The sequence below is a fragment of the Xenopus laevis genome, chromosome 1S (genome assembly GCF_017654675.1).
Source record: "Xenopus laevis strain J_2021 chromosome 1S, Xenopus_laevis_v10.1, whole genome shotgun sequence".
Classification (NCBI taxonomy): domain Eukaryota; kingdom Metazoa; phylum Chordata; class Amphibia; order Anura; family Pipidae; genus Xenopus; species Xenopus laevis.
Window position 1 is genome coordinate 62,143,969 of NC_054372.1, and position 56,821 is coordinate 62,200,789.

A 56,821-nucleotide genomic window follows, 5' to 3' on the forward strand; every position below is an offset into this window, starting at 1 on the left:
GTTCACTTGCGACAGCCACTTTGCCCTTTAGTAAATTTGCCCCAACATGTGCAAACATCAACTTAAACTGCCTTGTGCAATAACAAATTTCAAACCATCACCACACTATTGTCTCCGGAGATTTCATGCCAGACATAATTTAACAATAAAGTCTGGAAAATGAAAATTTAGAAGGTGGAGACATCCTGAAAGATTGCTAGCTCTTGTTTTTACTATCTAGGAATACCACAGAGAGAGAGCAACAGGACACAAAAGGGATGTGGTATTGGCAATTACCTGGCTTCCACTATTACTCAGAAGAGAGGTTTCACATCCACAACCAAATGCCCCAATCCTTATTACTGGGACAGCCTGAACCCCAGTGTGTGTACATCAGTTCTATAGGAAGCAATTAGGCTGGACTGGCAATCTGTGGGTTCTGGCAAATGCCAGAGGGGCTGCTGTAAGGTCCCATAGACAGTCACCATCTAGTGGGCTTGTGGAGGACTATTTGGGCCTCTATGACTTGGAATGCCAGGGCCTATTTTAACTCCCAGTCCAGACCTGGAAGCAATCGTCTTTTTTTTTTTAATATTGTTGTCGCAGCTGTGTTATCTCCAAGAGACACTGGTGCTTCAGAAAAAGACCTAATGAAAGTCAGAAAGTCGTAGTTATGAGTCGCAGTCGCGCCACACACGGCGTACATTACTTTTCCGCAGCACTAATATAAGCTACAGCTACAGATGAAAAAAAATAAATAAACGTAGTCTGCATCCCGACTGTCAGCCATGTTATGAATAAACATCGCTGCCTTCAGCTCCTAAACACCTCCGCTTGTATTAGCGCTAGAATTGTTCCTCGCCAGAGACCGTACTGGCGTGCAGACAAGCAAGGGAAATGACGTTTCCCGAACACCAGCCCCACTATTGAGCGCCTATTCGTTTTTGCTCTGCCTGGGGCGTGACTTCAAACAAGAGGGTCCAATAGGCTAGTCGGGCGAGGGAAATTCAAACTGGTTGTAGGAGATCCTTGTACCGCCGCCAAAAGGGACTTAGAGACAGGGAGCGGTGTTGGTACCGATTTCTCCACTAATCGGACTCAAAATGTCCGAGGGAGATGCAGTTAAAGTGTGTGTTAGGGTTCGGCCGCTTATACAGAGGTAATTAGGCGGCGTGGGTTGAGTATATGCTGCTTCCGAACACATTTTATTTACAATGACTTCTAACTCTGCGATCCGTCTGACATTTGTTGTACTACAGATTTACTGGCAATTGGCAGCTGTGGGATAAGTCTGTGACAGTCTGGATCTGATGTCAAAGGTCTGACATTTTATTTTATTGTTTGCAGAGAACAAGGGGATCAGGCCAACTTGCAATGGAAGGCTGGAAGCAACACCATTTCCCAGGTTGATGGGACCAAATCTTTTAATTTCGGTGAGTCATAACATTCTCACTACTCATTTATTTTACTAACACACACATTTGTCCTTCCAGTAGTTGACCTTTTGTGGGTCTAATAACTCGCAACCAGCCATTTAGATCATTTAGCAAGAACGGCACTGGAAATATGACTGAAATATTTTTGAGAAGGAAAGAAATCTAACTAATATGCAATTTTTTATGATATGTCTTTATAATGGCATGCCTCATCTAAACTAATCTAAGAACTAAACCTGAATGTCATTACACATGCCACATTTGAGGGTTTTTGGTTTTTTTTGCTCCTCAGAAGTTTAAATACGTGATAAAATACGGTATATTAATTAATATACAGTATATATACATACATTATAATTTTACAGATGCTCTAAACAAAAAAAAGTCAATGTAAATAATTTTTCCTGAATGTTGCCACACTGGCCACTGTACATGAACAGGATTTTAATTTTTAAGAGTTCCCCAAATATCACCTTATGGAAATCATGTTGAGGATAGTGATAACAGTTGGTAACTATAAACTCCTGGGCCAGTGCTCCTCTCTTGTTAATTTAGCAATGGTCCCTCAGGGTATAGTTCTTACAGTGCCACTGTTTTTGAAAGCCCCAATGTGGCAATTTGGGACCAAGCCCATTCACAATAGAGTTTTTTTTTTTTTTTAAATGGTATATTTAAAGAGAGATCCGTATAAAAGTAATGTTTCATGTCTTTAGATTTGTCTTTAGCAGCTTTCCCTTTTTTTGTTTTAACCCATCTTTTGAATGTTATTCATATTCCACATGCTAATTGCATGCAAAAGATACTGATCACCATGCACTGTATTGTTGCTTAAAAGCCAAACTCACAGATGGTAAGGTTACATCTGGTTCATAATCATGAAATCTGAAGCCTTATATTGTGGATTTTATGTAGTAAATATAATGTATATTATGAGCCTGGCAGTCCAGCACATATGCTGTGAATCATCAGAAAAGAAGTTTGAGAGCTAATAGGGCATCTTCGGAGGCAGATCTTCACTGCTGCGAGTCTTTGGTACAGAATGGCATTTTATAGCACGTCTAGCCTGTTGGTCCTTAAATTGTGTTAGTACAGTTATGGGATCCGTTATCCGGAAACCCCCAGTTCCCGAGCATTCTGGATAACAGGTCCCATACTTGTACTTAAATTATTGGTTTTGTCCCAGTGCTCCATCCTTTACTGTTCTATTTAGTTGCACTTCATTGTTAGATGTTCATTTTAGGATATACCTGCAGTAAAAAAATTTATCTACTGTAATGTTTTGTTTTTTGTTTGTTTGTTATTTTGACAATTTATCTAATGGGCATTACCTCCCCCAGATCGTGTATTTAATTCTCATGAATCAACAAGTCAAGTTTACCAAGAAATAGCAGTACCTATCATACGATCAGCTTTGCAGGGATATAATGGTAAGTTTAATATGGGTTTTTGGGTTTATTTTTTCATTTTCTTTCCTTCCTTGTAATGGTGATATTTTACTAGGCTGGTGGACTTGTATTAGTAGATTCACATTAAAATGCATGTGTGTAAACTGAAAGCATTGTGAAAAAAAAGATGTGTTTCTTACAGGTACAATATTTGCATACGGACAGACTTCTTCAGGCAAGACCTACACGATGATGGGGACACCAAATTCATTGGGCATAATACCACAAGCCATACAGGAAGTGTTTAAAATTATTCAGGATGTATGTATTTCCTGCATTCCTTCAAAAAACGAAAAAATGTTAGCTGTGCAAATAAAATTGGTTATAAGCATAAAACCATGCTTATAAGCAGCTGGGTTGACATCACTAATGCTGTAATGGAACTAAATGATAAAATTGCGTCACTATCTTCACACAGATAAAATGTTTATTTTCTATAAAGCAGATGCTGTTGTCACTTCTCCCCATCATAATTTCTTCTTTTTTTTTTTTTTAAAATTGTGAAGCAGACTTCAGTGTGATATAATTTTTTCTCATGGGACGTTCAGATTTCCTAAATGAATGTTTGTATCTGCTTGCTGTTACCCAGCCAGAGCTCTTCTGTACTCTCTCTGCTTAATGCTGTTGTCAGGTTTTTTTTCTTTTAATTTCCAGACCCCCTTGGAGGGTCTAGTCTTTGTTCAGGATTCCTCTCGCTCCTAATTCGGTTACACATGTAGGAAAACATTTGTGTATAGTTTCGAGAATATCTAGATAACAAACCCCACCTTAACTGAGCTCCATGCTGAATTTCTAGATGTTACTGGGAGAGGAAATAGACATTTTTCTCCAAATCTCACCCTAACTAGCTTTCTGACTGAGCCTCCCTGCCAGTGTTCAATGGGAGACTTAGACCTTTCCAAACTGCAGCACAGTAAATATTAAGGGGAATTGATAGTTATTCATCATATCTTGTGTCTTGTGACACTTCCTCAGATCATAAGCTTTATGGTGATTACATTTTTTTTTATTTTTGACAACAGTAGCCTATAATTAAGCAAATATTTAATTGCATGCTCATATCTGTCACCCATCATTATTTTTCTACAGATACCAAACCGAGAGTTTCTTCTAAGAGTTTCTTATATGGAAATTTACAATGAAACTGTGAAAGACCTCCTGTGTGATGATAGAAAAAAGAAGCCCTTGGAAATTCGCGAGGATATTAATGTAATTTTTCCCCTTGGCAACCTTTTTATATGCTATCAAAATGACAGTAATGTGATTAAATATTTTTGTCTTTATTCAAACACCATGACAGCAGTGTTGCAGTCGATAAGTTAAATACTGGGTCTTCTTGTAGCAAACCACAATAGTCTTGATAAAGTATAAGTACCAATTATATAGATAGAGGTTTCTAAAATACTATTCTGCAAAAAAAAAAAAAAAAGTACGGTGTGTATATAGCTAGACAGAAGTTCCTAGAACAATGTTCACTTTTATTTGTCAAATTTCTGTACTCTGGTTTAAAACCATGTTTTTGCTTGTAGAGAAATGTGTATGTTGCTGACCTGACTGAAGAACTTGTAATGGTTCCTGAGCATGTAATTCAGTGGATCAAAAAGGGTGAAAGTAAGCCATTTATTACACCATAGCTAATCAAATATTTTAATATCAAAGTGCTTTCATGCCATAATTAAACATGTGTTCCTAAAGCTTGTCCCATGTTGGGAGTATGTTAACAATATTTACTCTCTTCTGCTGGCTAGCACTATACCATGGTTAGTCAACATTTATTGGTTTGTACCAAAAGTACATTTCATATACTGGTTTATACCAAAAGAACATTTCATTATTGGTTTAACACGCATAAAGGTAATTTTGAAAAACTTCCTTCTACAGAAAACAGACATTATGGAGAAACTAAAATGAATGAACACAGTAGTCGTTCACATACAATATTTAGAATGGTAAGTTTTGATTTCCCCTATGTATTTGCTTTACCAAGTACTGTGAAACTAAACTCATACTGATTTAATTTTATCACACATCTGTTAATGAGCATTTTTTTTTTTTTATAGATTGTTGAAAGCCGAGACAGAAATGATCCCGCAAATTCAGAGAACTGTGATGGAGCAGTAATGGTATCTCACTTAGTAAGTGGTTTATTGGTGGTCTTTCTCCTAGTGCACCAATAATTGTTGTAACTATAAAGAGCCTGTTACTGCTGAATAACTAATGCTGTAGCTCCTATACATTTTATGTTTCTTTTATAGAATTTGGTAGATCTTGCTGGCAGTGAAAGAGCAAGCCAAACTGGAGCAGAAGGTAAACTCTAGTCTTTACAAGAAATTGCATGTACAAATGACGCATAGCTGTTCACTTTCTCTCATAAGATATCTATATCTTTCAGGTGTGAGACTTAAGGAAGGGTGCAACATCAACCGCAGCTTGTTTATCATTGGACAGGTTATTAAGAAGCTTAGCGATGGCCAGGCTGGGTAAATACCTTTTAAATAACTAAAATGGTCATCTCATCTGCAATCCCATACAGTAAGAAAAATAGTTAATATTCTCTTTCTTTAGCCTACACACTTACTAGCCAAAAAGTATCTCAATAAGCTAAATGTTTTAAAATGTATTAAAAAGTACGTTGATTTATGCTTTTGTTTCAAGTGGATTTATAAACTACAGAGACAGCAAACTCACCAGAATTCTCCAGAATTCATTGGGAGGAAATGCAAAAACTGTTATAATTTGCACAATTACGCCAGTTTCTTTTGATGAAACTCTGAGTACACTTCAGGTAAGGGAATGTTCTTAATGTTTTTCTACTTATTTATTTTTTTGATGGCAGTTTTAAGGTTTTGTTGGTATTTTTTTCTTGAGTGGTAACTATTACTAGTTATATTATTTTATAGTGAAGATTTTAAAATTGGCCTCAGTCCTCTCTTGCAGTTTACAAATGGGATAAACTTTTCTGAGGGGTATTAGAGCATAGAGCAAAATTCTTAAATTTCCCAGCCTGTAAATCTGACGCATTATTTTAAACTTACATTTGCTAGATGCTGTTAGATGTTTATTCTAGCATTCAGAGCAATAAACAGTCTAGCACTTCCAGTTCTACTTGTGATGATGTTTATATCTGCTAAATTCATTTTGAGTTATTTGCAGACTATTATGGAGGGTGAATGCACTTTGACTGTTAGAAAATGGTTTTTCAAATGTTTAGAGGCGTGGGTAAATGTCTTTCCTATTTATATTTATTTATTTTATATATATATATATCTCCAAAGAAGATCAGCACTCTCAGGGCTTAAAAATATGAAAAAGGTTTTACTGAAAATAACACCGCATAGGACTAATGTTTCTGCCCAGTCCAGGGCCTTTCTCAGAGTGCTGATCTTCTTTGGATGGATGGAGATACTATATTGATCGTGCACCCAGGCAAACAAACACTTTATTCGAGAGTGCTGGCTCTTTGCTGGTTATATATATAGCAAAGAAACCGCACTCCAGGTCTTTTAAGGTGAAAAAATAAAATCATATTTATTTCAACTTTTCGGCTCCTAACTCAAGCCGTCCTCAGGAAGTGATAACAACACAAACAACACACAAAGTAGTGACAGCATCAACAGGACATACCTGTTTTATGGTAAGTGTCTAAAGAACGTATATCATTCCACACATAAGGCGATACATCACAAAGATGCAGTTGATGAAGTCCAGAGGGGTAAGGAGCTATGTTTATGCAAAACGCGCTATACAATGTTTTTATGTACACGCAGTCACGAAGAGGATATTTAGGGCACAGGGGCATGTATGATATACCTTCTTTAGACACTTACCATAAAACAGGTATGTCCTGTTGATGTTGTCACTACTTTTAAGTCTGGCCCGGTGTTTGATTAGTCACTAAGGGTATACACCCATTAACTGCTGGGTCGTTCACCTTGTAATATGATCACCAATGAAAAGCACTTCCTGATGATGACGTCATGATTTGATTTTGGCGCCATCTTATTGTTTAAATATGTGTGTTGTTTGTGTTGTTATCACTTCCTGAGGATGGCTTGAGTTAGGAGCCGAAACGTCTAAATAAATATGATTTGATTTTTTCACCTTAAAAGACCTGGAGTGCAGTTTCTTTGGTATTATTTGGATATATATATGTGTGTGTGTGTGTGTGTGTGTGTGTGTGTGTGTGTGTGTGTGTGTGTGTGTGTGTGTGTGTGTGTGTGTGTGTGTGTGTGTGTGTGTGTGTGTGTACACATTTAGGCTCATAAATATTTCTGCAGACTTTCAGCTTTTATTCATGTGAGGAACTAAAACCTTTTTTTAACACAATCACTTCATTTCAGAGGCTCACAAGTGATTGGACAAATTAAAAAACTGAAAATAAAATGTTCATTTGTAATACGTGGTTGAAACCCCTTTGCTGGCAAAGACAGCCTGAAGTCTTGAACTCGTGGACATCACCCAACAGGTTTCCTCCTTTTTAATGCTTGTTGCTGTTTGTTTGTTGGCCTTAGTATCCGAAGTTTAGTGAAATGCATGCTCAATTGGGTTCAGATCAGGTGACTGACTTTGCCACTCAAGAATATTCCACTGCTTTGATTTAATAAACTCCTGGGTTGCTTTGGCTGTATGTTTTGGGTCATTGTCCATCTGTATTATGAAACGCCTCCCAATCAATTTGACTGCATTTAGCTGGATTTGAGCAGACAGTGTCTCTGAACACCTCAGAATTAATTCGGCTGCTTCTGTCCTGTGTCACATCATGGATAAACACTAGTGTCCCAGTGCCACTGGCAGCCATGCACACCCAAGTCATCACACTGCCTCGGCCGTTTTACAGATGATGTGGTATGCTTTGGATCATGAGCTGTTCCACCCCTTCTCCATACTTTTTTCTTGCCATCATTCTGGTAGAGGTTGATCTTCATCTGTCCAAAGAATGTTTTTCCAGAACTGTGCTGGCTTTTTTTAGATGTTTTTTTATTTTTTTAGCAAAGTCCAATCTAGCCTTTCTATTCTTGATGCTTATGTGTGGCTTGCACCTTCCAGTGCACCCTCTGTATTTTCTTTCACGCAGTCTTCTCTTTATGGTAGACTTGGATATTGATACGCCTACCTCCTGGAGAGTGTTGTTCACTTGTTTGGCTGTTGTGAAGGGGTTTCTCTTCACCATGGAAATGATTCTGCGATCACCACTGTTGTCTTCCGTGGACGTCCAGATCCTTTTGTTTTGTCAAGTTCACCAGTGCTTTCTTTCTTTCTTTCTCAGGATGTACCAAACTGTAGCTTTTGCCACTCCTAATATTGTAGAAATTTCTCGGATGGGATTTTTCTGTTTTTGTAGCTTAAAGGACAAGGAAAGTCTAGAATAGAATAAGGCTTGAAATGCTGTATTTTGTATACTAAACATAAGCATGAACTTACTGCACCAAAAAGCCTAATCAAGCAAATGATTTATGCTTTCAAATTTGGCCACAGGGGGCTGTCATCTTGTAACTTTGTTAAACAGCTTACCCTGACCCTGCACATGCTCAGTGTGGTCTGGGCTGCTTAGGGATAGTCATAAACAAAGCTGCTTGAGTTCTGCATGGCTGGTAAGTAAGTCGGGGCTCCCCCTGCTGTTCATAAATATGATTGTTTCACTGCTCAGCAGTTAGGGACCATCTGACGATTCCTATCCACAGCAGTAAATGAAGGGAGAATTTCACTGCATACAGTCAGGTTTCTTATAAAAACGGTACACATTTTTTAATTAAAGTATATATATCATTAAAGAAATTTAATGATATTGGATAAAGTCCAATTACTTTTGAGCCTCAGAAATGAAGTGATTGTGTGGCTTTAGTTCCTCACATTTTTATACAATCTTTTTGTTCAACCCACTGATTAAAGCTGAAAGTCTGCAGTTCAACTGCATCTGAGAGAGTATATATATATATTTATTTATTTATATATTTTTTATTTATTTTTTGGCCCCTTTTTGCAAACATAAGGTACATAACCCTCTTTCCTTCTTTGTGCAGTTACTTATTTCACCACTTAAGAACCCACACAATTTTGTATTGTACTGCCCCTTTTTTCTTGCATTTAGTTCTTAATGCTAAAGTTTTTAAATAATTTTAAATTGAAAAAGGTGTTGGCTCTACCTAACGATCTTAGGCCATATAGAGAGCTCAGGCATTTGAGTTCAGCTCCTTGTCTCATATGGAAAAGGTAGCTTCCAATTCTCTCTTCTATTAGATGTAATTTTATAGTGGTATACCCCTATCTTGTTACAGATCAAAAATCTAAATCACTGGTGATGATTAGTGTTGAGACATGATGTTTTTTATTCAATAGAAAAACGCTTAGAATAGTTCTGGTGTGAATTTCTCTTTTTCATTAGCTTGTATATTAGCTATATATCTTTATATAGCACTACTTGTATATGCATTGTACATTTTACAATAGTACACACAGAAGAAAAAACTTGCATTATATTTAATTTTACAAATAATTTAAAGTTTTGGTGAAAACCTCTTTTGAGCTGCATAATTCACTTTTAGTTTGCCAGTACTGCCAAACACGTAAGAAATACTCCCCATGTTAATGAGGTCCTGGATGATGAAGCGTTGCTGAAAAGGTACAGGAAAGAAATCATGGATTTAAAGAAACAATTAGAGGATTTAGAGGTGAGTACATGCATTACATTGAAAGAGAACATCTGCTCTTAATTTTTATTTTTTAACTTTTCGATTGTCCAACATTTATAAACTATGTGCAAAGCTCATTCTGTGTTACTTTGTATTGTAAGCTGCGCAAAAACTTAACCAAAGTGCCTAAAGCCAACGTTTAGGGCTACTCTAGCCCTTTGTCTAGCCTTTAGGCTCATAGGTGGGACAAAGGGCTAGAGTAGCTTGAAATGTTGCCTTTAGGCACTTTAGTAAGGTTTTTCACTTTTTTACAAATAATACCAGTGCTGCTGTTTTTATTTATCTATGCAATTTTGCCCTGGCAAAGGGTACAGCTTGCACCTGGGGCTGCAAAGAAACGTTTTCACTTTTGAAGCACATGTGAACTGAATCTCCTTGTATTGTAAGCTAGTACTTTTTATTTGCTGTGAAATAGTCCCTTTTTGAAGTTGACTGTGACCGTTTCCTGCTTAGACATATCTATATGCAATAGCTTCTTGCAGATTGTAGATTATCCTCCTCTTTCCACTACTGATTTAACTTCTATTGTACTATTTAACCCAGAGCTGAAAGCCCCAATACCTCCACCATATTTGCATGGCCTAACTCTGCTTTAGTGTTAACTCTCCCAAGTAGTCTGTAATAGGGTAAAATGTTAATGGTTTACTATAAATGTTTCAGTAATGGTTAATTCATATATTTAGGTTAAGTTTAGTCTAGAATTGAGCTGTCCAACTTCTGTGGTACCGACGGACAGAATTTTTCTGGTCCACATGGTGGAGGGCCGATAATGGAAGCCAGTGTTAGCTACTCCCTGTTCTAAACCACACCCACTTTAAACAACACCCATGTTACCTCATGTCTACATTATAGCACACCAAAAAAACAAATGGTTGGTGCTCACTACAGAGATATCCATCATATGTGGAAAAAAGTTAAATACCGTATATACTCGCGTATAAGCCGAGTTTTTCAGCACCCAAAATGTGCTGAAAAACTCAACCTCGGCTTATACGCGGGTCATACCGTAGATATGCCCAGCAGTGCGACCCCGTGACCCGGCCCCAGCAGGACTGTCTGTGACGCCGCCCGGAGCAGGTCCAGGAGCTCCGGGCGGCGCGTCCTTCCCTGCCGGCGTTCGCTCCCAAAATGGCGGCGCCCATGGCCGCCACGTGGGTAGCGGCGCCGGCCGCTACCCACGTGGCGGCCATGGGCGCCGCCATTTTGGGAGCGAACGCCGGCAGGGAAGGACGCGCCGCCCGGAGCTCCTGGACCTGCTCCGGGCGGCGTCACAGACAGTCCTGCTGGGGCCGGGTCTCAGGGGGTCGCACTGCTGGGCATATCTACGGTATCTACGCCGGCAGGGAAGGACGCGCCGCCCGGAGCTCCTGGACCTGCTCCGGGCGGCGTCACAGACAGTCCTGCTGGGGCCGGGTCACAGGGGGTCGCACTGCTGGGCATATCTACGGTATCTACGCCGGCAGGGAAGGACGCGCCGCCCCTAGAGTGGACACAGTGAACCGTCCTGCAGCTCTTTCACAGGGCCCCTGGCGGCCATTGTTAAAAGGTCCTAAAGCTTGATTCCAAGTTTGCCAGCAGCAGAGTGCTATCTGTGGAGCTGTACATGTACATAGGGTAAGCATATTTTTGCAGTGTCATGTTCCTGCTGATGGAATTATGGGGAGGCTCTTTTAAATAGTTTTAGATAGATTTCTATGCCATAAAACATGATTACACATTTACACATTCACATTTTGAAATCTGACATGGGGCCCCTAGGCTTATACACGAGTCAATACATTTTTCCAGTTTTCTTAGGTAAATTAGGTACCTCGGCTTATACACGGGTCGGCTTATACACGAGTATATACGGTACATATACCTTCTTCTCCCCTCTGGATAACAAAGCACACCCTCCCCAGCACATGATTAAACACCTTAGGGGCCCCTAACTAATTAAATGCTAACAAATCCCCTGAACAAATGCCAGGCACACACAGGGAATCCAGAGTATGACACGCTCAGGCAGAGTATGGCACACCCAAGGAGAATAGGGCAGGCAAAGTATGGCACCCCCAAGAAGCATAGGGCAGGCATAGACTGTCACACCCAGGGAGCATAGTGCGGGAAGAGTATGGCAAGCCCAGGGAGCACAGGACTGGCAGAGAATGGCACACGCAGGGAACATAGAGTAGCAAAGTATAGCACACACAAGGAGCATAAGGAAGGCAGAACAGAGCAGGAGACAGGGAAACCCATCAGGACCACTCTAAGATGTAGTACATACAGTGACACAGTGCTGGTGCTCCATTAGCATTTTGAATAAGGTGTGAACAATGTTGGCAATTTCAGTCTGGGTCTCAGGTGTGAACAGTACAGGATTTTAGAATGTGAACAATAGAGGTGTCACAGGTGTGAACAATACAGGGGATTACAGTCTGTCTTTGAGGTTTAAACAATGCAGGGGCCAGTTATCTCTGTTGTGATACCTTTGAAAGCGTACACATGTTAAGAAGACACAGAAGGCAGGCTTTCATGTGGGGGGGGGCACAGAGTTGGACAGCCCTGGTCTAGAGGATAACCGTTGTAAGGGAAAGGCCCTAGTGGGTAGAGTATAGTAGGTTATATGAGGGAAGGTTTTAGGAAGTTATTTTAGAGATATGTCATGGGAAGCAAGATGAGCAGCAGACTCTGCAGCAGTAGAGTCATCTCTTGAAAGAGCTACTGAGCCTAGATAGTGAGAGGTCTAGTAGTAGAACAGTAGTACACTCTAGGAAGTGTAAGATAGCTAGGTAACTAGAATGGTCAGTTATGGCCCCAACTAGGAGTGAGTGGGCGTAGTATTCCCAGCAGGAATCCCGCCAGCCAGGGTAAAGAGGAGAGGCTAATCCGAATAAAGCCAGCCAGGGCCCAAGAGGGGTGCCTGCGAGCGTGTGTCCCCCCTGGCAGTGTGCAGTTACAGGAAGAGTCATGTGTAAAGCCGGGAGATTGAGCCCTGTGAATGTGCTGCTGTTCCGTTAAAGACAGTGACAAATAAAGAGGGTGTGTTTGACTTCAACTCTCTGCTTCTGTGTCTTTACTGGAGAAACTGGCGACTCCCCCCCCCCCCCACGCTAAAGGTCGTGGTACATTGAGGGTTAATACAGGTAGGGCACAGGAGATAGTTTCCCCTGTTACAAGTCAGCCAGCCAGGGTTCATTTTGGCGTTAAACCTTCAGCAGAAATACATATTTTCTTCATTATTCTTTCAGACATCATCTGAAACAAAAGCACAAGCAATGGCTAAAGAAGAGCATGCACAATTGCTGACTGAAATCAAAAACCTGCAGAAAGAGAGAGAAGACAGAATTTGGCACTTGACAAATATCGTTGTTGCTTCATCCCAAGAATCTCAAAAAGACCAACGGGTAACTCTAAATACAAACTAACTATATACAGTGTTTGTAAGAGTTGATGTACTACCTAAAGTAAGATACAAGGATAATTAGTTCAACAATTCTGGGGTGTTGTCTCCTATATTTTATGGTAAGGGTACATTACTTATAATGCAAGTTTTGAATGAGCTGGAGAGTACTGTCTGGGCAATAATAATGTTGGGGATGTAGTTGTCATTCTTTCATATATCAATGTGATCCTGTCGTGCACTTATGTGTGTTTACTATATACACTTTTATAATATAGTAAATGAAAATATGCTCATAATACACAGATTACCGAACTAGCAAGATAGCTGAACTTTTTTCAACTATTTTCAAAATACAATTATTTCTCTTTACTACCTTTAGGTCAAACGAAAACGAAGAGTTACGTGGGCACCAGGAAAAATCCAAAACAGTTTACACAATTCTAGTGTTTCTGACTTTGATATGCCATCCAGATTACCCGGCAATTTTAGCAAGAAGGCAAAATTCTCTGACTTGCCCTCATTTCCAGAAATTGATGACTGTACGTATAAGTTGTTACTGAATTTTTTGGGCTTCTTTATGTGTGTGCAAAAGGCTAAAGCTAGCCAGTAATGATATATGCTTAAAACATTTGATTTGGCATTTGATTTAATTTTTTAAATAGCTGTTTATAAATGTACCCATTCTGTAATTTATAAAGATTTTAAAATCGACAATGGAGTTATGCGACAATATAAAAGCACAAGGCAGCAGGCCTAGTGCTTTTTATCCAGGTCACATATCTCGTATCAGCTGCTGTAAGATTACAGTAGGGTTACATTATCCACTATATACAGATACAGGTCCCATATCTAAATTTTAGCATGGGTTTGCATTATTCATTATACTGTACAGTTAACTGTATATAAATTAATCAAGGGCTTTCTCTCTTTGCCAAGGAAAAATGGCTGGTACAAATGTGGCCGAGGATATGGTTTTCATGTGTTTTTTTTTTTTTTTTACAAAATAATAATTGCTTGTGTTAGGTTTTTAAACAAGTGACAGGCAGTGTACAAGGGGAAATAATTTTAGAAGAGACCATAAGTTATAAAAGGTATGTTAGAGCCAATCCAACCAACTCTAACTTTTGTTGTTTTTATTGCTGTTCAGCTGTTTGTACAGAGTTTTCTGATTTTGATGACCCAATCTCCATGATTGACAACAATGGAATAGATGCAGAATGGAATTTTGCCGGTAAAGTAACTTGCAGAGAAAAGACATCCCTTCATCAATCGATGATAGACTTTGGACAGATTTCTGACAGGTACTGTTTTAAAAACCACCCACTAAGCACTACAGTTCATATTGGTAAACTCTCCTAAAACTAGGAGTCTTATGCCTTTACAGATGTAACGGGCCACTATGCCTGTTAGTGTGATCCTTGATGTAAATATTGAGGAGACTAATAATGATGTTACACAGCAAGGTAGAATGAATGGTGACTTGAGCTAACATATTGTATGGTATTTTAATAATCAACTTAAATGCCTATGGGGGTGTGGAGTGGGATGGTGTACTTTGAAGCCTTGCTGGGGATGTGTGTTCTGTTTTATTCCTGCAAGTGGCATTCAGAATTCTTTTACCTTTAACAGAGTATTAAGCAAGTATTTAGCAAGAGAATATTCCAAGTCTCGAGTATTGTTGGGGTTGAGAGGTTACCTATTTTTGTGATGATTTGAAAAATCATTTTATACCAACTACAGGTATGGGACCTGTTATCCAGAATTCTCGGGACCTGGGGTTTTCTCCACACCTTAGGTCTACTAAAAAATCATTTAAACATTAATAAACCAATTCTTCAATAAGGATTAACTATATTTTTATTGGATCAAGTATAAGGTGCTGTTTTATTATTACAAAAAATATGGATTTTTTGATTAAAATAGAGTCTGTAGGTGGTGGCCTTCTTGTAATTCATAGCTTCTGGATAACTGTTTTTTGTATAATAGATCTTGTACCTATAAGTTATTTGCGGTACAGTTTCTGATCACCCTCAAAGTGATCAAACTGAAGCTGTACACCAGGATTGTTCAACAAGCCTGCAAGCTGCATGTAGCCCTAGGGAAGTTTTACTGACCCCTTTGTATGAGTGCATTGTGTTTAATAATAATCCATAATCCATGGCATATGAAATTGTCGGTAATTGGCCCGCGACTTGGGCATTTTTAGACATCAGTGCTCAAATTTAAATTCGACTTAAGGTAATTAGTCCAGTTCTAGGGTTCTCTCTCCAAATTAGCTGTTCATAAAACAAGATAGTGAATCTTTGGATTCAATAGAATGGAGGAAGCAGAGGCGCAGAACTTTGCTGCAATTTCCTTTATTAGGAGTGTATCAAAACTACATGTTTCGGGCACACGTCAAGTGTACAGCCACATCACACTAGCTAAAGTTAAATCACATTGCCAATTAACCATAATCACACCCCTCCGTGTCCATTGGTGCATACATAAGTCCAATTAATGTCCAAGGTTCAAAGTTCTGGGTAATTGCTCAAGGCCTGGGTAACAAACATTTTTTAAGATAGTGAATCTTTGGATTGGTGTCTTTATTTTAATTGAATATATGCAAGTGCTGGTCCATTAACTCAGGTTCTTTTTACATGCAGTCTTCAGTTTCATGATCCTTCTAAGGAAAACCAGCTACAATACCTCCCCAAAGACTCTGGCGATATGGCTGAATGTAGAAAAGCTTCTTTTGAAAAGGAGATCACAAGCCTCCAGCAGCAACTACAGTCAAAGGAAGAAGAAAAAAACCAACTTGTACAAAGCTTTGAGCTCAAGATAGCAGAACTGGAAGGGCAGCTTAGGGACAGAGCTAAAAATCTAGAGATAGTTACAGAAGTCCAAACTGATGTTGAAAAGGAAGTTCTGAGAAAAGAAATGTCAGTGCTTGGAGACTCTGGTTACAATGCATCAAACAGTGACCTACAGGATAGTTCTGTTGATGGTAAACGTCTAAGCAGCTCCCATGATGAGTGTATAGAACACAGAAAAATGCTGGAACAAAAGATCGTTGATTTAGAAGAGTTTATTGAAAACCTTAACAAGAAAAGTGAGAATGATAAACAAAAAGTGAGTTACTTTTGTTTTCTTCCCCAAGAACTTTATTTTCATGTATTTTGAAATGGAGCTAATCATCTTTCTTTTCGTGGCCATCTTACTCCCTGGTGCCTAGAGCAAAACATCTGCTTACTGTGCTTTAGGGTGTTTGCCAAGCTTCTGAAAACATCAAAAGAGCTGAAAGTGAGCTTACATCCAACTAGGGAACCACCGAATAGATTTGGGATTTGGCCTATCCATGATTCCTTTGTGAAAGATTCGGCCAAATACCGAACCGAATCCAAATCCTAATTTGCATGTACAAATTAGGGGTGGGAAAGGAAAAAGCGGAAAATATTTTTTACTTCCTTGTTTTGTAGGAAAACTCATGGAATTTTCCTCCACCCTAATTTACATATGCAAATTAGGATTAGGTTCAGCCAGGAATCCATCTGAAAGACTGAATTCTGGATTTGGTTCATCCCTACATCCAACCAATTAAATCTTTATCCAAAGTTATTAAATAGATTATTTAACCCTTTATTTTCTAATGACAAGTAATCCGTTACTGACACTAAAGTTAGTGACATAAGTGCCGGCTGACACAATCACATACATGTGCCTACAGTTCCAAAATATGAATTATTCTGCACGGTTGATTGATAATCATCTGTGATGAATACTGTAGGCTGCATTGGTTTTCTGTGCAACCAAGCAATTCCTGTTTAAAGGAAGTAATCGGCATGTTGTTCATAGTGACCACTTTTGTAACTCAAGTCTTTTTAAAATTTCAGATGAATTAATTCTGTTACATATTATACAATTGAAAACGATGAATTCCCCTGTATTATTCTATCTATTGATACAATTTTATATTGCGTTGACTAGATTCTCATAAACATTTGACTTTAGCAGTGTAAAATCGATTTCAGTTTTTTCTGTTGAAAATATTTTATTTGATTTTCACGTTAAACAAGTGATAACAGTATGACAGCAAATATTATGCAGATGAAGAAAGACATGCTGTAATCGATACAATGGATTTCAGTTTTTTAATAGGGGTGATCTATCCTTTGATACCATGTAGCTTGCCCCAAAGAAATGCAATCTATTTGTGCTATTTTAGTCGGCTAAAAGTCTCTTACGTAGCATAGCCCTAAAGCGGGGCACACAATGTACTTTTTGTACCTTAGTTGTTTGGTTACAGGGTTTGTCAACACAACCTATAACACACAGATTTGTGAAGGCTGCAAGATTAAATTGTAATTTGAGATGTGTGGTGAATGGCTGCATTAATAACAGAAAGCAGTCTGCAATAGAGTGGATTATTAACCTGAAATAGTGGGTAGTAAATGTTTTGTATTTTAAATGTATAAACATTTGGAAGAGGTTTCCCATGTTAGATTTAACTTCTAAACAGATTTGCTATGGTTTTAATCATTTGGTAAACTTTATTTTCCCCTTTATACTCTGCATTCTTATTCTCTTTACTACATGATTCCTATACAAAGTGAAACCCTTCTTTATAAAACATATCTATGATGTCATCCTAGTCCTACTGCATCACTTATACAATCATCTATTTTATATACATATATTTACTTTTCTGTACTATACACATATCGCAACAATATTCCGCAGTATGCACCCTGTATACGCTCCATGATGTATTTTGCAAGGTTAATTATCCTGGAAAAATGATTACCTTTTTTTTTTTTCCACTAGTCTTCTGAGCAAGATTTTATGGAGAGTATTCAGCTATGTGAAGCTATAATGGCAGAAAAGGTAATGGTAATCTCGCTCACGTTTTCATGTTTAGTTTTGAAGATCCGCATGTTTATTTTGATTATGTTTCAACCCAAACAGGCAAATGCACTGGAGGAACTGGCACTTATGCGAGATAATTTTGACAATATTATTCTAGAGAATGAAACTCTAAAAAGGGAAATTGCAGATCTGGAACGTTCACTCAAGGAGAATCAAGAAACCAATGAGTTTGAAATTCTGGAGAAGGAAACTCAAAAAGAACACGAGGTACTATTTGATAGCCTTTGGAAAAAACTGTTGTTTATAGGCTTGCTTTTGTCTCAATAGTCTTTTCTCCTTTTATATAATTGTGTTATGTCTGTTTTTTCAAAGGCTTCTCAAATGTTATGATTTGTAAATGCTCTTCCTGTTTTTAAAATAATTAATTAAAAAGGGGTACGTTGGTACTTTTTGAGCCATATCATTCTCCTTAATCTTTAATGATCTCTTTTTAATGTTAAGAGGAAAGCTACAGGCGATATATATAATATATATATATAGTCCAAATTCTGGTGCACACGAAACGAAGTGCAACTGCCTAGGTGCTGGTTATAATAAGTCAATAGTAGAGCCAACAAACCGCACTCACAGGACTTTATGAAGGTGAAAAATCAAAATTGGTGTTTATTTCAACGTTTCGGCTATTCACTTAAGCCGTCATCAGGAAGTGAAAATCACACAAACAAACACTCCATTTAAAGGCCCCACTTGGCGCCAAAAGCTACTGTATGACGTCATAGGTGGGTGTGTACAACCCCTTAATCCCTTCTAGAGTGTGTATCCCCATTCCATCGCTATAAACCTGCTGTGCATATAAAATACTGTGAAATAGTGACACCCAAGGTATATTAATCTATAGCCCCAATGTGTGATCAGTGCCCTAAAAACAACATCCCATATCACAATGTATATCCCACATCTGTGCTCATCCCTTTGCCACATCTGTGGTCAGTTCGTGAGAAAGACAACAGACCCACTGGAGGATAAGCTTCGCTCCTTCACCTGTTAATCGCCATCAGCTGTAACTTCCGCCACCACATTGACTGCCTATCATGCCGGTTCCGCCTCCTACTGCGCCCGTTGTTGCTAGATCGGTGCGTATCTCAATAGTAATACGGAGTCATCCCGTGTCAGCTGTGAGTATAGCTCCTCCTCTCGTTCAGTGCTGCTAGCCAATGGGGAGCCTCACCCCGCTCGCAGCCGGTGACACACCTCCTATGACTGCAGCATCTCTCCAACCGGAGAACAGATGTGTCACGCTGCTGTTCACAGCCGCGCTGTGTCTCATCCCCTCACGCTTCTCTGGTATCCACCCTATATGTATAGGCCACCAATTGGCACCCAAGCGTATAGAGAGTAAGACCACTGGTACGTGTAGGGGTATCGCCACCTTGCGTAATACCTTCAGGGAGCTAGGAGGGAGCTCGGGGGCAATCAACCTACAGCAATGTGGGTTAGCAGTATGCTGTACACCTCAGTCAAGCTGTACAGCGGTATCTAGATCTCACATGGCAGACCTTGGCAGCGTGATGCGAAGCACAGTGTTTGGCCGCTTCGCATCACGCTGCCAAGGTCTGCCATGTGAGATCTAGATACCGCTGTACAGCTTGACTGAGGTGTACAGCATACTGCTAACCCACATTGCTGTAGGTTGATTGCCCCCGAGCTCCCTCCTAGCTCCCTGAAGGTATTACGCAAGGTGGCGATACCCCTACACGTACCAGTGGTCTTACTCTCTATACGCTTGGGTGCCAATTGGTGGCCTATACATATAGGGTGGATACCAGAGAAGCGTGAGGGGATGAGACACAGCGCGGCTGTGAACAGCAGCGTGACACATCTGTTCTCCGGTTGGAGAGATGCTGCAGTCATAGGAGGTGTGTCACCGGCTGCGAGCGGGGTGAGGCTCCCCATTGGCTAGCAGCACTGAACGAGAGGAGGAGCTATACTCACAGCTGACACGGGATGACTCCGTATTACTATTGAGATACGCACCGATCTAGCAACAACGGGCGCAGTAGGAGGCGGAACCGGCATGATAGGCAGTCAATGTGGTGGCGGAAGTTACAGCTGATGGCGATAAACAGGTGAAGGAGCGAAGCTTATCCTCCAGTGGGTCTGTTGTCTTTCTCACGAACTGACCACAGATGTGGCAAAGGGATGAGCACAGATGTGGGATATACATTGTGATATGGGATGTTGTTTTTAGGGCACTGATCACACATTGGGGCTATAGATTAATATACCTTGGGTGTCACTATTTCACAGTATTTTATATGCACAGCAGGTTTATAGCGATGGAATGGGGATACACACTCTAGAAGGGATTAAGGGGTTGTACACACCCACCTATGACGTCATACAGTAGCTTTTGGCGCCAAGTGGGGCCTTTAAATGGAGTGTTTGTTTGTGTGATTTTCACTTCCTGATGACGGCTTAAGTGAATAGCCGAAACGTTGAAATAAACACCAATTTTGATTTTTCACCTTCATAAAGTCCTGTGAGTGCGGTTTGTTGGCTCTACTATATATATATATATATATATATATATATATATATATATATATATATATATATATATATATATATATATATATATACACACACATACATACAATATAGTGGTAAGCTGTATTTTTGTTGCCTAATTAAATGAAATTGTAAGCAACAAAATACTGTACATAAATTCCAGTGGTTTTAAAAATATTTGTAAATGAATTGCAATTGAAAATCGTATGCCCTCTTTGCATTGCTGTTTTTGACTCTTGAAACAATATAGTGAAAGTCAGCTGATTCATAGATCCTGAAGAGAACTGTCTTTTGCTACATTGTCAAGAATCCAAACCAGAGAACAGAAATGGATAAACAAATCCTGCTTTCAAATGCAATTCGATTTGGAAATAACTTATTTGACTAATAAATAGTAGCTTATCATAAAATTACTTTTTTTTCTGAAAGAACAGTTATTATACCATATTCCCTAAAATGGTTTCACATCTTTCTATTAACACATTTGAATGCAATTTTTTGCAGGTGTTTTGAGTTTGTTTATTTTGCCCAAAACTATTACCCACCTATATAGTGGTAAAATGGGTTGAGAAAGTTGGCCTGCAGCTTCTCTTTTCAATGATAGACATATTAAATGTAAATGTAATATTGCATAGCAGAGCTTTCTGTTCCTACTTAACATTTGTATTGGTGTTGGTACTGCATTATAAGTAACTTTGTTGAATTGCTTCTGTATGATTTTGTGGTAGCTAGAGCTGGTCTATGGGCTCGGGTTAATCAACTATACCTCAAAAGAACAGTAACGTCAGAAAAAATGAAAGTGGTTTGTAGAACTTCATTTACTGTTGCCCTGCACTGGTACAACTGGTGCGTTTGCTTCAGAAACTCTACTATAGTTTATATAATCAAAGCTGAAGAGGGGCTTAATGGCACAGGTTAAATAGCAGATAAGCACTGTAGAATACAATGGAATTAGTTCAGTGATTTAAACCTATTTGTATTCTGCAGAAAACATCTACTATCTGCTAAACAAACCCATGCATGTTCTTCTATTTCAGATTGAATGGCTGCACCATGGCTACATAGCAGAACATTTTTAACTATATTAGTGTTTCTGAAGCAAACACACCAGTTTTACCAGTGCAGGCCAACAATACATTATCTTGTAATTACTTTAAAACACTTTCATTTTTTTAATTCAGAGGTATTGGATGCAAAATTGTTGCACTGGGAAATCTGGTTTTTCCAAATCTTTGAACCCCTTTCTAACTTTTTGATCACCCCACCTTCACTTTCCTCTATTTTGGGTGATGGCTGTTCAATCATCACGCTTGCTAATACTACTTGCTGTATTGCTTAATTGCATTCCAGGCACAACTAATCCATGAGATTGGCAGTTTAAAGAAATTAGTTGAAAATGCAGAGATGTACAATCAAAATCTTGAGGTGAGCTTTTCTGGTGTCTGCTACTTCTTAAAAAAATCTAATTGAATCCTTAGATTAAAAAAGTAGAGCCATGCTAGAGCTAAAATGCATGATCTTTATGTATAAAAGTTTTTTATCATCACAAATGTAAATACATTTTAAAGCCTCTCAATTTCTTTGTAAGTAATCTGTAATCTTTCTTTGTAGTATTTTTAATTTACATTAAAAGACTAACTTTTATTCTACCAATTGTAGGAAGATCTAGAAACTAAAACAAAACTTCTGAAAGAGCAGGAAATTCAACTTGCAGAATTAAGGAAACGCGCAGATAACTTGCAGAAAAAAGTACGAAATTTTGATCTCTCGGTTTCCATGGTAAGTCATAAATAAACACCTACTAATGCCACGCATCTGCTACATCTGCATTGATACATCTTCTGATCACTTTCTGTAACGAACATGTAGGATTTAAACTGAAGCTTTCCAATCCAGATGTTGTATAGCAAGTGGGTTTTTTTTTTTTTTTTTGAGTAGCTCATATTCTGATGTGTTTCCAGGGTGATAGTGAGAAACTCTGTGAAGAAATCTTTCAACTGAAGCAATCTCTTTCTGATGCTGAAGCTGTGACTCGCGATGCTCAGAAGGAATGTTCTTTCCTCAGAAGTGAAAATCTAGAGCTGAAGGAGAAAATGGTGTGTACTGAATATGACTAGATATGGTTGAAACTGTCTATTGCACTACCAATGTTGACATGGATTAGTAAATGACTGTCAAATTATATTGCTTACTGTTTAACTATTTAGTTTTTTTTTTTAATAAGCAGTGACCTTCATAAATCTTCCAGGTGGACAGATTTCCATTAAAAAAAACTTGTTATATTCACCAAAGCTAAACTTCTCACACGTAAACTTGGTTTACTTGGCAAGAAAGACCTTTTTCAAATCCTAGTGCCAACTATTGGCACAAAGGAAAACAAAATAACATTTGATAAATTGGCTCAGAGAATTATCTCCAAAAAAGTCTGACAACAACATGCATTCCTTTGCCTAAAATATGGCCATTTTTATTTTAAGTTGATAAACCGTTGTAATTGCTGTAATTGTTTGCCTTGCACTAAATTTCAAAACAGACAACCTTGATTTCAATAGTGCTTAGAATAGCCTTCTTGCTAAATATTCAAGTCTTATGGCATTATGGGTTGTTCACCTTCCATACACTTTTTTTCAGTTGAGTTGCTTTTAGAAAATAAATACCTTTTTCAATTGCTTTCCATCTTAATTTTTACTGTTTTTCCAAGATCTACGTTTAATGTTCCTGACTCTGGTGTTTGTCTGGCAGCTCAGTGATCCAGGTGCAGATTCTGAACTGTTACAATTTGATACATTAAGGGTCAGGCCACACTGGGCGTTTTGGGGAGATTTGGTCACCTGGCGACTAATCGCCTCGTTTTTGCAGCGACCAATCTCCCCAAACGCCTTCCCTCACTCTGCACCGGCTAAAATGAAAAACGCCAGCGCTAATCACATGCGGCGATTCCTTTTCCAAAGTCGCCCGAAGTTTCCTCGTGAGGCAACTTCGGAAAACGAAGCGCCGCAAAAAGGAGGCGATTAGTCGCCAGGCGACCAAATCTCCCCAAAACGCCCAGTGTGGACTTACCCTTTGTGGAATATTAGTAACTATTATCAGTTATGCAATAGTTGCATTTAATGAAACTCAGAGATTCTGCTCAGAAGGGTTAATGATAAGAAATGCATAATTTAGAACAGTTATGTCTGCAACACCACTCCAGAAAGACATAAGACGGTGAAATAAGACTGTTTACACTTTTTGCAATATTTGGCAAACGGTCCCAAATACAACATAGGAAGTAATTGGAAAAAGTCTTTGTTTCTGGTGAGCTACTCTGAACTGAAAAAAGTGTTGGAAGTTGAACAGCCCTTGAAAAATGATCATTTTGGGGTTTTGGTTTGGTGTATAAAAACATTTCTCCAATGAACATTCATTTAAACATTGTTTTCAAGATATTTGCTATTGTCTTTCTCCCTGTCTCTATTTGTGCAAATTTTTTTCATAAAGTGCATTGAAAAGGTTTAATTTCAAATCCATCAGCTGTGCTGTTCTTTGAGAGATTTAAGTGATTTTTCTTTCCACTGAGATAGTTTTCTAAAACATGTCTCAATACATAGGAGGACACATCAAACTGGTACAATCAAAAAGAAAAGGCTGCGTCTTTGTTTGAGAAGCAGCTGGAAACTGAAAAATCAAACTACAAGAAAATGGAAGCTGATTTGCAGAAAGAGTTGCAAAGTGCTTTTAATGAGATTAACTACTTAAATGGCCTTCTGGCAGGAAAGGTCCCCAGAGGTTTGTAGCTTTTGATCCTTAATATTTTGAAATGCTGACAGTATAAGAAAATAACTTAATATTTAAGTTAAGATAGGTATATAGGCCATGGGTATAGCCACTTCAAGAAGCTTATGGCATTTTTCAAAGCAATTTAGTGTCCATTTATGAGCACTGAGCAAGTTAGATAACGAAAAACGTACTAGTTGGCAATTGCTATTATCAACTGTATTTATACGATTTCCTACCCATGTTTGAAAATCAGCCCCTATTTGAAGAGACTGCCACCTGCATGAATTATAGAGTAAAGCCTTCTGGGCTACAGAAGTTCAACATCATAGTACTATGATGGATTATTGGGCTATTTTGTTTTCCTTCCTAGATTTGCTTTCTCGTGTTGAATTAGAGAAAAAGGTTTCTGAGTTCTCAAAGCAGCTTGAGAAAGCATTGGAAGAAAAAAATGCCTTGGAGAATGAAGTGACTTGCCTATCAGAATACAAATTTTTGCCAAATGAAGTTGAATGCTTGAAAAATCAGGTTGGTACATTATCTCCTTTACTTAAGTGTGGAGGCTTCTCATATGCAAGATGTGCATTTCACCATAGTCAAAGTGAACTGGTGTGGGAATCTCCATAAGAAATTGCTTTGACCTATTCACTACACATGTCCAAGGATACCATGCAAGTGTCCTAAAGTTCAGCCTTCGCTGGAGCAATTGATAGCAATATTTTTGAATTCAGCATATTGTAGAAATAAAAGCCCCACTAATCTTTATGTAAAATATCTGCAGCTCATGCATAACATCTAGGGATGCACCAAATCCACTGTTTTATACCGAATTCTAAGGAAACAGCGGGGAATTTTTTTTTTAATTCATTATTTTGTGACGAAAGTCACCTGATTTTCCTTCCCGCCTCTAATTTGTATATGCAAATTCAGATTCGGGTTGGCCAGGCACAAGGATTCAAATCCTGCTAAAAAATGCAGAATCCTGGATTTGGATGCACCTTTAAATAATGGCAAGTTCATAGCAATGGCTGACTTAAAATGACAGTTTTCGTTGTTTATATTACTAAAGTCTGTTAGTCAAACTAATTTTTGTGTTAACCTCACCATCAATAAAATATAAGTTGATTCATTATGCAAATTGTTTGGAAAGTGTAAATTTTTTAATATTTACTATACACTTCTTTTTATCAAGCCACTATACCATTTTTGTCTACAAAGTTACACTTGGTACAGGGAAATATGTGTGTGTTTTTGCAGCCTAGGGATTTGAGTGAACTCTAATACATCTAGGAAAGGGAGCCTTCTATAAGATATATTGGATCTAACTGTCAATGAATATCTGACACCCAACTCCTGCATGAAGAGAGAATGAAGAGAAACTGATGCTGAGAGAGGAATAGTGAACATAAACTTGATTATTCCAAAAACAATACAGAATAATGAATTGATTGTATTTAGATAGTTTCTTCTTTCAGTATTCTTAAGATTATCTAAAATTTTCATTTTTGCAATAGTTCCCCTTTAATTTAAGAAAATTATTAAAATAAAGATACAACGTATAGGTACAAATGAAGCACAAATGGCCCACTAAAAACAATAAGCATTTATTGGAAAAATAAAATCTACTTTCTAGATCAGCAAGGCTTCTGAAGAGATAATGTTATTAAAGCAAGAAGGAGAACATTCTGCATCTATTATAAGCAAACAAGAGATTATCATGCAGGAGCAATCTGAGCAGATTTTACAACTGACTGACGAAGTGACACACACACAGTCAAAAGTGCAGCAGACTGAAGAGCAATACTTGGAGATGAAGAAAATGCATGATGATCTTTTTGAAAAGTATATCAGAAACAAAAGTGAAGCTGAAGACCTTTTAAGAGAAATGGAGAACCTTAAAGGCACTATGGAGTCTGTGGAAGTAAAGGTTGGCTAGAACTCTGTCTGATCTATAATATAATAGAGCTGTTTTATTTGTGCGCTTCATATAACTTGTTTTTCTTAATATAGATTGCTGACACAAAACATGAACTTGAAGAAACTATAAGGGATAAGGAGCAACTGCTTCATGAGAAAAAATACTTTTTTCAAGCAATGCAGACTATATTTCCGATTACACCTCTTTCAGACTCGCTTCCTCCCTCAAAATTAGTTGAAGGGAACTCTCAAGACCCCATAGAAATCAATGACTACCACAATTTAATAGCCCTTGCTACAGAAAGGAACAACATTATGGTGTGTCTAGAGACTGAAAGAAACAGTCTCAAGGAGCAAGTTATTGATGTAAGTATTCCTTGCATATGTTTATTCAGAGTAAAGTGAACACTTGTATGGATAGACCTAAATATGTATTCTAAGCTTGAGCTGCAACAATGATCAGCTTCTGGCACAAGTGTTTTTGCTGTGATATCTTGAAAGTAAACAGGTACTATGTTCCTTAATACTATTTAATAGGGTTGTTCACATTTAGTATGATGATGTGGGTAATATTCTGAGACCGTTTGCATTTTTTATTATTTGTTTTTTTTTTAGTTATTTTGCTTTTTATTCAGCATCTCTCCAGTTTGCAATTTCAGCAATCTGGTTGCTAGGGTCCAAATTACCCTAGCAACCATGGAATATGAATGGGAAAGGGCCTGAATACAAATACGAGTAAAGTAACCATAAATTTGTAGCCTTACAGAGCATTTGTTTTTTAAATGGGGTCAGCATATAATTCAAAAACTAGATAAAATAAATATTGAAGACCAATTAAAAAGTTGCTTAGAATTAGCCATTCTATAACATACTTAAAGGTATACTGTCATGGGAAAAAAAAATTTTTCAAAATGAATCAGTTAATAGTGCTGCTCCAGCAGAATTCTGCACTGCAATCCATTTTTCAAAAGAGCAAACAGATTTTTTTATATTCAATTTTGAAATCTGACATGGGGCTAGACATTTTGTCAATTTCCCAGCTGCCCCTGGTCATGTGACTTGTGCCTGCACTTTAGGAGAGAAATGCTTTCTGGCAGGTTGCTGTTTTTTCTTCTCAATGTAACTGAATGTGTCTCAGTGGGACATGGGTTTTTACTATTGAGTGCTGTTCTTAGACTAACCAGGCAGCTGTTATCTTGTGTTAGGGAGCTGTTATCTGGTTACCTTTCCATTGTTCTTTTGTTTGGCTGCTGGGGGGGAAAAGGGAGGGGGTTATATCACTCTGACTTGCAGTACAGCAGTAAAGAGTGATTGAAGTTTATCAGAGCACAAGTCACATGACTTGGGGCAGCTGGGAAATTGACAATATGTCTGGCCCCATGTCAGATTTCAAAATTGAATATAAAAAAATGTGTTTGCTCTTTTGAGAAATGGATTGCAGTGCAGAATTCTGCTGGAGCAGCACTATTAACTGATTCATTTTGAAAAATGTTTTTTTTCCCATGACAGTATCCCTTTAAAGTTAACTCAAAGATGAACCACTCCTTTAACAGGAATGGTTTTATTGTTTGACTCCTAAACTAGAAGCAAGGATGTCTTATTATTTTCTATTATCACAAAAGACTTCAAATTTCCTTTTTTTTGTCTAGTTGAACACTCAACTTCAAAGTCTTCAAGCACAAAGTATTGAAAAGTCTGATCTCCAGAAGCCAAAGCAAGACTTGGAAGAAGGAGAGGTTAAACTGCTTTTGGAGATGGAACTACTGAAGGGACACCTAACTGACTCACAGCTGTCTATAGAGAAATTGCAGCTGGAGAATCTGGAAGTTACAGAAAAACTCCAAACACTTCAAGAAGAGATGAAAAATATTACTATAGAAAGGAATGAGCTTCAGACCAACTTCGAAGACCTGAAAGCAGAGCATGATAGCCTAAAACAAGACCTTAGTGAAAACATTGAGCAGGTAATAGTTATACTAATATTTAATACAGTAAAACAGGCCTTTCCAGCTTTTGGTATATACTTACCAGCTTTTTTTTTCTGAATTGTGTTATACAGTCAATTGAAACACAAGATGAATTAAGGGCTGCCCAGGAAGAGCTAAGAGAACAGAAGCAACTGGTTGATAGCTTTAGACAACAGCTTTTAGATTGTTCTGTAGGAATTTCATCACCAAACCATGATGCAGTTGCTAACCAGGAAAAGGTTTGTTTTAAACTTCCTGTTTTTTGTATGTTCGATTTGAGTTTAGTTAATTGCTTATACCTGTTCTGAACTGTAAGTGTGCATCCTTATGGTATATAGAAATAGAAAAAAATGAACAGTCCTTTTCAAATGTAATTATTAAATAGAATACTCGATGGTTTGACAATAATAAGAATGCACCTCCTAACATCTGTGGTAAAATGTTCAGTATCCCTATCCTTTTTTTTTTTTTTTTTTTTTTTTTTTCATGTAGTGGAAATATTGAGGTAAATTTTATAAATTTCCAGTTTGTTATATTTTTCCAAGCTTCTCTAAGGGTATGTTTGGCAGTATAAGCCTAGTGCAAAACTCTGTTATTCATTAGCTTTCTGCTTTTAAAGGAGAAACTAACCCCTTATTAAAAAAAACCCTACCCCACATAGACTCTCCTCCCTCCTCACCCCCAGCCTAGCTGCTACCCCCGGTAAATGCCCCTAACTTTTTACTTACTCCTCTGTGCAGATTCAGGGTTTCGGAGTTCACTGCAGCCATCTTCCTGGTCTTCGTGTCTTCTTCTGGCGCTTCAGCAATTTACGTCCATTTCAGTTCATGTGCCGCATTCTCAGATTACCGAAGACCAGGAAGATGGCTGCCATGAACTCCGATCCCTGAATCTGCACCGAGGGGTAAATAAAAAGTTAGGGGCATTTGCCTGGGGCAGCAGCTAGGCTGGGGGAAAGGACAGAGTTGGATCTATGTGGGGGTGTAAGGTAGGGTTTTTTTTTGCTAAGGGTTTAGTTCCTCTTTTTACCTTCTTTATTTTCTCCCAAAACTGTCCTGTAGTATCACAATCCCCTTAGAGGAATTAGCTGTTACGTAGTCTAGTAGGTCGCTGGGGTGTGACTCTGCAAAAAAAGTCATTGATGGATTATACAGTCAAAGATACATAAACAAACATCAATTTGACAGGAAAATGTTAAAACTTTTTAAAATTATAGGAGCTATGTGTGGAAAAATCTACATAAATGGCTGAAATCACCCCTCGGATTCAGAGCAGGGTGTTTTAAGAGGGGGCTATCACTTATGAACTTAGTCCCTTGAACATGTATGCTGCAAAAAAAGTCCTGCAGTGGTCTGGATACCCTAGGGCACAAGGCTACAGGATAGGTTGTAGAAATGAGGCTTGACGAGTTTGTGCTGGTAAGGAACAAGTGCTTTCACATGTGCATCCAAGTTAGGTCTTTTCTCCAGTTTATCCTTCCATCCTGGTGTGAATGCTGGACAATCGGAAATAGGTCAGCTCTCTTATTTGCAGTATCTCACTGGATTATTTCATTTTTAAAGGTGTCACTGGATGAAGTTAATTCGTTACAAAGTGAAATGCTGCGTGGTGAAAGAGATGAGCTTCAAACATCTTGTAAGGCTTTAGTTTCAGAACTGGAGCTGCTTCGTGCTCATGTAAAATCTGTGGAGGGAGAAAACCTTGAAATCACAAAAAAACTCAATGGCCTTGAAAAGGAGATATTGGGCAAATCTGAAGAAAGCGAAGTGTTGAAGTCCATGTTGGAGAATCTAAAGGAAGACAACAATAAGCTCAAAGAACAAGCAGAGGAATATTCTAGTAAGGTGAGTTTTTTTCTATATTGTATACAAAGCTGTTTTGATTATAAGATATTTATGAGATATCTAGCATCAACAAACCTTTTGTAAAAATATAGGGCTTTTGTCCCCAGTGTACCTTTGGGTAATGCCAGAAGACTTGCCACGCTGAGTGCTATCTAATTTTATTCACAAATCACTTACTCCCATGTCATTACACTCTTATAAATAATTTAAAAACAGCCTTTGCTAAAAGAAATGAATGAATTCATGTCGTCTCTCGTTCACGCTGAAGTTCCTGTTTCATATCACTGCAATGCGTTGCCCTGTTCCTCCTCTTCAGTCTCAATTTGCTACCCATTACTTCTTGATGATTAAAGGAGAAGGAAAGCTACGGAGGCATTTTATTGCCAATAGATTAGCTGCAATAGTGCAAGCTAGAATGCTATATTTATTCTGTAGAATGTTTTACCATACCCGAGTAAAAAGCTCTAGAAACTCTATTTGTTTAGGATAGGAGCTGCAGTATTAACATGGTGTGACATCACTTCCTGCCTGAATCTCTCTCTGCTCTGGGCTCAGATTACAGTAGAGAAGGGAGGGGGGCGGGGGAAGAGAAACAAACTGAGCATGCTCTTGCCCAGGCCAATGAGGTTTAAGCTGAAGGCAGGAAGTCTGATACAGAAGCCCATGAGTACACAATAGAAGGAAAGAAATGCTGTGTTTCTTTTGACAGGGGACTCAGAGCAGCACTACTTTTGGGGTTTACTGGTATATTTAGATGGACCTTTCTGATAAGGCTTACTCAGTTTTAACCTTTCCTTCTCCTTTAAATATCACCAGGACAGATTCTCAAGTCAGATTCTTATGTCTTTCATCTGTGACTGTGAAACAGAAATTTAGGGACAGAGGAGAGATTGCAGCTTGGCGTGAGTTTGAGCAGGATGCTGTTTTTGTGATTTCTGAATAAAACATATCTTTAGATATGCTGAGCTTTCATTTTTTATACACTCTGAAACCATTATTCAAAAATGCAGGGTTTATCCACTGTTTCTATCCATAATCCACTGTTATTTATAAACCACATTTGGGTTACGATAAATGTTTGTCTCTGGTGTTTAAGTCTGGCAATTCAGGTGCAGATTCTAAACTGTTACAATTTTGCAACATTTAGTTGATACATTTCTCAGAAACATCTCTGGAGTATTAGCAACTATTGTATCAATTCTAACAGCTGCCTGTAATGAAACCCAGGGATTCTGCTCAGCAGGGGCAAAGATAAGAAATATATCAACTAAATGTATCCATTTAGAACAGTTTACAGGGTCGGCGATCCCCCCCCCTCCCAAAGCTGCTTCAGAAGGTGAAAAATTACACTTTACACTTCAATATTAGAAAAACAGCCACCCATAGAAAGTCATTGAAAAAAGTCATTATTTCTGTTGATTTTCCATTTTTCTGTTGCATTTTCCATCTAGTGATTCATTAATAGAAAAGTATCCCTGTTTCTCCCAAAAAAATATGTTGTAGACTTTTGTTGACATCGATTTTTAGAGGACATCCCCTTTTCTTCCAGACCCAGCAGCCGACGCATACGCAATACAGCAAAAAAAACAAAAACTGTTTGCTTGCAAGTACCCTGGCCCTGTGTAATCTTTTGCTACCGGGCACTGGTCGAGGTATCTAGTAAGCCATTACAGTCCTGGGGGGGGTACCCTAACACCCCCCCCCCATGGGAGGAGCTATCCTTCTCTTCTAAATCCTAGCCACCCTAAGACTATTTTATAAGGCAAAACTATGGGTCATATTTATCACTGACAAAACCTTCTTTATGGCTCTCCGTAACTTTCCTCTTATCATTGCAACATACAGCAACCAACCAACCAGAAGGTAGAGCTTTCTTGTCATCTATCTAATACTAAACTAAAAATGTAAACTTTGTGACTTTTATTACATTACATTAAATGTGTGTACTTCATTTTAAACATTTGTAGACATTAAAAAGGGCATCTCCACATATAGGAGTAGGGATCAGTCAGAAAAAACAAACTTAAAGGTCTAAAGTCTTACAACTTTGTCTTGCAATGTACTTTATCAGATGCAACTTTTGAATAAATCAATTCACTTGGTTTTAGGTTCTACGGAACACTTTGTCTATGTAAGTAAAAAGATCAGGGTATGCAAACATTGGTTGAAGTGCATAGGACAGATGCTAAAGAGGTTGCATTATCACATATGAAACTAGTGGTTTTAGTTTTTTAGCATGTGCATTTTATTGATGTAGACGGAACACCGATTTACTAATAGCATTGACAAAAACAGTACATATTTATTGGAGACTCTTAAATAATGCAAAAGTTAAAACCATATCTTCTCCTTATATACAGTTAGTAATAATATACTGCATCAGGGCTGGCCACCGGACTGATTATTGAGTCGTAAAGGGCTTTTTATGCCCTCAGGTCCTGTTAAGGGCCCCATGAACTTCTAAAGTTGATATCATTTGGATCTAGGAATGTGCCATATTAGAAATAAATAGCACAATACAAAAGCATTGCACAATAAAACAGAAGACTGTTTCATTACAGCAGTGGGTTTAGAAAGTTTGGGTTCAAACAACCATTTATAGTCTATAAAATAACATGGACTATGGTCTTTTAAATGGCTTTCTGCACACTTATGAGCCAGGACTTTAAAATATAAATTGTTGATGGACAGGCATGAATTACAAACATACATAAATTAATTTTACTCAAAGTTAATAAAAAAAAGCGAAGTGCTTCTTGTGACATATTAGCAGATCTAATAATAATCTATTAAACTTTCCTGTCTGAAGACAATTTAAAGGGTGCAATCACAAAAATAAAAATGTAATATAAGCTTCATCATACCAACATAAGAAACCTTCTAAATATAATCAATTGAATCTGTACTATTTTTCTGGAAAAAAAACAAGTTGCTCACTATCCCCCCTCTCAGCATCTGTGTCTCTTCATGCAGGAGTCTGATTTTGGTTGACATATCTAATATATCTTTTTTGGGGGTGGGGGGGGGCTCTCTAGCCTACAGATTAGAGGTCACTCAATTGACTCCAGCACAAACAAAATCTAACAAAATAACTGACTTTGACACAAGTCTTGCATGTAGAGAGACTGAATTTCTTGCCATTTTGAAAGAGTCAGATCTAGGCAAAAGAAAACCCCAAAAGTTGTATTAGACCTAATTGTCAATCAAAATCAGGCTCCTGAATAAAAAGAAAAGTGAGAGACAAATGTAGAGGGGGTGGGGAAACGGTAAAGAATAACTTGCCGTTTCAGAAACCGGTCAGAATTTTACATTTTTTATACATAGAAAGTTTCTTATTTCAGTATGGTGAATCTTATGTTAAAATGGTTGCTATCTGCAGGAAGTAATTTTACATTTTCTCATATCTTCTAGCAGGATGGAATATTCTGCCTAAATATGAACCGTCTATATATGTATGAATATAAACTTTTCAACTTATTTATCTATAACATAGATATCATATAACGCTCTGTGCATAACCATATTTTAATATTTCTTCTAGGAAAATCAATTCAGTTTAGAAGAGGTGTTCAGTGGTTCACAGAAGCTGGTAGATGAGATAGAGGTCCTGAAAGCACAGCTAAAGGCAGCAGAAGAAAGGCTGGAAATAAAGGATAGAGATTATTTTGAACTTGTACAAACTGCAAACACCAATTTAGTTGAGGGAAAATTGGAAACTCCATTGCAAGCTGACCATGAGGAAGACAGCATTGATCGGCATTCTGAAGAAATGGAGATAAAAGTTCTTGGAGAAAAACTTGAGCGAAATCAGTATTTACTGGAAAGATTGCAAGAAGAAAAGCTGGAACTGTCTAACAAACTTGAAATCCTTCAGAAAGAGATGGAGACGTCCGTTCTATTAAAAGATGACCTGCAACAGAAGCTAGAAAGCTTGCTGAGTGAAAATATTATTCTAAAAGAGAATATTGACACAACCCTAAAGCATGTAAGTAAAGTAATGACAGCAGTGTATCCTTGCAGATGTACATTGTGTCTTACCAGAAATCACATGCATTATATGACAACAACCATCTTGCTATTTGTGTTTGATGTACATGCTGCAACACAATACAACCCAATCTGAATGGGAACATTAATATAATCTTTACACGCTTTCATTAATGTATTACCTGAGATTAAACATAAACACAGGTCTATCAAGTCAGTCCAACAAGAGCAAAAAGCAATCATAGCTTTGCCCAAAGCAAACTGTAACATAATGAGTAGGAGGCTATTGTGAGTGTTCTCTGAATCTGCTTCATCTCTTGTACATCTCAATTATATAGCTCAATTATATAGCTATTATAAGAACTGACGCTGATTCAGGGATAACCGCTTCTCCCTAACAGATGAACTTCTCAGAGAAATTGGTCTGGCTTAGTTCTTAGTTAGGATAGTTCTGTTTTATTACATTCCTGAAGTTAAGTATAGTACAGCAGCAAATGAAAATTCACTGTAGTAGGTTAAATTTTTCCCATTTCATGGCTACAAAATATACCATACGTTATAAATCAGTGGTCCCCAACCAGTAGCTCGTGAGCAACATGTCGCTCTCCAACCCCTTGGATGTTGCTCCCAGTGGCCTCAAAGCAGGAGCTTGTTTTTTTAATTCCATCCCCTATGTGGATGTCCACATCCACATAGGGGCTACCAAATGGCCAATAACTACTTATTTGGCCAGCCAAGAACAATTTTCATGCTTGTGTTGCTCCCCAACTCCTTTTTCTTCTGAATGTTGCTCATGGGTTCAAAAGGTTGGGGATCCCTGTTCTAAATAAACATTGATTGGTAGTTTCCAACTGCAGAATCAGGTTTTTGGCAGACAAGCAAATTGAATGCTTTTCTCCGTTTAGTGAATATTAATGAGGTGGGAGAAGCAGATGCGCTGAAATTAGCGGTTGCATTTTAAAGTACAGTTTGCTTCTGTGTGTGGCCTGACAAACATGAAAGCAGCCACTTTGAAGCCAATCTCTGCTCTCTATAGCCTTACACAGCCACAAACTGTACTTGTAAATAAAGCCGCTGATTTCAGGGCATCTGCTTCTTTCCCGCTCATTAACATTCATTGGGTGGATAGAAGTGTTCAATACGCTTGTCTGCCCTCAGCCTTATGACTGTGTCCTTGCTTTCTATTAATGTTACGATGGTTCACCTTTAAACTAACTTTTAGTATAATGTGTACATAGCGATGTTCTGCGCATTTGCAATTCATTTTTTTTGTTAGGTCTTCAGTTAATTGGCTTTCTATCTAGTTGATGGAGACCAATTTGTCATAGCAACCAGGCAGTGGTTTAAAACGAGAGACTGAAAGATAGCTAGGAGAGGCCTGAATAGAAAGCAATAAATTAAGTAGAAGGAAAATTGGAGCCTCACAGAGTAATCGTAATTTGGCTGCCTGTGTGAGTGAACCCAGTTTAAAAGCTGGAAAGAGGCAGAAGATGGCAAATCATTTTAAAAAAACTATAAAAAAAAATTTAAGACTAATTAAAAAGTTGCAAGTTTTGTCCATTTTATAATATAAATGTGAACTACCCCATTAGCTTAACTTTTTAATAGCAACTATAAATTGATCTTTAATTTAGGACTGCCGAACCCTTGGGCTGGTACAATACGTTAAGTATATAAAATACAGCGTTTCTAACCATATAGTTTTTTTCTAAATTGTTTTATAGAGTGCATGGCTGAACAACAATTTACGGGCTTGTTTGTGCAGTGGTGGCTACAGCACAGTACTACAAGGTTTTTCCTAAGGCTATAGGCACACAGGATGAAGGCTCCAGCTGATCTCAGCCTGCGTATTTTTGCAGGCTGAGAGAAGGCAGAACTAGTCCCTGCCCCATTGATTTCAATCTAATCAGCTTGCTTTTGCACACACAGCAGAGCTGAAGCGGAGGTCGGCCCAGAGATGTCTCCTTTTGTGTATTTGCTCCAAAGTGTGTGTGTGTGCACGCAGGCTGTGTGGCCGTAGCCTAAGGGTCTCCATTAAAGGAGAAGGAAAGCTCCAAGACAGTTTATTGCCAACAGATTAGCCACAATAGTTCAAGCTAGAACTCTATATTTATTCTGCAGAATGCTTTACCATACCTAAGTAAACAGCTCTAGACACTGTCTCTGTTTGTTTAGGATAGAAGCTGCTATATAAACTTGGTGTGACATCACTTCCTGCCTGAGTCACTAACAGCTCTGAGCTCAGATTACAGCAGGGATGGGAGGGGGAGAGAAGCAAATTGAGCATGCTCAACCCAGATTACAGCAGGGATGGGAGGGGAGAGGAGCAAACTGAGCATGCTCAAGCCCTGCCCTGGAGGTTTATGCTGAAAACAGGAAGTCTGATACAGAAGTCCATGTGTACACAATAAAAGGAAAGAAATGCTGGGTTTCTTTTGACAGAGGACTCAGAGCAGAATTACTTTGAGTAATAGTAGTAACTATATAGACCTTTCTGATAAAGCTTACTTCATTTATTTTCTTTGTAGCATTCAGATACGCAAGCTCAGCTGCAGAAAACACAGCAAGAGCTACAGTTGGCTAAGAATCTTGCAATCGCTGCTTCTGACAATTGTCCAATAACTCAAGAAAAGGAAACCTCTGCAGATTGTGTGCATCCTCTGGAAGAAAAGGTATGCTGTGTGATCATGGCCGATTATAAAACGTTGCTGTGCACACCACATCATTAATACAGACACTTAAGTTATGCAAATAAGTGGTTTACTAAAGCATGTCATTACAACAGTGAATAATTACGTTTCAGCGTTGGGGTATTCTCCTACACACCAACTTATCAACCTTGCAAGCCTAAGTGCTGCTGTTTTTTTTGGGGCACTGTGTTTGGTGTGTACTAAATGATATGTTTTTGTAATTCTACACTGTTGTACTGACAAGTTTTATTAAACCATATATTTGCATACCATAAGTGTCTGTATTAATGATGTGGTGTGCAGAGTAACTTTTTAAAGTTTTTGGAGTATTTTCTGGCTCTATTTGGTTAGAGCATTTATTCTTGCACCCTTTGTGAAATTTTATAAAGGGAGTGCCCTCCATTAATTGCTGTTATCTGTGATCATGGCCGACTGACACATATAAATAATTATTATTATTACAGGAAAGGACAAGAGTGTGAGCAATAAGACTTATTAAATAGGTTGACACTCATCACTTCTCATAATTTAAACTCTTTCTTGCAGATATTGTTATTAACTGAAGAATTGCATCAAAAAACTAATGAACAGGAAAAATTACTACATGAAAAGAATGAACTTGAACAAGCTCAGGTTGAGCTAAAGTGCGAGGTGGAACATCTGATGAAGAGTATGATCGAATCGAAGTCCTCACTTGAGTCCTTGCAGCATGAGAAACATGATACTGAACAACAACTTCTTGCTCTTAAACAGCAGATGCAAGTAGTTACTCAAGAAAAGAAAGAGCTGCAACAAACCCATGAACACTTAACAGCTGAGGTGGACCATCTAAAAGAGAATATTGAATTGGTAAAATTGCACCTCTTAAATCCTATAGGCAGATGAAAAAGTGATTTGTCTACTTGTCAACAGAAATACAAATGTGTAGGGAGCACTCCTAGCACAGTGCAGGTGATTTTGGTGGAGTTGCTTCTAGATGCACAACCACATCCTATCCCAATTATGCAACAAATCCTAGCACTCGCCAATTCTTGCTGTGTAATTTCTTTTATGCAGCCTGTTTTACCAAGATGAACAATGCTTGGTGTTAAAACACTACAATAGTAGTGTTTAGTGCCCGCAAACTCCCCCCCACACACACACTCACTCCATGTGGCCCCTTACATGAAAGTCTGCCTGCTGTGATTTCTTACCTTGTCTAAACTTTAAAAGGTATCCATACTGAGATTAACTGGCTCTTGCATGGTTTACACTTTAAATTCAGACATTAAACTCCTGCATGGTTCACAACTGTAACACCTCTATTGTTCACACCCTAAAGCTCTGTGCTGTTAACACCTCAGACCCAGATTGAAAGTGTTCACCTGTTCACACCTCTCTGTATGTAGCACAGTATGAACTGTCCACCTTAGATAGGTTTCCCTGTCTCCTGCTCTATTCTGTCTGCCCTACGCTCCCTGTGTGTGTCATACTGTGCCTGTCCTATGCTCCTTGTTTGCGCCATACTCTGCCTTATTCTCCCTGTGTGTGTGCTTGTAATAGAAAAACTCTGGCACTCAAGGCAAGTGAAATGCAGGGTTTCCAATTGCTTTTTATTCCTTGTGCAGACGTGCAACGTTTCGGGGTGACCCCCTTTATCAAGCATACATACTGACCACAGTGCAAACAATATAAAGAGTGACCAATTAAATTAATTAGCATACAAAATTACCAACATTCAGTTTGAAAGGCAAGGCTCTCGACCAATCACCTGATAGCATGTGAGAAAAAGTTGTTGTTTTTTTTAAAAAAAAAAAAACTTTAAAAAACTTTAAAAAACTTTAAAAACAATCACACAATATTACATGAAAAATGATATTTAAAACAGCAAAAATTCTGTGAAAAGTCCAAATTGTGCCAGGGCATTCAATCCCTTCGGAGTGCTAAAATAAACCATGTGTCTGTAATAGAGATAAAAAAGATACAAAGTAGTTAGGCAACTGCCTATTATACTAAAAAGATAAAAACATTAAAAAGTAACAATTTTGTACCAATTTTGTAACCACAAACTTGCCCTAATACAGATAAGACAAATTACCTGTCCCTGGAGAATACACAAGAATTTTCTTATCTGTAAAAAACATGAAAGGAACAAGATTATTCACAGCAGGCTTGTTCAAAATATATTTACACAAAGTTTAAACAAAGCAGGACAAGTTATATTCCTCGTTAAGAGGAATATAAACTTTGTGAAAATATATTTTGAACAAGCCTGCTGTGAATAATCTTGTTCCTTTCATGTTTTTTTACAGATAAGAAAATTCTTGTGTATTCTTGTGTATTCCTCCAGGGACAGGTCTTGCGCTTTTCAACAGTCGCCTGAAAATGCCTCGCCAGGCTTTTTCAGGCGACTGTTGAAAAGCGCATCGCCTCGTGTGGTTAGCACAGGCGTTTTTACATAGGCGCCCATACAAAACTGTCGCCTGCGCCGGTCGCGGCGACTGGCGCGGCGCTTTGTCGCCGCGACCGCAAACGCGTGGCTATCTCCCCGTGTGGACTAGCCCTTAAATAACATTTTTCATGTAATATTGTGTGATTGTTTTTAAAGTTTTTTTTTTTTTTAAAAAAAAAAAACTTTTTCTCACATGCTATCAGGTGATTGGTCGAGAGCCTTGCCTTTCAAACTGAATGTTGGTAATTTGGTATGCTAATTAATTTAATTGGTCACTCTTTATATTGTTTGCACTGTGGTCAGTATGTATGCTTGATAAAGGGGGTCACCCCGAAACATTGCACGTCCGCACAAGAATTAAAAAGCATGGGGAAACCCTGCATTTCACTTGCCTCGAGTGCCAGAGTTTTTCTATTTCAACTACATATAGGAGGTTGCTGTGCGCTCTACGCTGTGCACCAGGCGTTCTCTGTGAAGATACCAGAGTGTGCTCTGCTTCACCTTGTCCCTGTGTGTGTGTGCCATACTCTGCCATCCCAATGCTCCGTGTGTGTGTGTGTGCGCGCCGTACTCTGCCTGCCCTACTCTGTATCCTGTGGGACATGAGCCTGGTAAAGTTTGTTCTGGTGGTGTGTTAGGGGCACCTAATAACAATTTCCAAATGCTAACGCACCACCAGAACAACAATTTCCAAATGCTAATGCACCACCAGAACAAACCGTACCAGGCTCACGTGTTAAATCATGTGCTGGGGGAGGGGTGCTTTTTTTTTATCCACAGGGGAGGAGGTGACATGAATTTAAGGGTATATTTATGGTATATTTAAGGGTATGACATTTTTAATATATATACAGTGAGCATCAAACATTTGTTTGTTTGTTTTTTGGTGTGTTACTACCATTAATGTGGACATGGTCTTAAAAGTTATTGAGACACCATGGGTGAGGTTTAAAAGGCGACACTGGCCTCCATTATCAGCCCTCCACCACATAGGCCAGAAAAATTCTGGCCCTCGGTACCACAGTAGTTGGACAGCAGTGTATAGTGTCCTAAAAATGCTGTTATTCATTTAAAAATGTTTTAATTTAGCAATAGAAGTTGCATTATAGCATATTCTATTCAGACTTTTTTTTGTTTGTTTTCCACTATAAAGGGTTTGAATTTTAAAAATGAAGCGCAGCAAAAGACCACTAAAGAGCAATGTCTGCTAAATGAGAATAATGAACTTGAGCAAAGCCAGCACAGACTTCAATGTGAGATAGAAGAGCTTATGAAAAGCTTAAAGGATAAAGAGTCAGCGCTGGAAACTTTAAAAGAATCTGAACAAAAAGTAATTAATCTGAACCAAGAAATGGAAATGGTTATGCTGGAAATGGAGGAATTGAAAAATAGCCAGAGGACTGTAATTGCTGAGAGGGACCAGCTGCAAGACGACCTAAGGGAGAGTGTTGAAATGGTGAGCATGAGAAACTAATGGATTATAAAAAACTAATGGATTATAATTCTATTTCTGGATTTGTATTCTATTCATTTAACATGGCATATCATGCCTCTGCATTAGAGCTGTTGACTAATAACGCCAGGCTTTGGAGTTAAATCCAATTGACAGAATTTTGAGCTGAAGATATTTTTGCAAGATGGTAAATGAAAATGTATATCGTTAAAAAAGAATGTTTTGGTTGCTTACTGTTGAGGGTGTGCTATTTAAGCAGCATGTGCATGGTATGTGTACTTTTTCTTAATAATGTGGGCACTTTTGCCTTGCTCTGTGAATCACTGGCCAGAAAGCTCATCAGTCCTGTGTAGTTTTAAGTTACTTATAGTAAATCTATTGCTTACTGTGCATTCTAAATTTGGACATATATGTTACGACATAGTCCCCTGTGCAGCTGTTAACTACATGAAAAATTCTCATTTGAATACACATCTTTACAGTCCATTGAAACTCAAGATGATCTAAGAAAGGCTCAAGAAGCATTGCAGCAGCAGAAAGATAAAGTTCAGGAACTGACCTCCCAGATTTCTGTCCTGCAGGAAAAGGTTTGTTGAGACACTTTTTTTCACAGTTAAATATGTATTTAGCATTTATTTTATACAACACAGCTATGTGTTTTTTTTGTTTTTTTTTATAGATCTCTCTTCTGGAAAATCAGATGCTTAATAAAGTTGCAACCGTGAAAGAAACTCTAAGTGAAAGAGATGACCTGAACCAGTCTAAGCAACACCTGTTCTCAGAAATTGAAACTCTTAGTCTGTCTTTAAAAGAAAAGGAATTTGCATTGGAACAAGCAGAGAAGGACAAAGCTGATGCTGCCAGGAAAACAATAGATCTCACAGAGAAGATATTGAGTATAGAAGAACAGTTACTTCAACAAGCCACCAATTTAAAGGAAACGCTTTATGAAAGAGAGAGTCTTATCCAGTGTAAGGAGCAACTGGCTTTGGACACAGAACACCTTAGAGAAACATTGAAGAGCAAAGACTTGGCATTGGGTAAAATGGAGCAGGAGAGAGATGAAGCTGCCAATAAAGTAATAGCTCTTACAGAAAAGATGTCTTCTCTAGAAGAACAACAGATCAATGAAAATGTTACTACTCTAAAAGAAGGTGAGGGTGAAAAAGAGACCTTCTACTTGTCAAAGCAGCAGTCTTCTTCCCAGATGGAAGAGCTCAGAGAATCTTTAAAGACCAAAGATTTGCAGTTGGAAGAGGCCGAGAAGGAGATAAGTGAAGCTACTAATGAAATAAAGAATCTCACTGCTAAGATCTCTTCTCTAGAGGAGGAGATTCTTCAGAATGCTAGCATTTTGAATGAAGCTGTAAGCGAAAGGGAAAACCTTCGCCATTCGAAGCAGCAACTGGTTTCAGAATTGGAGCAGCTATCACTGACATTAAAGAGTAGAGACCATGCATTTGCGCAATCTAAACGCGAAAAGGATGAAGCTGCAAATAAAATAGCCAGTCTCGCTGAAGAAATAAAGATCCTGACAAAAGAGATGGATGAATTCAGAGATTCAAAGCAATCCTTGCAAAAACAGGTATCAAATCTTTTACCAGTTCTTGCAATTGAAAGCAGTGTATTGCTCCTCCAGTATTCACCTGCTAATTTGTTTTGTTTTCTATATCTGATAAAAACCATAATTCCTTGTAGTTTCAGTGTAGAACAGTGAAGTAACCTTTTAACAAAGTATTTTCCAAGATGGTCTTTGGATCTATTACTTGTCTTTATTTTCTGAATACTTATTACAGCTCTTTCAAAATGAGTGGTATTTCATTATACAACTTTTTAATACAATACTTATTAACCGGTTGCTCATAAGAACCTGCTGTGTCTTCCTGCAGGATTATTGAGATAGCAGTTAAGCCAGTCAGCTGTTCCCATTTCAATCTGTACCTTTCCACTTGTAGCTGCTGCAGAACTATATTGGTACAAGCAATGGAGTATTTAGTCCCCTGGCTGACAATTAATTCACAGCTCCACACAGAATTAGAGTGCTCACCTGAACGTAATTACCCTCTCGGGTGCCGGGTGCTAAACAGTCCACAGGACCTCCTGCTCAAGGTCCAAATAACTCGAACATCCAAAGAAAACTGTAGCACACCGATCAAACTTGTCTTGTGAAGAAAAGTGTTTTTATTGGCTCACGGCAGACATAAAGTTTGGCAACGTTTCGGGCCACGCAGGGCTTGATAAAGGGCCCTGCGTGGCCCGAAACGTTGCCAAACTTTATGTCTGCCGTGAGCCAATAAAAACACTTTTCTTCACAAGACAAGTTTGATCGGTGTGCTACAGTTTTCTTTGGATGTTCGAATTAATTCACAGCTGTCTGCTCTTTGTCCATACTGGGCATTAAAGCCTCACAACCACTAACATATCAAAGGGTGTCCATCTAAGGTATAATATTCTACAGCGAAAGTATAGAATAGGTTCTAATACATATCAAAAACCTGTCTTTTAGTCTGCCCATCTAAATGAAGAGTTAAGTACGTGTAAGGCTGAACTTCAGATTATCAAGCAACATAAAGAAGAGATCAACGACAAACTTGCTGAGAAAATTAAGGAAGCTGATGAGCTATTGCAACAGATATCGTCTCTACAGCAACAGCTGGACCAAATACAGAAGGTGTGTGTGGAATTTAAAGTGGAATTCCAAAGAACTTGAAAAAGTTTCCAAGGAATTTTCAAAAAGACTTACCTTTTCATACTCATGTACCTACTTTTTAATTTTAGGAGCTAAAGGATGAAAAGCTTAGAAACTATGAACTCTGTGAAAAGGCCGATATCATGGAGAAAGAAATCTCAGTACTGCATTTAATGCAGAACGAGCCTCAGCAGGAAGAAGATGATGTTGCAGAACGTACGGACATACTAGAGAGCAAAAACAAAGAAATAGAGGTATTACAATAAAATCAGAAGATATTGTGATTATAAAGGAAATATCATTTATTTAAAGGAGTTTACATTCTAACTTTTATCAACAGGAGCTGATGGTAAAAATCTCTGCTGTATATTCAGATCATAACAGTTTGGTCACCAGTCTCTCTACTGAGCTTCAAAAGGAAACCGAAGCACAAAAACAGTCCATGTTAAATATAAAGGAGACTCTCTCATCTACTCTGTCTAGATCCTTTGGCAGCGTACAAACGGAGTATGTTAAACTAAATACTCAACTGCAGAACCTTCTGAACAAATTTAAGGTATAGTTCTCCCATTGTATGACTGTTTTATGGCATGCTTTTAAAACACCTTGGAACACTATAAACCTTAATAGCAACATATGCAGCATTATGTAAAGCATAAGCAAGTTAAAAAGCTGCTCATACTCTAAAGCGATACGGCAGGTTTGGGGGACTGTGTTTGATCTTGTAAAGTACAGTTTGATTAGAGGCTGATGTTAATAAGAGAAATAAAGGGTGTACATTGTGTACATGTTTTTTTTTTTGTTTTTTTTCTCGAAGTGGTTCACAAGATTTCTTTTAAAGGAAAACAACCCCCAAACAATGTAGGTCTCTGTAAAAAAAAATGTATTGCATAAAACAGCTCATATGGAAAACCCTGCTCATGCAAATAAACAACTTTCATAATAAAATACTTGTTTAAAGCAGAAGGAAACCTACCATGGCACTTTATTGCCAATAGATTAGCCACAATAGTGCAAGCTATAACACTATATATATATATATATATATATATATGTGTGTATATATATATATATATATGTATATATGTGTATATATATATATATATATATATATATATTCTGCAGAATACTTTACCATACCTGAGTAAACGGCTCTTGAAGTTCTCTGTTTGCTTAGAATAGCAGCTACCATATTAGCTTGGTGTGTAACTTCCTGCCAGGCTCTCCCTCCTTGCTCATAGCTCTGGGCTCAGATTACAGCAGAGGAGGGAGGGAGAGAGAAGCAAACTGAGCATGCTCAAGCCCTAGCCCTGGAGGTTTAAGCTGAAAACAGGAAGTCTGATACAGAAGCCCATGTGTACACAATATAAGGAAATTAATGCTGTTTCTTTTGACAGAGGACTCAGAGCAGCATTACTTTGAGAGTTTAATGGTGTATTTATATAGACCTTTCTGATAAAGCTTTCTTACTTTTAACCTTTCCTTCTCCCTTGAGCTGTATGTGCCGTTGGGTAATCATAAATAGAAAATTGCCATTTTAAAAAATAAGGCCTACCCTCTGGGATCCTCCAATTCACTGTGTGCATAAGCAAACTGTACAAGTTAGGTCACATGAGCCAAGTTCTGTTTTTTGCTTCCACACTTCTTTCTGTTACAATTAGAGCTGCAGTTTTTCTGGTCAGGTGATCTCTGATCTCAAGGGAACATGGCAATATTTACTGATCTCATTTAAAGGAGTTCTCAAAAGCTAAAACAAAATGGGGTAGTACAATAGAAAGTGGAAGAGAATTTGATAGAAGATGCATATGCCTGTCATTATGTCCTTTAATGACTAATTTAAAATGCAACCAACTACCTTATGTGAGAAGGAGAAACTAGTCCAAATACTTTTTGCATGTGTTTGATAATTGCAGCCTTATTTTTCAATCTTACAAGGTTGTCTGCAGAACTGCTGCCGTCAAAGAAGATTATAGTGTCATAAAAGATTATGAGAAGGACCTTGCTGCAGAGCAAAAGAGGCACAATGAGCTGCGGCTCCAGCTGCAGTGTTTGGAGCAACAAGGCACAAAATGGTCGGACTCTGCATCTGAGGAGCTTAAGTTCTGTGAACTTGAATTCTTGAATGAGTTACTTTTTAAAAAAGCAAATATAATTCAGGTACACTTTACATGCTGACTGTTTTTACATAAAGCTTGCTTGCCTTTCTGATTGATATTTTATCTCTTTTCTGTGCAACCGGGATTTGCATTAAAGGGCACCAGTCACCCAACAAAAATTGTGCAAAATCCTATTTCATCACATTAGTCAAGCAAAATGAACATCTAATTACACTATATAAATTATTTGAATCTTGTTTCCGTCAGTCTGGGAATTCATAATTATAGCAAGCAGGCAGGAGCCATTTTGAGGACACTGTTATTAAGACAAGCTTTGCATCATCTCAGAATCTTGTTTGTGCACCAGAATGGGGGACCTGATGTTCATCCCCATGCCCTGGCTACACAAAGGGCAAAGAGAACAGGGGAATATGTGGAGAGCAATGACATCTAGGAAGTGCTGAATGGAAAGTGAAAGTAATTGTCTGCCCCGCCTCTATGCCTAAGGCATAGAGGAGGAGCAGGCAATATTTGATTGACAGCAGAGATTTTTAAATGAGCTTACAACAGCTATGGATGCTTTAATAAAACAATAGAAATTGGATTTCATGTTTAATTTGAAAAGGACTTTTATTATACTGATTTTTGTGTCTGGGTGGCAGGTCCACTTTAAAGGGGTGGTTCACCTTTAAGTTATTTTTTTATATGTGTTAAAATGGGCAATTCCAAGAAATTTTTTAATTGGTCTTCATGTTTTATAGTTTTTGAATTTCTCAGAATATCACTCTCTACTTCATAATAGTTCATTTAAAAGTGAACAAAACCTTAATTCGGAGAATGAAATTGTTAGTCATGTTCATGATATGTATATCCTGTTCATAAATATTTCCTGTTTAGTTTCTTTTTAAAAAGTCACTAACTTGTCTGCACTAATGCTGTGTTTGCAGTGTGTCCAGAATGACTTTTCAGAGGTGCAGGTAGTCCTTAATCATGTAGGATCAACGCTGCAAGAAGAGCTTGAGCACAAGAAAGGCTTTATGCAGTGGCTGGAGGAATTCACAGATCTGCACATTGATGCTAAGAACCTCAGTGAAGGGGTGCAACAGGAGAATAGGCGCATTGCTGCTACCATACAGCTCTTAACAAAAAGGCTTAAGGTATTTCAAACTTTCTTTATCACATTGAATGTCTTTCTCACCCAAACAATGTATACTTTCCATATTTACTAAGTATAGGCTTAACAAGTACAAGCTTTATGTGGATTGCTTATTTGTAAGGGTGCTTCCAATAACAGTAACACCACAAATACACTCAGTTTATGCAATCAAAACTCTAATAAATCTGTAAAAGGAAAGGGCTTATCTCCATTTGCTTTAATATATTTTGGGTTTCTGTTAAACCCTCAGATTTTCTTTATATCCCATGCATTTGTGAATTAATTTACTGAGGTTATTCCTCAAAATATTGGCTGGAAGGTTCTTTTTTTTATTTTTTATTTTTTTGTAAAGAAGTCTTGTTACTTTACAGTCTGTTTTGTTTGATGCAACTTCATGTTATGTCCCCTGGTCTTAGCCTTGCTCCATTGCAGGATCCTTGATATGTGATATATCATACAATTTATATATTGATTTCCTTGGATTTAATTGCAGGCAGCTGTTCAGTCAAAAATTCAACGCGAGATGACTGTATATCTGAACCAGTTTGAGGTGAAATTGCAAGAGAAGAAAGAGCAAAACAAAGAACTAATGCGCATGCTGGAGCACCACGGCCCTAGTGCAAGTGTAATGGAGGAAGAAAATGCTAGACTTTTAGGCAAACTGAAAACTGTTCAAGATGAATCCAAGGTAACTCTCCTGTCAATTAAAAACACTGGACCTGGTACCTCATTTTACCTCATCATTCAGTTTAGGGTCAGCCAGCAAAAGTCTTAAGATGTACAGGTATGGGACCCTTTATCCAGAATGCATGGGACCTGGGATTTTTCGGATAAGAGGTCTCGCCATAATTTGAATCACCATACCTTTACTACAAAAAAAAACAGGATTATATTGCCTCCAATAAGGATTATTTATGTCTTAGTTGGGATCTAGTACAAGGTACAGTTTTATTATTACAAAAGAAAGGAAATTGTTTTAGAAAATTGTAATCGTTTGATTAGAATGGAGTCTGAGTTATGGCCTAGAGCTCTTTGGATAACTGGTTTCCAAATAACTGATCCCATATCTGAACTGACACTGAATTAGTGTTAAAATGTTGATGAGTGGTACAAAAGTTGCATGATTTATCAATATTTTGTGTAGATATAAATTTTATTTCTTTGCAACTTGTAGAAACTGCAATCAAGGTTTCAAAAGCTAGAAAATGAGCTAAACTCTGTCAAGGATGATGCAAGGCAAAAAGAAGAAAAAGTTGCAATTTTGCAAAAAAAACTGCTGAGCAGAACCGCTGAAGCCGAGCTAAAGGCAATGGAGGTGAAACTGACTGAAAAGCAAAACAGTCTTGAGGCTTCAATGAAAGAAACACAAAACCTACAGGTATGTTTATCTGCAAATTGATTCTTCTTGAAGATTCTTTTTAAATCTTTTTTTTTTTTTTTACACCCTATCTGGGCATCTTTGAAAATTGCAGGCATCTATGTCTTCTGATCAACTGCGTGGCTGTTAGTTTGTGTCGATTAATTTTAAGCTATTGTTGAGTTACAGGATAAAAGACCTATGATATTTTTCTCCTTTGTATATTAAGGAAAAGGTTGCCAAAGGTGCAGCACCGTATAAAGAAGAAATTGATAACCTCAAAACGAAGGTGGTGAAGATTGAAATGGAAAAAATAAAGTATTCGAAAGCAACAGACCAAGAGTAAGTATCAAAAAACATTTAAAAATGACCTTGTATGCAATTCATTTTATATCTATTTTCTCAATCTAATTTATCAACACATAAATACAATTTGTCTAAAATGATGCAGATACCTCCGCTATTGTAATTAGCTATTTAGATCACACCAATTATTGCCGACACAGGTGCTACTACCCAATACACTCATGTTCTTGTTTCAACAGTTTCAAGAGATACGGACACCAGAGATCAGAGAACCTTTTTTTTAATTAATTTATTATTTTATTTTTATTTTTTTACATCTGTCATCTACCATTGTCTTTGCATGTTATTTATAATTTTGCCATAAAAGTATTTCCCCTGTGCTTTTATATTACCTATCTGATCCAACATGTTCCTCTAGGAGGGGGCTGCCATATTTGTACAGCAGTAGTTAATTCGCATTAGAAACTGTAACAGGTTGAGAAGGGATAGTCAGTTGGCATGTTTATGAACTCCAATTAACAATTACTCACAAAAGCAGCCCAATCAGCGAAAAATGATCAACATAATCTATAGACAACTTTTAATATACATTAATATTTTGAAGAGTAGTTTTTTTGTAGTGGCAGTATCACTTTAAAGAAGAAGGAAAGTCGTTTAGCACTTGGTGGTACCAAATGTTAGGCACCCCCAAGTGAATGTATTTACTTGCCTGAAACCCTGGGCCGGTGCTCCTATCAGCAGAAAACTGCACCGGCCTGGAGTCATTCCAATGAGCACCACAGAGCGATCCTCTTCTGGATTCTTCCCTTTCCTGGGGGAGACGCATGCGCAGTAGAATGAAAAAGCAGAGTTTTTAGTTAAAGTTCGGCTTTTCACTCTAATGCGCAGCCGCGAGAAGAAAGAAGAAGCCGGAAGAGGATCACTCTGAGGTGCTCGCTGGCCGGTGCAGTTTTCTGCTGATAGGAGCACCGGCCTAGGGTTTCAGGTAAGTAAATACATTCACTTGGGGGTGCCTAACATTTGGCACCCCCAACTGCTTAACGACTTTCCTTCTCGTTTAAGGCAAGGCTTTTACCTGTGTCAGCAGGATAAGTGTCCCCTGGACATAATAATGTCCATAGAGAGTTGGATTGCATAGAAGGGAGTGAAAGAATCGGAATGGACTGCACACTTCCCTGACTTTAACCCAACTGAATGAATTGTACACTGGCTAGTTCTGTTCGCCCAATCCGTGCCAGTGCACAACCTCTTACATATAAACATGCAACATTGTTTTGTGTTTATAGGATTGCCTTCTTAAAGTCTTGTTTGGAAGATAAGGAAGAAGGCTTGCGTAGATTAAAAGAAGAACTTAGACGAGCACAGGCAGACAACGATACAACAGGTACATGTTTATAATTCATATCTTGTGTATACTGTAGGTAGATTGGTTCCCAATTAAAGAACATTTGCATAGTTTCCATAAGACATACCTGTTTTACCTGTCACATTGATGTTGTGTCTAATTGAACTACTTCCAGTATTCTGATAAATGCAAACTCTCCTAAACTCTGTACTGCATAATGAAACTAGCAAGATGCTACTATTATGTGGTCAACATGGATTTTGTTTTTCCATCCACAGTTTGTGTTCCAAAAGATTATCCGAGAGCTTCTAGTTTCCCTTTGACTTGCGGTGGTGGAAGCGGCATAGTGCAGAGCACGGCAATGCTCGTTCTGCAGTCAGAAAAAGCAACGTTGGAAAGGGAGCTGTCGCATTATAAGAAGAAATATCATCATTTATCACGGTAGTACTGAAATATTTTCACTTTTACAGAAATTGTTTATATTATAAAAGCCATTATGCTGATTTATTTTTCTTCCCATCTAATAAAGGTCTATGTCCAATTGTGAAGACGATCTAAAGAAAACAAAGGCAAAATCAGATGCGCACTCTTCTCACACTGGATCATCACACAGAGGGTTACCTTGCAAAAAGGAAACTTGCAGACAAGGCCCTGTTTCTCCAGGAAGATCTGAATTGCCAGACCTGAACCTAGGATCTCCAAAGAAGTCCCGCAGTAAACGTTTTGTTTCACCAAACCGGTCTGAAAGCTACAGCCACTTGGTAATGTCTCCAGGCAAGACCGGGATGCATAAAAAGCGTTTGCTTTCTCCAGGCAAGGTTGGACTGCATAAAAAGCGAGCCGTATCTCCAAACAGATCTGAGATGCCCATCCAGCATGTCATGTCTCCGGGCAAGACTGGACTGCATAAAAATCGCACTGTTTCCCCACACAAGACTGAAAGCACATTATTCGGCATTTTGTCTTCTCCATGCAAACAGCAAAATGTACAGGAAAATCTGAATTCCCCTAAAAGTGAATTCTTTGACATGAAGTCAAAATCTTTGCCTTACTGCCCATCTCAGTTTTTCGATAATACAAAGCTTGGTGATTTTTCGGGTAAGTTACTGATATCTTGAATAATAGTCAACTGGGATAGGTCCAAATGGTTTGCTGAGCTGTTTTAAACTGCATAAGTAGACATTTACATAAAGTATAATGAACATTTAAAAAATGCTCAGAAGCACAATCAATACATTGCTATACGTATCTATCATTAAATTTAATATTTTGCTGTTCTTTCCAGTCCCTGATAGACAGAACTGCAAAGGGTGCTTATATTACAAGTATTAGCAGTGTGAAAAGTGCTAATATCATGAAATCTAAAAAAAGAAAACGCAGGTCTAGAAACAGCCCTGTGCGACAGAAGACATAAGACTCTTTAGCCTTCTGCCAATTGTGTTGCTTTTTGTGCAGAAATCAACTTAAAAACTGTATGCGTGCCTGCTCTCAGCAGCTATGTATATTCTGCCTTTTTACTTTATCACCCATCTACAGAGTCTTTTGAGTGTAGGAATGAATGAATAAATAGAGCTTTGGCCGCATACACTTTGCTCATGTATATAGCATAAGGATTCATTGTTCTCCATGTTCTGTTGCTCGGTACTTGTCCATCAGCAAAGACCGTTTCGATGAAGCAGACATCTCCCAGAAATGGCAGCCCCTTCATTCTAGCAATTGCAAGAACTGATGGTGGGCCATGGATAAATGTCTCCTTTCCAAAATGTAAAGGTGACCCTAGAATTTAATCCCAACTGCAGTTATTGATGTTTTAAATGAGTGTTCGGTATATGTGTTTTTAGTGATGTATATGTTGTATATCTTCACAGAGCTCAACAATGCCAAAAGTCAAGCTGACAACTGGTGGTGTGAAGCAAAAAAGGAGACTGCACCTGAATGTAAAACATCTTAGATTCCTGTACATCTGACTCTCCTGTCCTGTAAAGAGACTTGCTACACTGCTTCTTATAGGAAGACCTTTTGAACACACTCTAAACTATGTCTGAATAAAGGAGGAAGCACATTTTGTTCTTTAGTAGCAATCACTGGTTGGGCGAGTGGTTAGGTCTAAAATAAAGTGCAATATGTCTCACGTCTATTTTATATGTTATGTCAGTATATTTGTTACATTTCAGAGTCCGCTGACTTAGTACTTGGCTCATGTAGAGTTCCTTTGTGTTTAAACACACTGATGAAAAATGACACTTCCAATGTATTTTTACTAATTGATGGCTAGTCGATGGTGAACTCAGATGTGCTATTGCACAGTGTCTCTCTGAAGCCATGGAAAGCACCATCAGTGTGCTACTCTTGTTCAATATAAAGCAATCCTTTAAAAGGGTTTTTTCCTAAACTCTCTTAAAACTGCAAAACATTGGGGCAAAGCTGTTTCCCACTAGGCAAACTATATGGGTTTAACTTAATTCCTCTCCTAATAAAATATTAGTTATAATATTCCTATTTCTTTAGGTGACATGATGGATTTTGTTAAAACCTTTTTTACATTTCACTTGTAATAAAGCAGCCCTGATTTTTAAATTGTGTTCTGATTCCTCAAATAACAACCAGTAATGCTTGGCTAAAGGTTAAATGGACTAAAGCTTGCCATACACCAGAAGATCCGCTCTTTTGGCAAGGTCACCGTGATATGGCCACCGTAGGCCAACAACTGGATCATAACGAAGGTATATTGTAAGCTATTGGGAGAGGGCCACATCTGCAAGCTACTATGGTCGCAGTCCTGATGAGAAAATAGACTCCATTCGTCAAAATAACAGCAAATATTGGCATTCAGCTTAACTTTCTTTAAACGAAAACGATACCATCAAAATGAATACTTGCATCATATTATGTGGCATATTAAAGAATCTTACGAAACTGGAATATATATTGATGTAAATATTGCCCTTTTACATTTTTTTCCCTTGAGCCCCCATTTTATCCTATTCTCTGTCCTGCCTCATAGATCACGTGACCAGAAATACTGCAACTCTATCAGGAAGAAGTGTGGAAGCCAAACACAGAACTTCCTCCATTAATTGGTTCATATGAACTAACATGTATGGTTTGTTTGTGTGCACTGTGAATTGTAGGATCCCAGGGGGGGTTGCCCATATTTCTTACATTCCTCGTAAGAAATTGTATTTGCAATTGCATCTATATTTAAAATGTTTCGCTAAGGACTTGTCTCTGCAACACTGTTGTATCTTCAAGTGTGGAAGTGAAACTTATGCAGGAAGATACCACTAAATTGCTGATGTTACACAATAGTAAACCACGTGAGGTGACTTCTCAACGGACAGAGAGGAGAACTAGAGAGTAGGTGACATTGCAAATTAATGGATTAACCAGGGCCAGGCCCACCAAAAATTGCGAAAAGAAGGTGTGAGAGTAGGTAGGAAAACGTTTAGATGGATAAAAAGAGTACGAAGGAGAGGAGGAGAGAGTAAATTCAAAGGAGAATATATCATGTGACATTTCACTAAAAACTCAAACAAAAATATAGTTCACTTGTAATTAATGTTCACTGACTTGTATTACCCAATTTCAGGCTGTGTAGAGGTATATAAACCAGAATAAGGATACTAAAAACAAGAAAAAGCAGTAAAATCCCACACTACCTTACTGAAATTAATTGAGATCTAATTATATAAGTGCTTAGTGCTATTATAATCATATGCTTAGTTCTCAATCAATTTAGCACCAACATACAATTAATGGTATTTCAATCGATTGTGTTATATACAAGTAATTAAAATGATTAAAGTGCTTAACTGCTATAAATTAGGTGCTGTGACTTTCAATAAAATGTATCTACACACAATTGATGAATAATCTAAAAGTTTATGGTTCTTATATGGATTAAATAAGGTGCTAGTGCTGTAGTTCTAATTTTAAAGTGAGTTCATGGTATCAAACAATTAAAAATAAAGCGTCAGCAATTTATGAATATAACTTTGCTATAAAACCAACAAATCCTCAGTGCCTTAGAAATAAAAGAGAGTAAAAAGAGTGAATGCTGCGCTAGTAGCACTACAATTCTATAAAATTTCTCTGGATCCGAGATTAAATTTAAGTTTAAAAAAGGTAAGATTTCAATAAGTTTTTAAAAAAAAAAGGTTTGAAGGCTCGCCATCAAACGTTTTCATACGCTTTATCAAGGCAAATCCCATTTGTTGGTTTTATAGCAACGTTAGCTCTCCTTACAAGACAGTTAAATGTAGTAACGAGACCACAGTCCTCAGTGTTCTGCCTTTCTCCCACGTCTGGTGTCCCAGGGCTTAGAACAACGCAGCCAGTTTCTTCGGGACAACTCCAATTCTATAGTATTTTCTAATTTTTATTCATGAATTGCTGACGCTTTATTTTTAATTGTTTGATACCATGAACTCATTTCAAAATTATAACTACAGCACTCAGAAACGGAACTAGAGGGGGCGGGCCCTGGCGCAGGACGCGCAGCCGGCCCCCGCCCAAAACTGGCCGGGAATATGCGGCGCGCGGACTGCCGGGGGGCCCTGAGGGGGTGCGGGCCCTGGCCCGCTCGCACCCCCGGTAGTTCCACCCCTGACAGCACTGGCACCTTATTTAATCCATATAAGAACCATGAGATCTAATTATATACAGTAAGTGCTTAGTGCTATTATAATCATATGCTTAGTTCTCAATCAAATTAGCATCAACATACAATTAATGGTATTTCAATCGATTGTGTTATATACAAGTAATTAAAATGATTAAAGTGCTATAAATTAGGTGCTGTGACTTTCAATAAAATGTATCTAAAGAAAACAAAGGCAAAATCAGATGCGCACTCTTCTCACACTGGATCATCACACAGAGGGTTACCTTGCAAAAAGGAAACTTGCAGACAAGGCCCTGTTTCTCCAGGAAGATCTGAATTGCCAGACCTGAACCTAGGATCTCCAAAGAAGTCCCGCAGTAAACGTTTTGTTTCACCAAACCGGTCTGAAAGCTACAGCCACTTGGTAATGTCTCCAGGCAAGACCGGGATGCATAAAAAGCGTTTGCTTTCTCCAGGCAAGGTTGGACTGCATAAAAAGCGAGCCGTATCTCCAAACAGATCTGAGATGCCCATCCAGCATGTCATGTCTCCGGGCAAGACTGGACTGCATAAAAATCGCACTGTTTCCCCACACAAGACTGAAAGCACATTATTCGGCATTTTGTCTTCTCCATGCAAACAGCAAAATGTACAGGAAAATCTGAATTCCCCTAAAAGTGAATTCTTTGACATGAAGTCAAAATCTTTGCCTTACTGCCCATCTCAGTTTTTCGATAATACAAAGCTTGGTGATTTTTCGGGTAAGTTACTGATATCTTGAATAATAGTCAACTGGGATAGGTCCAAATGGTTTGCTGAGCTGTTTTAAACTGCATAAGTAGACATTTACATAAAGTATAATGAACATTTAAAAAATGCTCAGAAGCACAATCAATACATTGCTATACGTATCTATCATTAAATTTAATATTTTGCTGTTCTTTCCAGTCCCTGATAGACAGAACTGCAAAGGGTGCTTATATTACAAGTATTAGCAGTGTGAAAAGTGCTAATATCATGAAATCTAAAAAAAGAAAACGCAGGTCTAGAAACAGCCCTGTGCGACAGAAGACATAAGACTCTTTAGCCTTCTGCCAATTGTGTTGCTTTTTGTGCAGAAATCAACTTAAAAACTGTATGCGTGCCTGCTCTCAGCAGCTATGTATATTCTGCCTTTTTACTTTATCACCCATCTACAGAGTCTTTTGAGTGTAGGAATGAATGAATAAATAGAGCTTTGGCCGCATACACTTTGCTCATGTATATAGCATAAGGATTCATTGTTCTCCATGTTCTGTTGCTCGGTACTTGTCCATCAGCAAAGACCGTTTCGATGAAGCAGACATCTCCCAGAAATGGCAGCCCCTTCATTCTAGCAATTGCAAGAACTGATGGTGGGCCATGGATAAATGTCTCCTTTCCAAAATGTAAAGGTGACCCTAGAATTTAATCCCAACTGCAGTTATTGATGTTTTAAATGAGTGTTCGGTATATGTGTTTTTAGTGATGTATATGTTGTATATCTTCACAGAGCTCAACAATGCCAAAAGTCAAGCTGACAACTGGTGGTGTGAAGCAAAAAAGGAGACTGCACCTGAATGTAAAACATCTTAGATTCCTGTACATCTGACTCTCCTGTCCTGTAAAGAGACTTGCTACACTGCTTCTTATAGGAAGACCTTTTGAACACACTCTAAACTATGTCTGAATAAAGGAGGAAGCACATTTTGTTCTTTAGTAGCAATCACTGGTTGGGCGAGTGGTTAGGTCTAAAATAAAGTGCAATATGTCTCACGTCTATTTTATATGTTATGTCAGTATATTTGTTACATTTCAGAGTCCGCTGACTTAGTACTTGGCTCATGTAGAGTTCCTTTGTGTTTAAACACACTGATGAAAAATGACACTTCCAATGTATTTTTACTAATTGATGGCTAGTCGATGGTGAACTCAGATGTGCTATTGCACAGTGTCTCTCTGAAGCCATGGAAAGCACCATCAGTGTGCTACTCTTGTTCAATATAAAGCAATCCTTTAACAACCAGTAATGCTTGGCTAAAGGTTAAATGGACTAAAGCTTGCCATACACCAGAAGATCCGCTCTTTTGGCAAGGTCACCGTGATATGGCCACCGTAGGCCAACAACTGGATCATAACGAAGGTATATTGTAAGCTATTGGGAGAGGGCCACATCTGCAAGCTACTATGGTCGCAGTCCTGATGAGAAAATAGACTCCATTCGTCAAAATAACAGCAAATATTGGCATTCAGCTTAACTTTCTTTAAACGAAAACGATACCATCAAAATGAATACTTGCATCATATTATGTGGCATATTAAAGAATCTTACGAAACTGGAATATATATTGATGTAAATATTGCCCTTTTACATTTTTTTCCCTTGAGCCCCCATTTTATCCTATTCTCTGTCCTGCCTCATAGATCACGTGACCAGAAATACTGCAACTCTATCAGGAAGAAGTGTGGAAGCCAAACACAGAACTTCCTCCATTAATTGGTTCATATGAACTAACATGTATGGTTTGTTTGTGTGCACTGTGAATTGTAGGATCCCAGGGGGGGTTGCCCATATTTCTTACATTCCTCGTAAGAAATTGTATTTGCAATTGCATCTATATTTAAAATGTTTCGCTAAGGACTTGTCTCTGCAACACTGTTGTATCTTCAAGTGTGGAAGTGAAACTTATGCAGGAAGATACCACTAAATTGCTGATGTTACACAATAGTAAACCACGTGAGGTGACTTCTCAACGGACAGAGAGGAGAACTAGAGAGTAGGTGACATTGCAAATTAATGGATTAACCAGGGCCAGGCCCACCAAAAATTGCGAAAAGAAGGTGTGAGAGTAGGTAGGA

At 38.2% G+C, this 56,821-nt stretch overlaps 1 protein-coding gene across 3 annotated transcripts; it reads left to right on the top strand.

Moving 5' to 3' along the window:
• The first annotated feature begins 906 nt into the window (after positions 1–906).
• Positions 907–55,738, top strand: LOC108704450 (centromere-associated protein E). 3 transcript variants are annotated; one of them, XM_041579668.1, is made up of 47 exons: positions 907–1,138; positions 1,327–1,412; positions 2,753–2,842; positions 3,003–3,121; positions 3,950–4,069; positions 4,390–4,471; positions 4,742–4,809; positions 4,921–4,995; positions 5,116–5,167; positions 5,253–5,340; positions 5,516–5,645; positions 9,403–9,528; positions 12,780–12,935; positions 13,314–13,473; positions 14,082–14,235; positions 15,580–16,045; positions 17,738–17,797; positions 17,879–18,046; positions 21,698–21,772; positions 22,007–22,126; positions 22,309–22,443; positions 23,938–24,115; positions 24,477–24,631; positions 25,737–26,030; positions 26,114–26,386; positions 27,670–27,984; positions 28,080–28,226; positions 29,550–29,831; positions 33,373–33,816; positions 36,347–36,490; positions 37,055–37,357; positions 40,093–40,395; positions 40,875–40,979; positions 41,072–41,977; positions 42,899–43,063; positions 43,171–43,335; positions 43,422–43,637; positions 45,017–45,238; positions 46,125–46,334; positions 46,827–47,021; positions 47,508–47,711; positions 47,920–48,032; positions 49,283–49,380; positions 49,620–49,782; positions 49,871–49,920; positions 54,187–54,705; positions 55,476–55,738. In XM_041579668.1, exons 1-47 carry the CDS (start codon positions 1,083–1,085, stop codon positions 55,556–55,558), a joined length of 8,838 nt encoding a protein of 2,945 aa, XP_041435602.1. In that variant the 5' UTR covers positions 907–1,082; the 3' UTR covers positions 55,559–55,738. The 3 variants fall into 3 exon arrangements, with proteins under 3 accessions (XP_041435602.1, XP_041435603.1, XP_041435601.1); XM_041579669.1 differs by having other exon boundaries at positions 49,871–49,910; positions 54,177–54,705; XM_041579667.1 differs by lacking the exons at positions 54,187–54,705; positions 55,476–55,738 and adding an exon at positions 51,210–51,918 and having other exon boundaries at positions 49,871–50,439.
• Positions 55,739–56,821: the final 1,083 nt, after the last annotated feature.

Excerpts from the sequence above, each read along its gene's own strand:
- LOC108704450 (XM_041579668.1), top strand. The coding sequence starts at position 1,083 with ATGTCCGAGGGAGATGCAGTTAAAGTGTGTGTTAGGGTTCGGCCGCTT. Across the intron at positions 22,444-23,937 it reads TAGAGCTGAAGGAGAAAATG|GAGGACACATCAAACTGGTA; the intron begins GTGTGTACTGAA and ends CTCAATACATAG. Across the intron at positions 41,978-42,898 it reads AGCAATCCTTGCAAAAACAG|TCTGCCCATCTAAATGAAGA; the intron begins GTATCAAATCTT and ends CCTGTCTTTTAG.